This window comes from Uloborus diversus, chromosome 8, assembly GCF_026930045.1.
Source record: "Uloborus diversus isolate 005 chromosome 8, Udiv.v.3.1, whole genome shotgun sequence".
NCBI lineage: Eukaryota > Metazoa > Arthropoda > Arachnida > Araneae > Uloboridae > Uloborus > Uloborus diversus.
The window spans coordinates 158,531,365-158,603,453 of record NC_072738.1 but is presented as its reverse complement, the minus strand read 5'-3'; the positions used below and the strand labels follow the sequence as shown (position 1 = coordinate 158,603,453).

General features: G+C 34.4%; 2 protein-coding genes across 2 annotated transcripts in view; both read right to left on the bottom strand.

Annotated features, from left to right (window-relative positions):
• The window catches only part of LOC129228707 (neurogenic locus notch homolog protein 1-like), a 206,080-nt gene extending 191,816 nt beyond the window's left edge, over nt 1–14,264 (bottom strand). Inside the window, exons 1-3 of the mRNA XM_054863390.1 lie at nt 14,237–14,264; nt 4,809–4,919; nt 2,074–2,184 (exon numbers count right to left, since the gene is read on the bottom strand). Of these exons, the coding sequence (XP_054719365.1) occupies nt 2,074–2,184; nt 4,809–4,919; nt 14,237–14,264 (250 nt within the window). The remainder of the gene's footprint in view (nt 1–2,073; nt 2,185–4,808; nt 4,920–14,236) is intronic.
• Nucleotides 14,265–44,115: 29,851 nt separating this feature from the next.
• Nucleotides 44,116–68,143, bottom strand: LOC129228706 (1,5-anhydro-D-fructose reductase-like). The gene is made up of 10 exons (XM_054863389.1): nt 68,072–68,143; nt 64,120–64,290; nt 61,422–61,532; nt 59,846–59,935; nt 56,572–56,688; nt 53,690–53,817; nt 52,373–52,451; nt 49,108–49,191; nt 47,251–47,342; nt 44,116–44,227 (listed from the first exon to the last, which is right to left on the bottom strand). Exons 1-10 carry the CDS (start codon nt 68,141–68,143, stop codon nt 44,185–44,187), a joined length of 987 nt encoding a protein of 328 aa, XP_054719364.1. The 3' UTR covers nt 44,116–44,184.
• Nucleotides 68,144–72,089: the final 3,946 nt, after the last annotated feature.

Below are 72,089 nucleotides of genomic sequence, written 5' to 3'. Positions count from 1 at the left end.
TTTTTTTTTTTTTTTTGAGCAATCACGATTGCTTATTGCTTTCATTTGACTGTTTTGATGTGCTATCATTTTATTTTCCTGCCAGCACCCTCCGCACCATCACCGTCGACCGGGTCCTCACGATGCTGCTCCTATAGCGAAAACCGTCTCCAGGTTGCATCCATATCCTACACACACGAGCATACATACACGCATGTACACACACACACAAGCACTTATGCCTGTGCACAGACACAAACACACACTTCTACACACACATACACACACTCATGCCTGCACACAGACACAAACACATATGCCTACATACACACATACACGAACGCCTACACACACAGCACTGCATACACAACACGCACGCACACACATGCATACATACTCACATACACACGCACCCTTACACATGTGCCTACACAAACACACGCGCATTTATACACACACGCTCGTGATTGCGAAAAACATATTTTGAATTCAAGATGCCCAAAATTGAAATTAATATATATATTTTTCTTTTAATCTGATTTAGCCTTTCTTAGCTTTCAGTCTAATAATTTTGAGAGGAAGGATACGGGTACATGACTTTCAAATATTTCTCTACTCCACAAAGTAAAAGAAATCCCGTCTTTACTTGATTTCAGGATTTAATACTCATCACTAACTTTCAGTTGACTAGACTAGAAAGATAGAAGTCACTTGAAACTTTATGCATCACAAAAATATTGCTCGCTATATCCAGGTTTTTCTCGTTAAATCCGGTGCCATAGCGTTAAATGCGCTTATGCTCCCATAGACTTATCACTGTAACAACCAAATATTTCTGATTTTCTCGCTAAATCCGAGCTCGTTATAAGCAAGTTCAACTCTATTCACATTTTTCTCAATACATACGTTATACTGTATGTTATATATGACGTTAATGCTGTAGCCAGGCGAAGGATCTATAATCAGCTTTTCAGCCAGGCAACAATCCCTGACCTCCACTGCCCAAGAAACCTCTCTTCTACAATAGCTAGGCTACGTACTGGACATTTCAAGGGCATGAAGATTCTACCAAATAATATTAAATCCTATCCCATCTGCAAGCACTGTCCCTATTCACAACTAACCCCGGACCATGTCTTTAAGGGGGTCCGGGACACAAAAATCGTCAAATTTTGAAATTTTTTTTTTATCATGTAAAAAATTACTCCGTGTTTTTCTGCTTAAGAGGAGGTTTGAATCTTGTTTCTATCTTAAATAGAAAGAAAGATATAATTAATTTTGTTTCATGCACCTTCCTAATGTGTACTTAACTTTAAAACTTTAAACGCGTTTTTCTCCATGATGCAATTTTTTCCGATTTCTTGCATTCAAACTCTTATAAGTCAGGAACCGATAAAGATAAAAGAATGAAACTTGGAGCATATCTTTTTCAAACAGTTTACTTTAAATTTTATTCGTCGAATTTGAAAAAAAAAACGTTTACTGCAAAAATTACGATTTTTTTAAAAAAAAGTATCTTCGAATTTTTCGAAATTTTTCTTCAAATATTTTTTATTTTTTATTGAATCAATATTTTTAAAATCGCCGAATAAAAATTAAAGCTTAGATATTTGTGCGTAATTCATTGAAAAAAAATTGAAAATTGTTTAAAAATATTTTGAGTTATAACAATTTAAAGCAACCCCATTTTTTATAAAAAAAACTAATTAAATTTAAATAAAAAAATTTCTTTTTTTCATATTTATGTTATGATTTTGCTTATTAAATAAATGGTGAATCAGTGCAAAAAATTTCAAAACTCTAAAGTATATAATAAAAAAAATTTCAAAATGTGTCCCGGACCCCCTTAATTGCCAGGCCATTATTCGCTCCCTCCTCCAACTTGGAGCACCACCACATGAAATCCTTTACAGTCATCGGGCTCCAGAATTAGCGGATCTTGTTTTTAAGACTTTTGGAGCCATTTAAACCTTTCGCACTCTGCACTTCTTTGGACACGACAACAACAACAACAACATCAATACATACTTATTAATTAGAAATTCCACACGTTTTCAATGATTGCTGTAACCTATTGTTATACATTAGATTTACCTTTTATTTCACATTTATCTCCAAAGTAACCTTCTGGACAAATGCATTTGTACGTGGTTCCTGGTCCATCTTCGCAAGTTCCTCTTTTACAAGGAGTAAGACGACAGCCACCTGCATAAAAATATAAAATTGTGCTCTAAAATACTAAAGAGGAAAGTGCAGTAGAGTTCAAAGTAAATGTTGAATATTCAACATGTTCATCACCATATGCAGGGAGCTTTTGAACTCTTGGGCAAAACTTTAAATGGCGATAGCACACATCAGGACAAGCAATATAATAGCAAAAAAAAGGGTCTCAAACATCTTCCGAAGGAGATAGGCGCCATTAATCATTGTCCAAAATTTCAAATAATCATAAAAAAAACGGAAAAAATGGTCGAATCGTTTACGGTTTTCATTCGTTTACGGTTTAACAAAGTTATTCTTTTTATGAGTACACTGTAAAAAAATTCCGAAACGTTACTGAATATTTCCGTGTTACTTTACGGGATTTCTATGGTTTTTATCTACTTCCTGGAAAAATCAAGTAAACTTGTCAAAAAGTTTCCTGAATTGCTACAAGTCGCATGAATGCGGATTTCTCACTGTTGTAAATAGTATGTTTAGCTCCCAGTTTAAAGATTAACTGAGCGTATTTATAAAGTGTATCCGCTGCAGTTCGACTGCGGCCCGCCCAGACTGATAAGGCGTCCAAAGGAAGTAAATCAGTCTATGGACTACGCAGCTTTGCAAGAATTTCAGTTCTTTCTTAGAGTAAATCAGTCTATGGACTACGCAGCTTTGCAAGAATTGCAGTTCTTTCTTAGCTGTGGCCATGTTTGCAATACTGCTTTTGGAGCTTTCTTCGAAACGCAGTATGGTGCCAAACTATTATAGTATGCCCACCTAAGTTTACTCTAAGATTCCAAAGACACGACTGAAACTGTAACCGATAAGAGTTCTGAATATTTTAGGAAGCTTCTAGGATAATTTCAGTTAGGTTACTGAATTTTAGGGGAAAACGTTTCTGGTTTTTGTAAGATATGTTACTGGAAGAAGTTGGGCACATCAGCTGCCCATTATTTTCCAGGAACGTTTCTGAATCGTTTTTAGTGTATTTTCTTGAAAATAAATTTGGGAGATGTAATTTAAAAAATGTCGATAGAGGGCGCTTTAGATTTTCGAGGAACGAACAATTTTTCCCCCCGATATTTTTTGATTACTGTAATTAATTACCGTAATTAACTAATCCGGTTGTCGTATATATCTAACGACGTTTCAAAACAGCCTTTAAAAATCGCAAATGCTACGAAAAACCTCAGACGATGTTTATGAGACGGGAAAGGGGTTAACCTCAAAACAGACGTGTTAAGCACAAGAGACGTAGCTGCACTTTTTATCAAAGTTGAATTACGATCACAAGGTGGTTCTTTGTCACATATTTTACCTAATACAACGTTTGATGGTCAGTTGTCAGAGGGAAATATTTCTAAAAACATTCTCAAAAAGTCACATCTTAATCAAGTACATGGAGGAGCGAAACTTTAAAGGGCAATTTCTGATCTTGAACCAAGGACGAATCCAGGAAGTTTACAAGAGAGGGGCGATTGATTTTTATTACTTAATTTTTACTAAGTATACTGATTTAAGAATATTGATCACAAAGGGTTTTGGACTTTAATTCCGAAAAAGCTTCGGTACATGATCCCGAACCCCCCCCCCCCCCCCCCCCCCCCACCCCCTTCTCTCAACATCAATGAAACTCGTCTATATTTGCGTTTTTTGAACTTCATTTTCAAAAAATTACCGGTGGTCCTCCTTCAAGGGAGGGGCAGTCGCCCCCATCGCCCCTCCCTTGTATGTAGCATTGCCCACACACGGTTACCGCCTGATTCGATGCGTGCGCAACTTTATTAATTTGTTCATTCATCTCACCAGTATCGCTCCAGTCCTGTCCGTTCTTTCGCGGTGCTGCAGTTTCATTTTTAAGAAGTACAGGGTGTTTCAAAATGAATAGCGGGGTTTTAACATGTTATAATATTTATTACACCAAAATTACAGCCGCAAGTGATATATCAAATGAAAGAGAAACTCAAACAGTTTTGTTTCTTGGCATCAGTGCGCATGCGCGTGGAATGTTTCTGCTGCATTCCGCCTTCTTACCTGATACTTTACAGCTATGGCTCTTCCCTTAACTGATACAAGATGAACCAGAAAACTTCCTCTTTCAGCAAGATAGTGCGCCGCCTCACTGGCATATGAGGTACGCGATTGGCCTAACCTAACTGTATCCGACCGCTGGATTGGCCGCAAGGGGCCTAATGACAGGGCTTGTTTCCCATGGCCTCCACGGTCACCCGACCTAACACCGTGTGATTTCTATCTTTGGGGTTTAATAAGGACCGTGTGTATGTGCCTCCACTGCCAGCCGACCTTCCCGAATCAAGGAACAGGATTGAAACAGCTGTTGCAGCAATTACTAATGAGACACTCATCAAAGTTTGGGAAGAACTCGCATATCGTCTTGACGTGTGCCGAGTGACGAATGGTGCTCACATTGAACACTTGTAGGCTATTATGTAAAACTGTTTGAGTTTCTCTTTCATTTGATATATCACTTGTGGCTGTAAGTTTGGTGTAATAAATATTATAACAAGTTAAAACCCCGCTGTATTACAAATAAGTTTAAGAAGTATGAAAGTCATAAAGCAAGTTCTACATTTTAAAAAATAAAGCGTTAAGAATACTATTAATACCTTTGCACTTTCCAGCAACATCTATGTAACCAGTAGGACAAACGCACTTCTTTCCATCTGACAGAATTCTTGGTTTGAACGTGCAGTTCATGTTTTTCCCACAGTCACAAGCTGAAAAAGATTTTTTGAAATGTCACAATGTTTGCTTTTTGTGCTAGCATTGAGCTAAGTGGAGGTTCGAAAAATATAGTATTGAAAACTCTGTTAATGAAATTAGTTGGTTGTAAAGTAATAATTTAGAAAAATTGGTAAACTCTCCACTTCGAAAATAACTATATTGAAAGTTGTATTTTGAATATGATAGCGGGGGCATTTTTCATCACTTCGGTAATTTTGCTTTATTCCAACAAGAGTGTTTGTATGAAAAAATAAATAAAGTAAAAATATATGCGATAAAATAATTAAGTTAAATATTAATGAAAAAATAATTATTAAATTTAATTAAATTAAATGTGGTAAATTAAATGAAACTCTTGAAAAGCATATGTAGTGATGAAATGTAACTTGAGTGCGAAATTTGCTTACTGGGAAAAATTATTTAACCCGGGAGAACTCGCATCGGGCCTCTCAGGCCCGGTCATTACAAAACTGCGCTGCCAAAAATCACCCCTTCAACGGAAATGAATGAGGTCCACAGTAGCTGCGTTCGAGGTGACCTACATACTGACCACATGCTTTTCAGAAATTTACATTCCCCCTCTTCCCCAGAAAATTCCAGTTCGGGCCTCAGAGGCCCGGAGCGAGCGCTCACGCTTTTCATTTCAGATTGTGAATGTAAAGGAAGAGGTTGTGAAATGCATCGCTATTTAAGCTACAAAGATGAAAGGAAGAGGTTGCAGACCTTGTTGGTTGTGGTTTCAACTGATGAGAACTCCCTTAATGAAGATGATGAAGAAGAAGTTGACACAGAGCAGTAAAGCGATCATCAGTAATGCTCAGAAGAAGATTTAGATTCACGTATCATAAAACTTTCTTAAACCTTACTTTTTAAAACATATTTTAGAAGCTGTTTATCTATTTATAATTCAGTGTTGAAAACACATATTTTTTTTCTATTTTGCAAACTTAATTTACTGAAATAACCACTCCGGGCCTAGGGAGCCCCCCCCCCCCCCCCCCCCCCCCCGCGAGCGTTCGTGTGACGAAAAGTACCGCGAGTTCTCCCGGGTTTTTGAAATTAATTTCAGTAGAAGAAGTAATTTTTCGGTGAGTCTATTTTCAAAATTTATATGACTGTAGAAGTGAAGTCTTGATACTCGACTTATAATTTTAACACTTCTAGTGTCCTTCTTTGATGTTTAACTATTTTATGTGATGTGTTTTATTTCTGCATAGGAAAAAATAATTAAATTCACTTGGTTTGGAAAATTAAATGCATAAATGTACGAAAATAACAAAGCCCGTGATTAAATGAACAAGCAAAATGTTTATGAAAAATAGTAATCAGAATTAATTACTTTAAATTAATAAATCGATGAATTAAATCTAAATCGTAAATGGGTTGCATTAAAATAAATCTTAACTTGAGTGAAAAAAAAAAAAAAAACTTTGCATGTGCAGAAAATAATTATGGTGGTAGTTTTAAATATATGTTAAAATTCAGTTAATGATGCTTGTTAATAAGTACTATGAGTAAATGGATTAGTGATATGTAATAAGTAATACTAAGAGTAAATTGATTGCAAGTTTTTTAATTGGTTGGCTGTAAATTGAAGACACGGAATGTAGGATAATGTTTGCAATAAAAAAATTGTCCGATTCCTATCACTGATTGTGGAAAAATTGCTAAGTTAAAAAATGTGCGAAAAAACGATAAAGACAAAACAAGCGAGAAAATAATCAAACTCATGAATAGAATCTAAGAAGAAAATAGTTAAAAATAATCAAAGTGCTAAATGATAGGAAAAAACCTTAAAAATCAAAAATGTATGACAGAATGATAAAGTTCGAAATAAGTGAAAATAAACTAAGTAAGAAAAACCATGAAGTTCGAAAGGTACGCAAATAATCTAAGTTGTGAAAAATGATAAAGTTCGAAATGCATGAAAAAAAATCAAAGTTTAAATTATATTTCAAGTGTAAATATGCATAAAAACAGTTGAACTCCTAAATGTATGAAAAATGAAGTTAAAGTCGGAAAAATGATAAAGTCAAATACACTTGTACATAAATAAAAGACGTGAAAATAGTTAAAGATTCAAATGCATGGTAATTAATAATAGTAAATTGATTGTAAGTTTCAAAATTAATTTGGTTGTATGAAAATTGAAGACATGGCATGTTTGGTAATGTTTTGAAAAAATTATGGGTTAGATTGCAAAAATGTATGAAAGAATGATAAAGTTCGAAATAATTGAAGATAAATTAAGTCAGAAGTATATGAAGTTCGAAAAGTACGCAAATAATCTATGCTTTAAAAAAATGATAAATTTCGAAATGCATGAAAAAAATCAAAGTTCGAAATATATTTCAAGTGTAGATATGTATAATAATACAGTTAAACTCCTAAATGCATGATAAAAGTTAAAGTCTGAAAAATGATAAAGTCGAGTACACTTATAAATAAATAAAAGATGTGAAAATAGTTAGAAATACAAAGGTATAAAAAAAATCGCGAAAAATAATCAAAAGATGTTAAAATAGTCTAAAACCATAATGCGAAAAGCTATTTGAACTCTAAAATGCATGAAAATGATGAATCGCGAAAAATTTTCCAAGTACACAAGGCGGGAAAATAATCTAAATTGCGAAAAATATTTCTAGTTCAAAAATGTGTTGAAATGATCTAAGACCCAAATGAAAAAAAAAAAAAAAGTTGATGGGGTGTATTGTTTTAATACACCGGCCTGGATGGTGGGACCATCAACTTAAAACAAAAATTTATTTTTGAAAAACGGCTAAGTCCGAAAACGCGGGCGCGCGAAAAAACCCGCGTAACTTTCACAGTAAAATGACAAAGTCCAGTATGTTTGCATATAAAAAAATTCGCGCCAAAATATCTAAAACGCGCGAAAATACCATCGTAACCTTTCACGGTAAAACGGCAAAATCCTAAAACGCGGGAAAAAACGCGCAGAAATGTTCCGAAACCGAAACTAAACCTTCGTAACCTTCTACGAGTCCGGAAGGAGGAACGTTCCTGGTTTTTGTAAGGTATCTTACTGGCAGAAATTGGGCACATCAGCTGCCCATTATTTTCCAGGAACATTTCTGAATCGTTTTTACAGTGCATTACTCATACAGTTCTTTCTGTACAGCACAAAAATTATCGGTATAGTTTCCGTCTGTTGCGAAACTTTCTCAGACTATTACTGAGCCGCCTCCAAATGCACGCTTTGAGATTTTTATTTTCTTCAGAGAGATCGTACCAGAAGTAGCAAAAACCGTCTAGTCCATCTCAATTAAACTTTTTCTCATTGGAAAAGATTACACTATCCCACTTTTTACCCATAATAACGCATTTTTTGCACGCTCCAGCCTTGGTCTGTTATGGACTTTTTAAAGAGTCTGTCATGACATTAGTTTTACATAATGAAACTTTTTCTCTTTCTGTAAAACATGCTGAATAGTTCGAGAACTGCATCGTAGTTTGAAAAACTATCATCCAATATATTTCTTGATGTTTGTTTTTTTGGGCAAGCTCGTCTTATTATCATGTGTTCCACACGTACAGAAACATAGGATTTTCTACCTGTTCATCTTTGTGGTCCTTTTTTGCCTTGATTTTGGAGAAGCTCTAAATGACCATTCTCTATCTGGTCAGATTTGTTGCAATTTGACGTATAGTATGTCGTGAAGATTTTGAAGAAACTACTTTTCTTTACTGAAATTCTTTAAGCTTAGTATCTAACGGCATGACTGTAAAAATAGAATGTGACATCCCCAATCGCTTACTAAGCATTTACAGGGTGTCCAGCAGTGGACTCCCTGGTTTGAAAATTAAATATCTCGAAAACAAAGGACGATATTGGAATAAAATAAACGGTATTTTTATTGTGAAACCCATAAAATCATATACTGGAACTTTTAAATTAGTTTTAAAAATTGCCAGCAGGTGGCTCTTCTCATTGTAATTGCAATAGAAGTCTCCATAAATAGTGCAGCGAAAAGATTAGTTGTTTCAGCAGCAGTTACGCATCTCAGATATGCTTACACATACACTACAAAATATCGTCCAGCCGCTTCGCTGGCACTATTTATGGAGACTTATATTGCAATAACAGCGTGCAGCGCTACCTGTTGGCATTTTTTAAACTAGTTTCCAATTTTCTGTATATGATTTTTATGGGTTTCTTAATAAATATACCGTTTATTTTATTCCAATATCGTCCTTTGTTTTCGAGATATTTAATTTTGAAACCAGGGAGTCCTTTGCTGGACACCCTGTATGTCCTTATGTAGTGCAGTGTGCAGAACAAAAAACAAGCTAATTTTGTTTTTTAGAACACACAAATATAATTTTCCTTATAATTTTGTCCGTATAACAGCGATGTCTAAATTCAAACTTCTTTCTATAAATACGAAATTCCTTTATATTTCCAATTAAAGCAATATAAAAAGTTTTTTTTACCGTTAGTTTCCAGTCATAAAATTGCTTCCGACCAAATGCAGCCAAGATTTAGGTATTTTTGTTTTGTCCTAATAATTTTGGTCACCACTGTATCAGGCGTAAGAGAATCGAGAGATCTGGGTGAAAAATAGCTTGGAACAAAAGTGTGGATAGTCTCACGAAAAGTGCATGAGATTTATAAATCTTAGTCTAGTCGCAGAAAGTAGTTCCAAACTAAAATTCTGAAACTTGACATAAAGTTAGTTAAACTCATCAAAGATGCACTAGAAGGTCAAAAAATGAACAAAAATATCAATAAATGAAAACAGCTGACCAATGATGTATTTTTGGGTTCACCAATTTGTCTCTACCATGAGAAATTTTCTAATCGTTCACATTCGCCTTATGTTTATGTCTACTATATATTTTAAGCCATCAAGTTCTGAATTAAGATCCTTACCTTTGCATACCCCAGGTTTGAGTAAACCATATTCAGGATTGCATTTGCAAACGAGATTTCCATTTTCTAAAACACAGTTTCCATTTTCACAAGGGCACTCGTCTGTAAAGATAAAAAATCCAATCAACATTTGACAGTCAACAGCAGTTTTTTAATTATTTTTTTTAAATGATTTTCTTGGCAGCGGGAATGAATAAACTATTTTGTGAATATTTTCGTATGGTTTCATGCTTCAATATTTGTCCAAAGTTAATCAAATATTTGGAGAAGTTTTTTATGAATAAGTTTAGTAAAGAGTTTATGCATTGAAAGTATTAAACTTTTGTTTCCTTTTCATGGTTAAAGTGTAAAATAGTCATAGGTTTTCTCTAATTCGTCACGACCACGTTACCGAAACTCTGCTAAAAAGAACTTTTTTAAAAAGTTACTCGTGTATTTGGTGCAGCTGGAATCAGTTTCCTTTTACATTATTTCTTTGGCGCCTTCTAGAATCGAACTGCTTATCCTACCTTCTCTGGAGACTCATCATTTGATGGTCTCAGTGGCCAGAGCGATTGCTTGGCACACTTGAGGATTTATTTTCGGCTCCTACACTGTAAAAAAATTGTGAAACGTTACTAGTTATTTCAGAGGTTTTCACCTATTCCCCCAAAAAATCAAGTATCTTCGCAAAAAAGTTTCCTGAATTCCTAAAGGATGCACTAATGCAGACCTTGCACTGGTGTGAAAAATATTTTTTGCTACCAGTTTAAATATTGACGGAGCGTGTTTATTAAGTGTATCCGCTTTTGATTGTTTATGGCCCGTCCGGACTGACTAAGCTTCCAATGGGAGCAAATAAGGCACTGGATAGCTACAGCTTTGCGAGGCAGGAATTGCAGGCGAGGAATATGCTTGGTTCTTGCTTGCAATTTTCGCGTAGATTGGCCGTGGTTGCTCTAATGTTTCTGGAGCTTTCTTGCTAAATCAGGAAGGTTCTAATCAAATAATTAAACTTATTAAGTTTTTCTAGACGGTTCACGACTGGCTTTAATAAGGGAGATTTCTTAATATTTCAGAAAAGTTACTGACTTTTATCGGAAAACGTTCCTGGTTTTTGTAAGATATGTTACTGAAGAAATTGGGCACATATGCTGCCTATTATTTTCCAGGAACGTTTCTGAATCGTTTTTACACTGTACCTAAGCTCCAGATGAGGCTTATGGATTAGAACATTTTGAACCATTTAGCCTTTTAATTTTAAGACTACGTTTCAAAGCGCGGAAATACCTTTCCTTCGTTTTCAGCTGTGAATAAGGAGAACAAAATGTGCAACAAACTTTTCTAAGATATAAACAAAAGAATTGTCTAATGTTTAGTGATAAGTACAAACAAGACTTTTTTTATTTTAAATAAGCTTTCCTGCAAGTAATTTAAAAAATAAAATAAATCGCATAATAGTGACCAAAATGTACACGCCTACATCTTTTTGCACAACTCAATTCAATTGACGGTCTTTAAATAGTTCGTTCCATAAATGCGTCCACCTACTTCCATTCTTAATTCTGTACTTAAATTAAAATAATTACTGTAACTATCTATGGCAGCTAATATTCAGTAGATCCAACCCCACTCCCCTCATGTCTAGTCTACTCTATCTCTAGAAATAAAAAAAAATCGATATTCTCAAAGGAATACTCTATAGTAACAAACTCAAATAAGTGCTTCCGATACCTATATCAGTGTGAGCTATCATGTACAACATTTACGGCATGTATCAGGTTTTAAAAATCTGAAATCGAGTTAGAAACTAGACAAATTCCAAATCGTTGCAAACATGGCTGTAATTTACAAATTTGTGCTTCTACTTACGTTGTTTGTTCTGACTTTACTATTCAGCACAAAGGTATTTATTTATCTTATGGATATTAGTATCCAAGTTTTGAGAAACGCAGATAAATATTATATTTAAATTTTAATTTTAATCTACATTAGGACAATTTAAATTCCAAAAATAGCTAAAAGCTAAGTTTTGAAATCTAATCTAAACATATTTATCTACCTATATTTTGAATCTTAAAGCAAATACAGTCGATTCCAGTTAATAGGACCACATTGGAACGGAATCATTTTGGTCCTAATATTCGGTTGGTCTGATTAAGCGAACAAGACCTGTGTAACTTGGTCGAACATGCTATACACAAAACTTTTAATTCCCTTATTATTATTGTGAACTCCATATGTATGGTGAACATACAAAGAAAAAAATTGCTATTTACGAAATTTTTCCATTAAAAATGAATTAAAATAAAGTTAATAATCCGTTTAAACTCGTTCAGCAACGTGTTCAGAACGATATGGTTTTAGTTATTCTTTCAAGTCAGTAGCGATTCAATTTAATAAACAGAAGTTTGTGAGAGTGAAAAAATAAGTGCAAAAAAGAACCAATGAGTCATTAAAAATTCCAATGAAATGTAAATTTTGTACTTCGAAACTTTTTTTTTACATATTATTGAACGTGCTTACTGTACTGAAGAAATCTGAAATTTCACTGAAATTTGATTTTTGCTGGAACAGTGCCGTCACGTAATAGGAGCTTCCTTAACCATTTTTTCTTGTAAATATTTCTGGGTTTTTAATTGAAATTTACAAGGAACCATTACTATTTTTAATTGCACTAGCAATTAAGTTCGTTGACCCACTTGAAACTCACTTCAAGCGGGCGATTTTTGCTTTCTTTCCAATTTGTTCTCATGTTCTTTGGTCCGATTAAACGAATTTTTGGTCCCAATAAGCGAATAATATTTGGCTTGTCTAATGGGATTTGTTTTGGTTCTTTAAGAGATTTGGTCCGAATAAGCAGCTGGTCCCATTAATCGGTAGTCCGATTAAACGGAGTTTTAGTCCCAATAAGTGAATAATATTTGGCTTGTGTAATGGGATTTGTTTTGGTTCTTTAAGATATGGTTCGAATAAGCGGCTGGTCCGATTTACCGGTGGTCCGATTAAACGGATTTTGGGTCCCAATAAGCGAATAATATTTGGCTTGTGTAATGGGATTTGTTTCGGTTCTTTAAGATTTGGTGCGAATAAGCGGCTGGTCCGATTAACCGGTAGTCCAATTGAGCGGATTCCACTGTATAGTGATAATATACCTTATACATACACTGTGAAGAGAAATGTCACAGGTTTTATCATTGAGTAGATATACAAAATAAGCCACATGTTTTAAAAGAAAATGATGAAAATTAAACTTTTCCTCCAGTGAATAACAAAACTCTCTTGAATTAGGAACCAAAAGTAATCTCCCAACATTTTTGTATTCCATTTTCCTTGGTAATATTCTTCTATACATTTAATATATTGATGAAAGCGTTCACTTTGCTCAACACTCACCATTGCAAGTTTAGGAGGGTAAGAATCGAAGTCAGGATGCAAGAAATGTGTCTTCAGTAACATTTCTCAACCCATCCTTACAAACTTTTGCAACAAGTTTTTCAGTACGAATTGGGCATTTTAAGTTTTATAACCGACTAAAAATCCTCGAGCTACCCACTTTAGAGATAACCAAGCCCCCAATTCGTTTAGGGAATTTGTTTCGTTTAGAATTTCATCAAGGTCATTGTTCTTATTTGTGGGCCGACAAAAATGTCTTCTTTTAATTTAGCATTAGTCAATTTGGGACAAATACTTTTCAAATACAAAATTTCTTTGCCATTTCTATACATAGGTATGACAAAATTTTTCGTTAAGCCGAAATGTACTTGTAATATTGAAGAATTTTTCTTGCGGTAAATTGAAAAATTAAGCGTTGCTACTTCAAAAACTTACAGCAATTCTAATTGGAATAAAATATCCTATTTAACAATAACTGTTGCAGATGATATTTTTCACAGTATGTAGTACTAGTAGACTGGTTTATAGTTCTTATTGTTGAAATATACGGGGAGTTAAATTCTTTATATCACATTATATGCGAGGTAATGTTATAGAGGCTATAACTAAGGAACGTGACGTGTTAAACACAGACATCATTTGGCCATTTTAGATACAATTAAATAAGTAACTCAACATACGTGACAGTATTTATGTTAGAAAAATCGTGTCACACAGTGTTATCATCAACAAACTTGACTAATACCTCAAATTTTACCTTTGAAACTTGAAATTTCTTTTTTAATACTACTTAAAAAGCTACTTGTAACTTAGTTTTAAAATTTCAAACTACATGATTTCATTACTAATATGCATTTTGTGTCCATTTTTTGCCGTCGAAAAAAGCTAAGTTGTAGGATTAAAACTGCATAACTTACTTATACGATTATACTCTTATTTACGATTGCTAGTGTAACATAGAACACTAATAATCTTAATAATTATTAGTGTATTTATCGTTATTTATAGTTTAATATAACACAGCAATAAAACAAATATACTTACCTTTTCGTAAAGTAAATCTACTCTCCATCTTCGATTCATTTGGCAGATCATCACTTTTAACTTTAGTAATTTCCTCAGTTTTACTAAAATGTCCAGATGCTCGTGTGATTGATATAACTAGGATAACCAGCAAAAAAGAAATTATAGTTTCCGATCTATTTAACACCATTTTAACTATTAAGAATAACTTTTAAAATTTCAGATCTGGTTAAAATATAATGTACAAGGCTCAAATAAAACAAACATCCTTTTTTACAAAGACGCAACAAAAAATGAATTAAATCATTATCTTCAGAAATCAAACTTTCTTCAAAGAACAATGCATATAAAAAATAAGTATTGCTGCATAGATAGGATTGTAGCTGCCTATTGTCTAACTTTTATCACATTCTGGAAATTATCAAAATATTAACTATCTGGTATTGAATGTTTATCGCAACAAAGCCGCTCCTGTGCATAATGAAATTTGATTGGCATCCAAATAAGGTTTATGACTTTAAAGATAATATGAATGTTTTTTACTTTTAAAATATTCTCTCTCTTGTATAAATGTTTAAATTTTCGTGCATTGAGGATCAAACTAGGATCCAGAGGTTGAATCATTAGGTTCATGACACTGCCCCCCTCCCATCCTATGCTTCCGAAGTTACATTTTGGAAGCCAATGGAAGTTACCGGAGGAGAGTTGGCAGAACCCAATTTATGCTCACATTCTACTCTTCTTACCCTCTTTATTCCATTCGTGCTCTTATATTTAAATATTGCCATAAATTCTAAAACGAGAAGCTGGATCTCTCCTGTAACCTATTACAGTAAAACCTGCACTGTTAAAAAATTTCCGGAAAATTTACGGTAATTGTTACTGGCATCCATGTTGCCAGTAACTATTACCGTAAAAATCAAATGTTACTGTAAAATTTTATGGTTTCCTCGGTAGGCCACAGCAACCAGTTGGCGCTGGGATCGCTTATTTCTCCGGTATAAATTACCGTAAAAATCAGCGATGCGTCGGCGATGCAATTTTACTGTAACAATTACCAGAAAATCTTCCTGAATTTTTAACAGTGTGTAAAGTTGACCACCCTTGTATGTTGATCACCTCTCTAAGTTGACCGCTATTTTCAGACACAGAACTAGATCTATACCATGTAAATCAACCTCTATAAGTTGATCACCTGCTTAAGTTGACCACCAAAATAGTGCACCGCAAGTGGTCAACTTACACAGGTTTTACTGTAACTTCTTGAACTATTCGTTAGCGAATGAATTCCTATTCCCGTTTATCATAGCCCCTTTCCTTTCATCTCTGAGCCTTGGGTAGGGATGTGCTGAGTTTACCAGGATAAGGGATACTTCCAGTTTTTATCGTTTTGCGGTCCAGTAATCATTTTTTACACACGACTTTTAAATCAGTAATAACAATAATATATATATATTTACTTAAATGACTAGAACGTAAAGAAAGCAGTACTTTTAAAAGCTTCGGTAAATACCTATGTGAAAAACTCGAAACAAAAAATTTAAACACAATAAATAATGTCAATAAATGAAATACATAACTAGATTATGATTCGAAATGAAATTAACAATATTATACTTTTTTTAATTAGTTCTCATTAGATAATTTAAACTGCATTTTATCTGCTAGTTTTGTGTATACCTTGACGTTAGGGTTTCCAATCCTGAAATCCCGATCCCGAATCCCGTGGGATCCCGCTTGGTGTTTAGCGGGATTAATCCCGCGGGATCGAGAGCAAAATCCCGCGGAATTTCTGATCCCGCAAAGATTTTCTATGACAGCAATTTCAAACTTTTGCCTTTGTGTCGTATGTGGATTTACCATTTAAGAACACGATAAAAGTAAGAGTTCATTTTTCTGAGAATGCATTGGTTTTCTCCCGTTCAAGGTTTTGGTTTTCATTCGATTAAATATTGGGAATATGCGTAAAAATTACACTGTAAAAACGATTCAGAAATGCTCCTGGAAAATAATGGGCAGCTGATGTGCCCAACTTTTTCCAGTAACATTTCTCACAAAAACCAGGAACGTTTTCCGCTAAATTTCAGTAACCGTACTGAAATTATAGTGGAAGCTTCATAAAATATTCAGAAATTCTTACCGTTTAAATCCAGTCGTGTCTCTGGAATCTTAGAGTAAAATTAAGTGGGCATACTATAATAGATTAGCACCGTACTGCGTATCGAAAAAAGGTCCAAAAAGCAGTATTGCAAACATGGCCACAGCTAAGAAAGAATTGCAAGTAAGTATCAAGAATTTTACTCGCCCGCAATTCTTGCAAAGCTACGTTGTCTATAAATTTATTTGCGCCCTTTGGCCGCCTTATCAGTCTGGACGGGTAGCAATCGAACGGTAGAGGATACACTTTATAAATACACTCAGTTAATCTTTGAACTGGGAGTTAAACATATTTTTTGCAACAGTGAGAAGTCAGCATTCGTGCGAATTGTAGCAATTCAGGAAACTTTTTGACAAGGATACTTGATTTTTCCAGGAAGTGGATAAAAACCATAGAAATTCCGTAACGTTACACGGAAATATTCAGTAACGTTTCGGATTTTTTTTACAGTGTACAAACGTTTTCGAAAACCATCGCTAAAATCAGAAAATTTGCTCTTTGTAAGAAAATTAAGAAAGTGTATTACAGATTGCAAAATCCACTGGAGTAGCCTAAATGCAATTTTGGAAAACTTATGTAAACTTAAGAAATGCACTCAAAAATTATAGCTCACTAAAAAAGCACAATATTTTTCTCCGAAGAAAAAAGCCTGATTATCATCGTTAAGCTAATATTATAAATGTGAGTGGTACCATGAAAATTATGTTGGATAAATTATCTAACCAATCTGCAATATTCGGCAACGGCACGATTCTAAAAGAAATGACTGAAACTGGGATGAAATACAGGGTGACTCGCATGACAGTACTTACGTTAAACCGTTCATGTTTTAGAATGTCATTTTAAAATGACAAATAAAATTAGCGAATTTATCCAAAAACTTTTACTGAGGCTACTGCTTGATGAAACTAATTAGCATTAAATGCACGGATACAATGATCAACGTTAATTTAGTAGCAAGTGTAAGTTGAATCGATTATTTCAGAAAAGGCGTAAGTCAAATGGATTTCCGTAGGATTTACGCCCTGTCTGAAATAATTGATTCAGTTATATTGACATAGCAAAAAATGCAAATCGAATAGACATGGCTTTTGTCCGAAATTTTCAGTTTTTGTACGAAAACCAAACATGAGAAAAGAAAAATCTATTTTAAAAGGTGAGGAAGTTTATTGGGGATATTTTGCTGAAACTCTGAAAACCCAAATGCAGTGGAACTACCTCGCGCGTTTCATCAAGCGCATTATAAACACGGAGTCTGTCTCCCTGTTTATAAACTAAAATCTAACTTTTTGAAGAATAAAATCCATCCCGCGGGATCCCGGAATCCCGCGGGATTGGCTTCTTACAGTTCCAAAATCCCGCGGGACTGAAATCGGCGCGGGATTGGAAACCCTACTTGACGTCCATAATTATTTGTTAGTCTAGCGCTGCTTTCGAAGTGACTGTCTGCAAAGCCCTGGTTTCCTAGGAGCGAATCGCCGATCTTTGACGTCGCTCCTCGCAGTGACGCTGAAATCAAAGTCAAGTGGATTCCGGCGTAGCCATTCACGACGTCGATTTAGCTCGGTAACGCATGCGCAGAAGAATCAAGTTTTCTCCTCGGCGAGGAGCGACGCCGATGATCGGCGAGTTGGCTCCTAGGAAACCAAGGCTTAAAACGGGAAATATATTTAGTCTTAATTGTGCTCATTTTTTGAAAAGGCTGGTTCTCAATGGTATTACATGGCTTTTGCCCGAAATTTTCAGTTTTTGAACGAAAACCAAACATGAGAAAAGAAAAATCTATTTTAAAAGGTGAGGAAGTTTATTGGGGATATTTTGCTGAAACTCTGAAAACCCAAATGCAGTGGAACTACCTCGCGCGTTTTCGTCAAACGCGTTATACACTGTAAAAACGATTCAGAAACGTTCCTGGAAAATAATGGGCAGCTGATGTGCCCAATTTCTTCCAGTAACATATCTTGGAAAAACAAGAAACGTTTTCCGCTAAAAGTCAGTAACCTCTCTGATGTTAACCTTGAAACTTTTAAGAAATGCGAAATCTCCTCTTTTAAAGCCAGTCATGTCTCTAGAACCTTCAAGAAAAATTATGTAGATACAGTGTAATTCATTAGAAACTTCCTAATTTACCAAGAAGGCTCCATAAAAATCAGAGCGATCACGGCCAAAACTACGCAAGAAGGAACCAAGCATACTTCTTGCCAGCAATTCCTACCTTGCATAGCTATAGTTATCCATTGACATTTTCGTTCTCACTGGGAGCTTAGTCAATTTGGACAGACCGTAAGCAACCTTAGGTCAATACACTTAATAAACACGCTCATTCAATCTTTAAACTGGTTGCTAAAAATCTTTTCCACAACAGTGAAAAGTCTGCACGCGCGCAACTTGTAGCGATTCAGGAAACGTTTTTGTGAAGATACTTGTTTTTACGGGGAAATAGGTGAAAACGTGTGAAATCCCGATACGCTCCACGGAAATAACCAGTAACGTTTCGGAATTTTTTTACAGCGTAAACACGGAGTCTGCCTTCCTGTTTATAAATTAAAATCTAACTTTTTGAAGACTAAAATCAATCCCGCGAGATCCCGGAATCCCGCGGGATTGGCTTCTTACAGTTCCAAAATCCCGCGGGACTGAAATCGGCGCGGGATTGGAAACCCTACTTGACGTCCATAATTATTTGTTAGTCTAGCGCTGCTTTCGAAGTGACTGTCTGTAAAGCGCTGGTTTCCTAGGAGCGAATCGCCGATCTTTGACGTCACTCCTCGCAGTGACGTTGAAATCAAAGTCAAGCGGATTCCGGCGTGGCCATTCACGACGTCGATTTAGCTCGTTCGCGCATGCGCAGAAGAATCCAGTTTTCTCCTCGGCGAGGAGCGATGCCGATGATCGGCGAGTTGGCTCCTAGGAAACCAAGGCTTAAGATGGGAAATATATTTAGTCTTAATTGTGCTCATTTTTTGAAAAGGCTGGTTCTCACTGGTAGGTGCAACCACAGAGCAATGTCAAATGAAATTCAACATTTTTTAAAGTTAAGGTACTTAACTTCGTCCATTACAGTCCAAACGATATTCGTGAATTCTTAACTACGTGCTTTTTAAACTATGTCATTTGAAGAAGCGGAATTTCATTTTGTCTCAAGCGATCAAAAGAGTGTTTCATTTATAATTTTAAGATACTTCTTCCACATCAACATTGCCAAATGGATAGGGAGGTTAAAATGACGAATTAGGTAAGCTGAGGAATTTAGCATCTCACTAATTAATTCATTGATATCAACATCCGTCCTTAGCACGGGCACACCTACACTGTAAAAAAAATCCGAAACGTAACTGAATATTTCCGTGTAACGTTACGGAATTTCTATGGTTTTTATCCACTTCCTGGAAAAATCAAGTTTCTCTGTCAAAAAGTTTCCTGAATGGCTACAAGTCGCACTAAGGCTCCTATATAAGGGGAGCTGACTTATCCGACATTTTGGTTCCAAAATTATCGGGCGAAAAAAATAAATATTTGTACAAAAGCCTCATTGCAGAAAACTGGTGTCCAAACTTTAGGTGTGTTGCCCGATTGATGTTTGATTATTTTATTCTGTGGATGAATACAATTTAATTAATACAAATTAAAAACAAATAAGGTATGAAAATGAGGTTTATTACCGTAAACATTTCCCGATACATTTTAGCTGAATTTGTAAACGAAGTTATCTTTCAAAATTTACCTAAAGTGACATTTTACTCAACTTATCATCAATTATTTTACGACTTAGCAACCAGCGAATATTATGACGTATTTATAAATACTAGAAACGAGGTTGGATCCAATTCTGTCTTGGAACCAAAATGTCGGATAAGTCAGCCTGTCTTTTTCAAGGGGCTCTAAGTCGCACGAATGCAGACTTCTTACTGTTGTCAAAAATATGTTTAGCTCCCAGTTCAAAGATTAACTAAGTGTATTTATAAAGTGTATCCACTACAGTTCGATTGCTGCCCGTCCAGACTGATAAGGCGGCCAAAGGGCGTAAATCAGTCTATGGACAACGTAGCTTTGCAAGAATTGCAGGCGAGTAAAATTCTTGACACTTACTTGCTATTCTTTCTAAGCTGTGTCCATGTTTGTAATACTGCTTTTGGAGCTTTTTTCGAAACGCAGTACGGTGCCAATCTATTATAGTATGCCCACCTAAGTTTACTTTAAGATTCCAGAGACACGACTGGCTTTAAACGGTAAGAGTTCTGAATATTTTAGGAAGCTTCCAGGATAATTTCAGTACACTTACTGAATTTTAGCGGAAAACGTTTCTGGTTTTTGTAAGAAATGTTACTGGAAAACGTTGGGCACATCAGCTGCCCATTATTTTCCAGGAACGTTTCTGAATCGTTTTTACAGTGTAGCCTGGCAGCATTGCAAAAGCGATGCAGATTCTAACCCCCATATCACGTAGTTGCCAGATTAGGTTTACCCCCAACAGTAAGTACTTAATGAGACTTAGGTAGGCTTGCCGAATTTCTTAAATGTTCAATAGGGATACCATAATCCCCCCCCCCCTTCTCCCCAGCGTCGTGAGCATTCAAAAGAGTACATACCCCTAGCCGGTTTTTAGAGTGCTTTATGGGGCAGTTCGTTCTGAATGATATGAATAAATGCTTACAAGTTCTGAACTTAAAACAGGGTTAATAAGAAATTACATAGGGGCAATTCCACGGTGTCGGACGCAGAATTTGCACGAAATTTACCAATAATGGTTCATATTTTTCAGAGTTAAAATGGATGAACTGAGCCAATTTTTTTTCTCAATACTTATGTATGTAGGAACAATATAAAAACTTATAGAATTTCTGAAAAAAAAATCAAACTATAAATATTAAAAATAAAAAACCTCATGGTGTCGGACGTAGATGAAAGGGGAACTGAAAATTGACGTACGTTGAAAAAACCCCAAGTTTCAGCTCAATGAACTGTTTTCAGATTTTTTGACTACTTGAATGTTGGAAAGTAAATCTGAAATATGAATAATTTTTCCTTTTTCACCAAATTAATTCACGGTTAAATAGCACAAATTTTTTTTCCCTTGGTGTCGGACGTAGAATGTGCAAAGCAGACAACATCCGACATGAAATAAACATCTTAAAAAGCTGTTTAACTCTTAATTTGTTTTTGGAATTATATATTATGGTATTTTAAAGCATAAAAAAGGGGAAAATATGCATAACAGAAGTCTGTGCAGAATTTTTCCCAGGGCTCCATTTTTTGTGAAAAATCAAATAATTTTGTGAAAATTGAAATAATTTGAAACTAAAAAGAATGCTAAAAGAATGTAGGGAGGAGGGAGGGGTCATGGCCCAAGTTATGTCATAGAACTTGTTTACAAGGAATGTTTTTCAAGACATTTCTTTGTTTTTCTGACAAAATATAATTTTTCTGGGTGTTCTTGAGGGATTTGGGGGGGGGGGGGCAGGAGGGATCTCATTGCTTTTGTGGAGATGGACACTCCTAATGTATCAATATCTGTATACCATTCCAGGAAATTTGTATTTTAAGTCTTCACTCATAAAATAAGAAAAATACTATAACGAGAACAAGAGAGATTAGACGCATTTTGTCAAGTTTTTTTTTTTTCGTTTTACAATCTCTACGTGAACAACAAAAAACTCAATCTCTAGGGTGAAAAGAAATGAAGATTGATTTGTAGAATTTTAATGAAAAAAAATCTAACTTATTAACAAATAATAAGAAATTTGGATGTTGGTTACAAATTGTTGAAAACGAAACTGAGCATTTCTAGGCATAAACAGGGGTTGTTGTGAGTTCACCAAAAATACCTGAGAGTTTTTAAGTGAAAACTGGGGAAGGGAGGAGTGTTATTTTTGAACTGAGAATCCTAATGCTTCTTAAATATTCATAATTTTATACATAACTACTTTAATCGCTATTGATAAACATATGAGACTCATTTCTTATCTTCAGATATTTTCCCCAGTCAAAACATTTTGTATATGTTCTTTAAATTTATGTTATGTAAAATATTAATATAAATACATAATTAGGCATGAATAGCATGTGTGAATTATTTAATTTAACCAGGAATTTTCGTATACTTATAAACCTAGTTTCAGTTAGGAAAATATTGGTGTCGGACGTAGAAATTTTTCTGACCATTTATTTAAGCATAACTAGTTTTTTGAAATTTAATTTAAATGATTATTTTTAATTGCATACAAAATCTTTATTTTCAGTCAAAATATTTTGTAAAAATCTCCACTCAGTTTTACATAATATAAACTTTCAGCCAATTTGGTGTCGGACGTAGAATTACAAAAATGCCTTATATGAAAAAATCCCTAAAAACAAAGTTTTGCAGTTAAAGTGCAATTTTTTTGTATATAACTCTTCTAGAGAGTTCTGAGAAGCATATTTTAGAGAGAATATTTGAAAAATGCAACAATGCAAGTATCAAACAAACATTCTTAAGCCGTATAAAAAAGTTACTCGTAAGAACATGATCATAACAACCTGATTTGAAGCCTCAGAACTCTAATTAATTTTGCTTTTGTTGCATATTTTTGCTATTTCCATACTCTTCAGATAATTACCTTTCCATTGATACCAAAGTTGTGAGAAAAAGATTATTTTAAAATTCTGAGACCTTTTCCCCTTTTCTGTGGAATTGCCCATAGGCAGATAAATTAATTTATTTTATAATTCTTTATATGTTTTTATTTCATCATGATAAGTGGTTCAACAGCTCGTTCTCGGCCTTGGCTTTCTTTAAGAGATCCCGTCCTCCTCTTTGCCGTTGAAACTCCAGTTTTTGATTTTGATGAAGTCAAAATCAGTATCCACACAGTCGACCCATCTCTTTTTTGGTCTACCCCTTGGTCGCTGTCCTAAAGGGACTACATTGAAGACCTTCAACGCAGGTCTATCATTTTCCATTCTCAAATGATGACCAGCCCATCTCATTCTGTTTAGTTGGGTAAATTTCAAAATATCAATATCTCTAAAAAGTTTATAAAGTCATGTTTTTATTTACAAGTTATTTTAGTAAGAAGAAACGCTCTTAATGAGGATTATCTCTAAGTTAATCCGATATTAATTTTACAAGTTAAAGTTACAAATGCCAAAGTAATTATTCTAAAAAAATCCTTCACAGTAAATTGTTTTTTGACTTTTTTGATCATCTGTAATGAAATGTGTCTTTTATCTGGACTTTACCGGAACAGTTTTTCGAAAACTGTTGCAATGTAAGTAATCTGTTTATATTTCGTTGACGTTCGTAAAAACATCTTTAAAATATCTTACACTGTAAAAACGATTCAGGAACGTTCCTGGGAAATAATGGGCAGCTGATGTGCCCAATTTCTGCCAGTAACATATCTTACAAAATCCAGGAACGTTTTCCGCTGAAATTCAGTAACCTTCCTGCAGTTATTCTGGAAGCCTCCTGAGAAATTCAGAAATCTTCCCTTTAAAAGCCAGTCGTTTCTTTGGAAAATTAGAGTTAACTTAGGAAAGTATATTATGATAGCTCGGCATCTTCCTGATTTTTCAAGGAAGTTCCAAGAGCATTACTGCAAACATGGCCGAAGCTAAGTCAGAATTGCTGGTAAGTTAAAGAGAATTTTACTCACCTGCAATTCTTACAAAGTAACGTAGTCCATACTTATTAGCTCCCTTTGGGAGCTTAATTAGCATGAACGGGCCGTAAATGAACTGATGCCGATACACATTATAAATACGCTCAGTTAATCTTTAAACTGGGAGCAAAAAATATTTTTCACAACAGTGAAAAGTCTGCATTCGTGCGACTTGTAGCAATTCAGGAAACTTTTTGACAATGATACTGGTTTTTTCCAGGAAGTAGATAAAAACCATTAAAATCCCGAAACGTAACACGGAAATACCCAGTAACGTTTCGGAATTTTTTTACAATGTACTTATGTTGCTTGATAAAGTATCATGGAGTTTATGGCGTGCATACAAAAAGCAGTTTTGAGAGTTAATTTATATGACACTGCGATTTATAACATGCTAAAATAAAAGTAATAACACAACACAACTGTGATTAAGACACCTGACCCCAAAAAGTTAAGATTATATATTCATGGGAATTTTGATCAGAATTTAGCTGAGGAAAGTCAGTCATTTAAAAACTACATTTTCAGGATAACAGAAGAATTCATCCCATAATCTTCGCGTCATAACACGATACGACGTTCTTAATGACTGAGTTAATGGGCTTCCATTTTGGGATGCTATGCACTTAAGCATTACTTAATAAATACACAAAATAGATTGAAATCTAAGCCTATATTTTGTTAAAGTACTAGTTTTTAAAAGCTATACAATAATTCCATTAATGTCTTATCTCCTGATTTTAGCAACAACAGAACTGTATTTAAAAATCTTGCAATCAATGTAGATTATAAATGTATGGAAATTTTGATCAGAATTCGGTTGAGGAAAGTGTCACTAAACCAACATTATTTGGTGCATGAGAATTCGAACTCGTGACCTTTGCATTATTAGCACGGCTCTCAAACCAACTCAATCAACGAGCTTCAATTTCAAATTGTTGAAGCAATGCGTTAGAAAAAACCAAATAAGTCGTATTTTTCGGCAAAAGAATCAAAATATTAAATGTCTGTTTATTTTTCGCCGACAGTGATTAAAATGTCATAGTCGGTTATTTTTCTCGTTGAGTATGATTGCAATATTACGAAAAAGTAATCTTCCTTTGTTGCTTAGAAAAAAATTGCACCAAGTGTTACGCTTAAACTATTGTTTAATTTATACAATACAAATACAAATACAAAAGTGACGACCAGCAACAGGTTCTGGGCCCAGCTAGACTGGTCCTAGTCAATTTACAATCCCCAGTGAAGGTCAATGGCCCTCTTAAAACTGTCTACTCCTTTGCTCATTACCACCTCTTCCGGTAAGCTGTTCCACGGTTCCACTACCCTGCTATAATAATAATTTTTCTTAATATCCATGTTAGCCTGATATTTAAATAGTTTAAAACAATGACCCCTTGTCCTGTTTTCAGTGCTAAACTTCAGCCCGTAACATCGTTCATTTTAATAAATTTAAACAACTGAATCATGTCCCCTCGATCTCTTCTTTGCTCAAGACTGTACATTTTTAGCCTTCTAAGCCTGGAATTATAGTCTAAGTGAGAAAGTCCATTTATTAGCCTTTTAGCCCGCCTTTGAACCCTTTCCAATACATTAATATCTTTCTTAAGATAAGGAGACCAAATTTTCATGCTTTTATTAAATTTCTATAACTCGATAAAAATTTCAAAGCTACAGCAAAAAATTGCGGGCAAAAAATTTCACAAAGAACTTCAACTTTTATTCGTTCCTGCAGAAATTTCGCTCTAACGGAATTCAATCAATGTAATAGCAGTTTAAACAGGACTGAACATTTATTTCGTTAATAGGACAACTCGTCGCAATGATATTCGCTGTAATGAGATTTTACTGTAATTGCGTTCGAGATTTTTTCCTACCTCGGAAGATAACAAATTAATTAAAACGAAACCTGATTTATATAGACATTTAAAAATCTATTTTTTGCATTATTGTTTTTACGAAAGATTACTGGATATTTCTTTTTGATATGAAGAAACTCAAGCATTTTATCATTTCACAAACTTTGCAGGGATAACGATAAGATGTAGAAGTGTCCCGTTACCTAGAGGAAATTTCTATTGTGATAGTGATAATGCATTTGAATACTATCAGAACAAGACAACAATACAAGAATCGAAGTGAAAATAAAGGGAGTCAGAGCTATTCTTATTTTTCATTGCTGCAAGAAGTTTAAGAGTTCAGTTGATGTGGAAATGAGAAACCACTAGTTATTTATTATTTTGAAATTCTGAATGGGAGATTATTAATTCGATGACACTAATATCACTCTGAAATATTTTAATACATTTACATCTGATATTTCGTTGAATTCGTCACATAAGTTGTAATAATTATTTCTAAAACTTCAAACATAAACATTTATTTTATTTCTTTTTAACTCGCTTTTATTAGCTTCACCTGTATGTATGTATGTCTGTCTCTTGTAACGAAATTTTGCAACTCAAATTTCGCCCATTTCCTGCTATCGGTCTTTTTTTTTTTTTTTGAAATTTTGCACGCGACCTCAGACCCGATGACAATGCAATATTCTATAATCAAAAATTAATTAATTAACTATTGATTGTTAGTTTATTCCAATTTAAATCATTATTTTGGAATAAATCCAACAATGTGAAGAAGAAATTTTTTTTAAAAAAATTATTAAAAAATGCTTGCAAATATTATTTTAAAATATCTATAAAAACCTTTAATTTTTCTGCATCAGACAAAATTTATTTCAATGTTCCAAGATAATTAAAACATCAGTTATAATTACTTTTAATTAATTTCATGCCAAAATTTAGGTTAGACTTCAATTGTCAATTCATGGTTGATCAGGCCATTGTTGAACAGTGCTTTTATTATAATGTATCTCAAATTTTCAAAGTATTTTAAATATGATTTCCGCACACATACATCGATGACTGAGATGGATTAGCTGGATTTGCAATTTATAGGCACAGTTCAATGTTTTTAGAGCCCGGCTATTACACTTTAAGTATATATTCTTTTTGGAGTTCGAGAGACCGCGTTTCGAATATTGCCTGAGACCTTTAGTCGCTTTTTTAAGGGAAAATTTTATGAATATAAAAGATTTAGAATTATGTTGAAATGAATATATTTTCTTAAAACAAGTTGAAATAAACAGAAGAAAAAATAAGAAAAAATAGATAAATAAAATAATGGTTTGAAAAACTAAAAAAAAAGAAAAAAAAACATGTTTTTGTAGAAAAATGAACTAAAAAGTAAAAAATAATCTTTGGATGATGTACAGTAATTGACCAAACACTTAATTTTAATGTAATACAAGAAGCGTGGGGGCTTCTTATCAATTGTCTTGAATTTGTTGTCCATGCAAAAATGTAAATGGGCGGTTTTTTGTATTACATTAAAATTAAGTGTTTTTTCAATTACTTTATATACTTATCATCCAAAGAATATTTTTTCCTTTTTAATTCATTTTGCTACAAAAGCTTGTTTTTTTAAAAGTTTTTAAAACTATTATTTTATTTACTGTTACTTATTTAAAATCACAAAACTGATGCTGTTTTTCAACTTGTACCGCATTTAAACTTCAATACAGAACCACAAGGTACAACTTAAAAGTGGAATAAATCATAGTAGCTAAACTGCATTGTGTGCATAAATTACGGAATAAACAAGTTTAAGTGACATAATTTGTATTGGGGACAAACATTGTCTGTCCAGGAAAAGATCAAAATGGTAATTCCTTCAACAAGCCAAGCCCTTCCTCTAATTGCAATGATTGTGTGACATTATCTGTTAATAATTAATACTAAGATGTCCAGTTGTTCTTCAAGTAATAATAGATTACAAAAAGATTCTGCTTCTTCTGCCTGGTATTTACCAGAGGATAAAATCTTGCTTTCTAAATTTTCTTCGAAACACACGTTCAATGGAATTAGAATCCGGGAAGCTCGCTGACCAATCCATACCAGATGACTTCTCTTTCTATATATTTATTTACACTGAAGCTAAACAGCTTGGGCCGTGGTAGCCCGATCGGTAGAGTGTCGGATTCGGGGCCGGAGGGTCCTGAGTTCGAACCTCGATGGTCGAAGATCCACCGTCGTCATTAAAGGGGACTGGGCGACGTTAAATATGCTCGTGGTCTCAATGTCCTCCAAGTGAAGCGATACCTCTGGGGGTGCTAGCACCAGGTAGCTATTAGCTCCTGATCTAGTTCTAAATTCTCATAAACTGTTCGATCCGGTGATGGTGCTGCCATCTATCAATATAAAAAATAATGGAGTGCAAGGCACTTAGTATGCAGTCCTCGACATAAATACAGTTGTAGTCAGTTGTGATTCGGAATCGAAATCGAAGCTGAACAGCTTTACAAACATAGATGACTGCGCACAAAGCGCCTTGGCTCCGGACACCACAGGTAACATTTACAACTCAAGAGAAGGAAATAATACTCAGGGCACCGACGGGAATCGAACCCACAACCTACATCTTAGGAGACAAAGCTTCTACCAGAAAGACATTGACTCCTCCCTCTCTTTCCAGAAGCTCTTCAATAGCATTTATTCTGTGCGTAATTGCATTGTCATCACAAATAGTCCTGGCCCCACAATGTAGTCCCGTAAAATTTTTTAGGTCCAGAGAATTTCTCTTTAGAATCTTGATCTATAAGTGTTCTAATGTGAGAATATCTTGGGTAGACATGTTGAATCCTGCGCGAAATAATTTTACAGGCCATCAAAAAAAGCGGCCATTTTGGTTCACTTACTCATTACGTTTTTCTCAACGGGCATGCCTACAAACTTACTTTTAGTTTTGAACTGCAGTTTTTGAACTTTAGAAAGTCAATTAATGTATTAATTGTGTCATAAAAGCCGCTCTGGTTGTTTACACAATTTTACGTGGAGATATCTCTCACATTTGTTGTTGAATATTCTAATTACTAAAAAGTGTACAAAAATTAATAAATAATCCAGAACGCTCATTTTAAACTCGTCTTTATCACATACATGTTTCTTCAACAACATAATAAACGAAAAGTACAAGATTAGTTACTTTTGAAAAAGGTTACGATCTGTTTTTGCATTGCATGTTACTGCACTACGACGTCTGTATCATTTGAGGTCGCAACCACTCTTTTTGAATCATTTTTTTCTGCCCGGTCTATGTGTGGAACAATTCGTAGATCTACTTCTTCTAATGAGTTATTCTAAATAAGTTCTTCAATGATTTGTCTCAAATCTCCAATGAAAAGTATTGCAGATTGCTTCTTCATAAACTGTTAAACCGCTAGCAATCGGTTAAAAATGTAGCATTTTTTAAAATTTCTTCTATTTCCTTGCGTACTAATTACTGTAAATTTTCCTTATTTGATACTGAAGACCAAATTTTACTACCTGCACAGGTATTAGTGTTTTTCCGTCAATTGCAGTAAGGTTTACTGTGCCCTTAGTTGATTCTCTTTTGATCGTTTCAGATTATTTCACAGAATGCTGCAAATAACTATCGAACACAACATGAAGTTCATGAAAAGAGCATACAGAAATGGATCCGTGCAGAACATTGCTGATAACTTATTCAAAAGTTTTCTTTAATTAGCGGACTTGTGACATGAAAAATATAATGAGGGCAGTTTTCATCAGGGATACTTTGCTAAATAGAAAATGTTTTGGCAGCAGATATTTCTGCAATTGTTCAACGATAATATCTAGCTTGGTAGGTGAATCACTTTCACATAATGTGCTCGTTGGAAACAAGTCAGAAACTGAAATATTTTTAACGCATTCTCCCCTTTCTTTCGTATTTTCCATGTCTCTGTACCCTTGTTAAAGTTGATTCGTTCCCATTAGCTTAGATGTGATATTTTGTGAAGGAATGTGTGCACCAAAGCATGGTAGGTTGACTTTCGAAAATAAATCAGACAATTTCTTAGGTTTGTGAAACAAATGTCTCCTGTCTAAACTGGAGATACTGTTCTGATCAGTGATTCATGATACTGAGAAGGCGAATCTTGACACTACCATTCACAAGTTGTTTAGGGGAAAAGCTGTCAAGTTGCACTGTTTCAGAAATCTCATAGGAATTTGTATGTTGATACATAAAATCAACAAGTCTTTGCATCAAAATACTGGTTACGATAGCCTATAGATAATGATGCGAGACACTCTCACAGTGATTCATTTAATGAGAATTGATAAGATCAGGAAACACATTGCATATCATTAAAATTTCATGATACACTAAATGCCACTCAACAAAATACATCTTCCTGTTTGCCCTGCAACTCCTCTGGCACTTTTCTTTGACCATTGAATCCGTTTGTTCCAACTTCATGTTTGGCTCCACAACATTGAATTTATTATTCTTTTTTTTAACAACAAATTTACCTTGAATAAATTTTTCCTATAGGTAGGGACACACATTTTCTAGCACCCTTATCCTTTCTATGTACCATGTTTCATATAGAGATAATTGATGCAGGCAAATTCACGAAAGACAGGAAACAGTAACTCAACAGTTTGAACACATAATTTCCAATTTCCTACGTGATCAGCAATAATCAAGTGTTTTACAAGTGATACCAGTGAACGAAAAACTTCCCAATATTTGCACAGTTCCGATTTCTCACTACATCCCTTAACAAAAAACTTCCAACTCTGTTTTCAAGCTTTCAATATTCGTGCGTAGCAATTGAATCATTATTTCACTATTATTGAGCATCCCGAACCATTTTTATTCGCATCGCAGAACTTACCTTGTAGTCCAAAATCAACATATTATAATGATTTTCTCAAGAAGTATTCTGCAGTCTTCACAGCTTCTTGTGAGTGAATAGCAGCAACAAGTACTTTTGGAGATAAATGACTAGAGAAAACTATCAAATGTTTTTCGGAAGCACAGAAAAAATTCATTTTGTTATACGTTCTTACGAGAAGTAGTTTTATTTCATTAATATAAATCAATGCGTTTTCATATAAATTGAGCAACAATTCTTTTATTTCTGGAAGAATAAATCTATGCCCAGCATTTAAAAGAGGCTTTATTACCTCATTTACTTTTTTAAACATTTAAAATTTTGAGGATGGATGTTGCGCAAATTGTGTATTGGTTTCTCGCTCATACTTTCGAATATAAGAACTAATGCAGCTTGGATGTGCATATAAATTCGCAGCGAGAAACATTCGTATCACTGCTAAGATCTGCTACGCTAAAAAACTTCGTCTTGAAAAAAACTTGTAGCCACTACAAACATTGTTGCTCGATCAGAAGTACACATCCTCTATTACATTTTGTCATTGCTGCAAGGTTAATGAGAGGCAATGCCAACCTAGTCGGAAACTAGGGGCCCAGACCTTTGAGGGCCTGATTAGGAACCGGAGTAGTAACAAATTTATAAGTTTTATAGATGGTGGGGGGGGGGGGCGGGCGCCGACCAAACTGACCAGGGGCCCGCCTTGGCACTCAGCGGTCTTGCATTGCCACAATCTCGATCTAATGCAGATTACACAGTTGGTATTTTCTGCAGTATCGTGGCTTTTTACGAAGGACGAGGTGTTGATCTTGATCTGCGATTTGGACCTCCTTCAGTACTTTTTGATCTTTCTTAAACTTTGTTTTCATTTTCAAAATAACTTGTCTGTGCATTTTCTTCCACTATGTTTGTGTTTCTCCTAGCGTATATTTCTTGTAGTACTGATTGCTGCAATGACACACTATATTTTCTTACAGCGTTTATCAATACTGCGTCTTTGCGTATTTCAGCAGCTCCACGAACTCGTTTTTGTCCAGTTACTGTCTGTTAAACATAATTTTTCTCTTGATTTTTTTTTGACATATAATACATTTTCGTTAGTAAAAACTGTCTTTAGCTGTCTTTGTTGCACACCAAAACTTTCTGAACTCAATTTAGAAATATCAGCCATTGCTTGAATAGTTATTGTCACAGAAAAACATGAAACAAAAAGTTTTTTAGCGAAGGGAGGGGGGGAGGGGGGGAGAGCACCACTCAGAGCCATTGGTTTCAACATGAATACAAATTCTAATGTAGTAGCTTATGCATATGAAACGGTTGTTTTGATTTAAAAAAAAAACCCTTCATAAGATTTTTTAATTTAAAAAAAAAAAAACCTTCAGAAGGTATTTCTGATCAAAAAACTCATTTAGAAGGTATTTGCTGGCTGCGCTAGTGACCTTGAAATATATTGATTTACACAAAAGATTTTACACTTTAAAATCGTTTGGTTTCATTAAGAGTTATTAGTTTTTGTACACTTTTTAGTAACTTGAATGTTAAACAAAAAACGTCAGAGATATGTCACGTAAAAATTGTGGAAATAGCCAGAGAGGCTTTTATGACGTAACTATTACATTAATTGACTTTCTAGGCCCCAAAAATCTCAATTCGAAACTAAAATTAAATTTATAGGTATGCATTTTGCAAAAAAACGTAATGAGCAAGTGAACCAAAATGGCCGCTATCTTTGATGGCCTGTAAAAATATTTTGCGCAGGATTCAACATGTCTACCCAAGATATTCTCACATTAGAACACCTACAGATTACGATTCTAAAGAGAAAATCTCTGGACCTAAAAATTTTTACGGGCATACATTGTGGGGCCTGGAATAAAAGGCATCTCAGAAAAGACTCACGCGAGGAGGCTACTTTCATCAAAATAACCTATCTAAAAACATATGAGGCAGTAAGAAGCAAAGGGATGTAAATAGCAAAATTAAAAATTTGGAGATAACCAGTACACATGGTAGGTGAACCTCACTTCTGTCTTGGGGCAAGAGATGGTACTAGTAGCCCTGGTAGTCGCTACTATACAGCATGATTTAGAAAATAATTTCAATGAAAGCCTGCCTAGGATGGTATCTTTAAACGCGTTTTACTCAAAGCTTGAAGATGTCCACTTACATTCTTTTGCTTCTCCACTACCTCATATAGAGTTCTGTTCTTTCGGGATCAAGATAATGCCTCTAAACCCAAAACACTCCAACGGTATGCAAGTAGCCATTTTCCGCCATTCTCTTTGGCCAACTACAAACAGCAATTCTTCTTAAAATTTAACCAGTCATTTGGAAACCATCACAAGCTTTTAAAACTACAATTTTATGTAGTCCAAGCAGTAGTCTAGTACAACACTCCTCAAATTTTTATGCATGTACTAGGTCATGTTCATTCGCAAGAAATGTCTCAGACATACCAGCCATCGACTTTTCCGTCTAGTATCTCCGTTTACTCCTTAAAACTACGGTCGCTCTTTCTACGTATTGGTCTTCCGTATCGTCTCTTCTGATGTTCCAGCACAAATTTTCGCACAAGCACCAACATATCTTTTTTTTCTTTTTCATCATTATTTTAGACATTTTATTGTGCTCTACAGTGCATCACAAAGAGAAGGAAGTATTTTCCAGGGTACCGGTGGGAATGAAATCTGCGACCTGTTTTACAGCGCGCGTGTAGCTGTCAGATCTAACGCTTTCCACCGCTCTGTAGCAGAAAAACCTTTCTAATAAAATGCTTTTCTGGGCCGTGGTAGCCCGATCGGTAGAGTGTCGGATTCGGGGCTGGAGGGTCCTGGGTTCGAACCTCGTTGGTCGAAGACCCACCGTCGTCATTAAAGGGGACTGGGCGACGCTAAATATGCTCGTGGTCTCAATGTCCTCCACAAACAGCTCTTTTCAACAGCTTCATGTTCGATAAATCCATCTGTTGCTTTTTTTTTTTTTTGCGATTTTATTACTATATCTTTTGTATGTCATTGCATACAGAACACATTGATAAATTCAAAAAAAAAAAAAAAAAATATATGGATTTACACGATTTTAGGTTCACTTAAATCGTTTTATCCATTTCTATGAAGTGCATGTCTGAGTGAAGTTTGTATGTTTGTAAGCGATGTTTTGTATCTGCATGAATTTAACGAAATTTCGTGCACATATCAAACGCCACATGAATTGGTGCTGAATATATTTTAGACGTTAATTTCTTTAAGAAGGATGGAGCAGTCTAACATTTTCATTGCTAATTAAAAACGTTGCATCTCAAAAATTAATGTAATGATTCAGTTAAACTTTGTTCTGTAGGTTGACCTAAAACGGTATAACTACTCATTCATGGACCAAACGTGTTTGCTCTTAAATTCTGATTGATCTATCTCAAAAAGTACTGCCCGAATCCAGACAAAATAGAACCACAAGTGGAACTAAAATAAAGTATGCCGTTATTCATTTTTTTAATTTTTATTTTAAGCGCCTGGGATTGATTTTTGTCATTGTCTGTACAAACAAAACGAAAAAAAATCAGTTATGACTTTACTGATTTTAATTTAAAAAGTAACAATGTCAAAAACTAATTAATAAAGCCACAGACAGACACATATAGTACATAAATAGAAATGAACACGTTTATCTTATAAGCCCTCTTTTTGCGCCGGGGATTAGAAATTCAGTTTTGTTAGGCATTAAAAGGGCTCAGAACTTGAAACATTATCATGTTTTTACTACTATTTTTTACATAGCATGTGGTTTTAAAATTGTATAAGGAATAAAAGACCAAACAAACATAGTTATTATAATCATTACTTTCAAAATACATCCACTTCAAAGTTTTTCGTAATGACGAACGATGTTTTGATTACGAGAGGAAAAAACAAAACAAAGCAGAAGGGGGGAAAAAATATGTGTTTTGGTTGCCAAGCAACACTAATTAAAAAGTGGATATTATTCCGTCCTTGAAAAGAGATAAGATATCAAACTCGTATTGTGATTGTTGTTCTATTTTTAAAAGGTTGGTACCTGTTAAAACGAGAGGGTATTTTATTTTTCTGAAATATGAAGAACATGAACAAATATAAGTCAATTTATTTCGATACAATCTACACATGTATAAAAAGAATACAACCTTTAAAAACAATAAATTAGTTAAGAGAAAAATTCCAAAATGTGTATACGTGTACAATACGTAACGTAAGGTTATGACTTAAAACAATCTGAAGCTTGTTGTAGAAAAACATGATGTTTTGATACATAATCAGAAAACTTGAACTAATTAGCTCAATATCAAAAAAAAAAAAAAAAAAGGTTAGGTACAAATGTTTGCTTCAACTTTAGTATTGTCCGTTTTTCACGAGAAGGCATTTCGCCACGCCCCCTTGAACCATTCCCCATTGCCCCTCCCCCCCCCCCCTCCTTGAACTCAACCCCTCCATTTTACGCGTGATTGAGCGGTATACAATCCACGCGCTTCTAAAGGAGGCAACCAGACAGCCTTAACTTGGGCGTGCATTCGATTGCGTCAAAAAGTCTCAGTGTCCTTTACACCATGACGAATGCAGTTGACTCTTTGTTCAACGACTTTCAAAAAGCCACAAAAAAATCGCCCTTAAGTAGAATGCACCCTTAAATAGAATGATTTTAAAACTACAGTGAGCATCCGGGATAGTGAAAAGCCGTCTTTAAAGAGAGAAAATCGTTAAATAGAGTGTCGTTAAACAGAGCCAACTGTATATTCTTCCACAACTAGCGACTTTGCCCACCGTGCTATATCATTGCTACTACTGCAAATAGAAATTATTGTCCGTTTTTCAGGAGAAGGCACTTCGCCACGCCCCCTCGTACGCAGAGTTCCATTTTGCGCGGGGGTGATCGGTTCGCAATCACGCGCTTCTAAAGGAGGCAATCATACAGCCTTATCTTGGGCGTGCATTTTAATGTGCAAAAGTCTTAGTGTCCTTTGCATCACTTGTCTATTGTCATTTTAGTTATTCTTACATTTTAAAAACCGCTGCTTTTACAACAAAATGCTATGATCCGAATATACCTTCTGCCGAAAACAGCGAAATAGAATCATCGGATACCACGTGACATGGGAGGAGTCAAATGCCTTCTCGTGAAAAACGGAATTTACTTCCACTTTAGTACGCTTACATACTCGTATTTTGTATTTCTGATTCAGTTCTGCCGTTAACAGCCTTGCATACGTCAAAGTTTATTCGTCTTTAGTATATATCGAGAACGGATTTGCCTGTACAAGTTAAAGGTATTAGTTCGTGGTTAGAGAGCAATTGGATTTTACTATTTCATGCATAATTTTCTTGCGACAGAAGAATGACATTTTCCTTACAACGTGCCTGTTACGTAGACCCAGAGTTATAATTGAGGTAAATAATGCTATTTTTCTATTCTAACCTCTTTGTTATAAATTTTAAACTAAGAGTAAAATTAAAACTTTTCTTTTATTTTAAGCAAAAATGTTGTCGAGGAGAACGGCAGCAAAAATGTTACAAACCTCATTTTTGGACTTCAAAATTTTACTAATAACAGCAGACAAATCATAGTAACGAAATACTCAAAGATTCCAGCAAAATGGTGGTAATTAATAGTGTTGTAGTATAGCAGGTTCAAAGTTCCTTTTTATTCTACAGTGTGTCCTGAAAAAGACTGACTGTTTTGAAAACTGTATAACAGGAGAACAGTTAATGATAAAAAGCAAATTCTTGCAGAAAATTCATGTGGTGGCGCTATTTTTTTCCTCTCAGAGTTCCAAATTTTAGTTCAAAAATATTTTAACAGATGGCGCTGCACATAGTAAGCCGGAAAGTCAAAAAAGAATTGAAATTCATCGATTTTTCCTCCGATTGCTACATGGGATTACAGCCGACGATTGTTTGAAAATATTATTTTGTTCTTTTGTTCATTATTTTCAAAATATTATGATGTAATTTTTTATCTTTTTAAAATTATTTACGGGCTTACTATCTGCAGCGCCATCTATTGGAAAAGTTTTCAACTAAAATTTAGAACTGAGGGGGGGGGGATTTACGGCCCTCCACATGAATTTTCAGCAAGAATTGTTTTTTTTTTATCATTTACCGTTTTCCTGTTATAAATTTTTGAAAACAGTCAGTCTTTTTCAGGACACCCTGTATAATAATTGAACTCATCCCTAAGCCAGGAGTGTAACATGAAAACCTGGAGACAAACTTTAAAATGATGAACCATGATTATTTAAATAATTAAATTTCTTTAAAGAATGCTATTTTACACCTTTAAGTAGGCATAATTTAGCACTATAAATTATGTTTGTGGAATGTTGATATAAAATTTTTGAATAATTTCAGTACTTTTGAGAAACAGATTTGGACACGGTAGGAGAGTGACTTTCTGGGTACCCAAAACTTTTATAGGAAGAAATCAATGAGATATTGTTTTAAAATAAGAATGGAATAACATAAGAAATGTTATTTCTAAGTATTAAAAAACTTTCTAAGTCGAACAGTTCTTGTGTTTGACTTTCGGGACATAATAGTGTTAGGATTTTAGAGAATCACCCAGTTTCTTTAAACAAACTACATCTTTGCCCAGTCGCTAAGAAATTTTGCTTCTGTCAAACCCAAGAATAAATCTGCGCGTCAAAGATCAAACACATTTTTACCAGAGCCGTACTATAAACTCGTTTTCACTGGAAGGAGAGGGATAGTTAGAATTTATCTTTAACGTTGTGCAACCGAGATAATACGGACTGATATCATTTTTAAGTTACGTTTTAAAATTTAAAAAAATGATAAACGGCGTCGCATTTTTAAAATCTTTTTTGACTTTCTGTGAATTCTTATTTTCATGCCATTGAGGCGAAGTTCTTATCTTTGACTGCACGTGTGACTCTTATCAAACTTGATAAAACCGTAGGAAATTTTTCTCGCTCTCAATGCACGTTTTAATTCACAATAAAGCAATTATGAAAGGAAACTATTCGACCTGTGCGGAACTCCGCACTCGGCTTCGAATCGTTTCGTGTGGCATTTCTCTCTTTAAAAATTTCGAAGAAGAACATTATGAAGAAGAGTCGAAAAAAGTAAACGGATTTAAGTAAACGAAAAAAATTAAAGGCACAAAAGAAGGCATGTAATTTAAAAACATCAACGACAAAACCTCATTTAATACAACGTTGTGATGATGTAATCATCGCTCACTTTTTGGTTGTACGTATTTTCAATGTAAACATAAATATCATTAAAAGTGTGACTGAGTGACTCGTGAAAAAGCAGTAGTTGTGCATGTGAAAAAACGGGTTGTGGCAAATACAATCCTGCCTATGTGAGCATGTGACGGAAAAAAAAAGAGGCATGAAAGGGATATGTATGGGCATGGATTCGAACTGGTGAAGTTCTGATTGTCAGCATGACACTCCAACCAACCGAGCAACTTCGCCTTCGTTTTCGAGTGCTATTCATTGAAGCAATGTGTAATAAAACGCAGCCAAAAAGCTTTTTGCCAAAAAAAAACATGCGTCTATGTTTTGTCTTTACCCAGCTGATACGCTTTAAAATTATTTGTAAAACATGGAATTTCATTAAGGAATGAGGAAGATCTCGCGTAGCAATTGAAACAAACATTCTAGAGAAATAATATATTAGATTGAAAATAAATGTTTTTATTTTTGAAAATTGATACAATTTCCCATAGCAGGTTGCTTTAACCGTTACGGCTTGATTGCCAGCACATGTTTTTCTTTTAATCGAACACTTATAATTCAAAACCAGTTGAACTGAATCGGTTTTTTAAGTGTAATTTTTCGAACGTAGAAAAATTGCATTTTTTTCCCGCCGAAAGCATAGAATAAGAATTCTTATTTTTGAAGTTGATAATAAATTTCATGTTTTAAATCGTATTCGAATAAATAGTTAAAGGTTTACTTGGTGAGATTCATAATTTCAGTTTGGCATAGTATTTTTTTTAATACAAAATGTCTAACACAGCTAACAGCAAAATCTACATTTCAGCATGAGTTTTTCTGCGCAAAAAGGATTTCCTTGAAGCCTGAATTTTTTAATCTAATATTTTTTATGCTTACATTATGCTTACTAATCTGAACAGAGTTAAAGCTTTCAAAAAAAAGAAAGATTTGCTTGATAATCAATCCCTTTGATTAATAATCAATTTATCTGAATAATAACTGTAGCTTGCATAAAAGAATTAAAATGCCAAGGAGCATTCCCGTCGCGTTTATGTTATTGCCTTATGTGTGTTATCTGCTGTAATGAGTATTGAGAGGCTCTGAAAAGTTGAACTCCGACTCTGACAATGTTTACCACTGTTTCGGTAAATAGGGAGCAGTAATTGGTGCTGAATTGAGTTGAGAAACTTTCTTAGCAGTTTTTCAAAAATATTCCAACTAAAAACCGAGTTAATAACACGTCTATTTTTCACTAAACTACCCTAAAACAGGTAAACATAGTCAAGGTCACAGCTCAACTAACAAGAGCTGCACTATACATGTAATGCATAATAATTATCTGTAATGCGTAATATTAATCTAAATTAGCTATAACGGTGGACCCGAAGTTCAGCTAATTTATAGCCGAAAGTTCTACCAAAAAAAAAAAAAAAAAACTTATTATTGAAACCGAAGAACTAAGCCCAGTGCTTTTGAGCTTTATTTAAAAAAACAGGTTTAATTGTGAATTTTTTTTCGCCGAAAGCGGTGCAAAAAAAATGGAAATTGTATTAGAATTTTGAATAAAAGAAAATCTGCATAAGAACTACAGGCTGCATCAAGGTTATGCAACAGCAAGGGCAGTGTCCGAAAAATTGATTTTTCGATTGTAGGTCTTATTTTCGTTATTAGCCGGCTCGATAAGCTTTAAAATGAGGGGTAAATCAAAGAAATCGATCAAGAATTGAGAAGATCTCGCGTAGGAACAAAAAACAGGCTACAGAAATAAAAGATATAAGGATCTCGCATACCGGCAGAAAAATAATCCACACAAATAGAATATAAAATAAGATATTCAAGAAAAGCGTTTTTGTTTTTGAAAAAATATATACAATTTCTTATCGCAGGCTGCTTTAACCGTTATGGCTTAGATGGCAGCACGTGTTTATCATTTAAACGATCGGTTAAAATACAAAATCAAATGTGACTGGCTATTTTTTTTTTTTTTGCCGAAAGAAGAAACAAATGATATTTTACCCATTAAGTTTTTAGTAATTTTAATGTTTTACATCGTATTCTAATAAATATTCATAGGTTAACTAAATGAAAAGCGTTATTTCAATTTGGGGTAGTAATTTTTTTGTCCAAAGAGCCAAAAACTGTCATTAGAAGATCTACATTTCAGAATACGATTTTTCATCTGAACAAAAATTATTCAATTGTAGTCTGAAATCTTAAACCTGATGTGTATATTTTCGCTTACATTATGCTTTAATTTCCTTACCGGAGTCAAAGCTTTAAAAAAAAAAAAAAATCCTTACGATTAAGAATCAATTTAGCTATATGTTGCATCACGTTTTAAAAACAGCAATGAGCGTTTCCATCTCATCTACTCCCTCATATTGGTTATTCATTGTTCATATAATGCGCGATAATTCTCTATTTTTTTATGCAGATTGTCCGGACATGGGCCCGAACACTCACTCTCCTGGTTACCAGTCGAATGCTCTGCCGATCAAGCAATTCAACTCTGTCGGTTACAGAGCAAAAAGTTATAAATTTAACCGAAAACCTCATTCTGGTTCTTTAAAACAGGTTTTTTCACAGAAAAAAAAACAATTTTTAGACCGTGGGTCTTATTTTTCGTCAGTAGCCTGCAGGATAAGCTTTGACATAAGATTTAAATCAAAGAAATCGATCAAGAATTGAGGAAGATCTCGCGTAGAAACAAAAAACGGACTACAGAAATATATAAGGATGATACTACAGGCAATTTTCAAAGATTGCTACTCATCTTGTTATATTTAGTTCTAAGTAAAAAATAAAGGGTACGACTGGGAAACTTGCTGATTTGAAAAGTCGATAAAAGAAAAAGTACTTCACACATCAATATATTTCCTCCTTTTGTAAGATATTTTAAACATTCTGAATTTTTATTTTAACTAGATTTAAAAATTACATCGGGCAAATGGCGGCCCAAATTAATGATGCACTGATTTCTTCTAGATTTGAAGCTTCGTTCCACTCTTTCGAGCATATTGACAGGAATGTTCGCGATGGCTAGTCGGATGCTGTCTTTCAGGTGTTGCAGGATCCGAAGCTTGTTGTAATCTATCGATTTGAGATACCCACCATAAAAAATTGTCCCGCCCTCATATATATATATATATATATATATATATATATTAATTTGAGCTTTTGGCGTCTCGAATTCAAATTATGTTTTTCGCAATCACGAGCGCGTGTGTGTATAAATGCGCGTGTGTGTTTGTGTAGGCGCATATGTGTGGGTGCCTGTGTGTATGTATGTATGTATGTGTGTGGGTGGGTGTGTATGTATGTATGCATGCGTGTGGTGTATGCAGTGCTGTGTGTACGCGCGTGTGTGTAGGCGTTCGTGTGTGTGTAGGCATATGTGTGTCTGTGTGCAGGCATGAGTGTGTGTATGTGTGTGTAGGCGTGTGTGTTTGTGTCCAGGCATGTGTGTGTGTTGTGTATGTATGCGAATGTGTGTAGGATATGGACGCAACCTGGAGACTTGTCGCAAGAGGAACAGCATCGTGAGGCCGGTCGATGCGACGGTGGTGCTGGCAGAGGGTACTGGCGGGAAAATAAAATGATAGGAATTCAAAACAGTCATATAAGAACAATAAGCAATCGTGATTGCTCAAAAAAAAAATGTCAGTTTGGGTGGCAGCCACCGAATGATTATTAGAAAAGTAAGCCTCGAGGGCCAACGCACGTTGTTCCTTTGTCCAGTGCGTAACAACAACCGACTTATGAGGAAACAAAACTTCATCACCCCCTCTTTAAAATGAGACTCTCCCCACTCCTTTCTGACCACGCCTCATTAATAAGCATCGAATTCAAATCAGCAAGTTTCCCTGCTGCACCCTGTAAAATTTTTTTTTCTTTTCGATTTTATCATTTCTAATATCGATTGAAAGAAAATCGCCCGTTAAAGTATAACGGGTGAAAATTGCTTTGACATTCGAACGAAGCCATAGCCTGCTTACTGATAGTTTAATAGTTGAAATTGTAACCTTAACTTCAGTAAATTAACCCAAAACTCCAGTAGGTAACGTTCATTGTTTACCATTTTTCCGTTTCTCTGTTCTCCTGAAGCGACACAGTCTCACCAGTAAAACTGTTAAGCTACCGGATCGAGTTCGGCCTTGTCAAAAAAAAGTCTTTCCCTGCATGTTAAACATTACTAAAACATCAAATTGTTATGCCGTCTAGATTCTAGCAAGAGCAGAAGATATGAAACTCAGAGTCGCGACATTATGCACAGTAATTAGTGTTTACCTTTGCGGAAAATTTGCTACTCTAAGCAGGATTGGAAAAAACCGAGTTTTTTAAAGAAAGCCCATGGACCCAGGGTTTTTTTTAAAATAAAATCCAAAAAAACAACTAAAGTTGGGATTTTAAAAAGAAATGCGTGTTTTTCCGTCTTATTTTTTTTTTTTGGGGGGGGGGGGGAATGCGAGGTACTTGTAGCATATTGTAGCGTAAGTATATGGTCAAAGCGCAAAAATTGTTTTGGGTTAAAAAAGCTAGAAAACTAGTTAAAATTCACCGTTTTCTGAAGAAAAGTATAGAAGAAAAAACCCAAAAATGGTGTAGTTTCGGATTTTAGTCTTCATTGTTACCAACAGTTAGGGCAAAGTTACTTCTCGAGTGAAAAATCTATTGTTCGTTTTCAATTATTACCACTTTTGCATTTTACTTTATTGTATTTCATTTTGTTATGCATAACTACTGTAGAAACTCAAGTAGTTTAAATTCCTTTTTACTGAATCCAAGCTTAATCAAGACATTTCTTTGAATTTTAAGTTGCCCGTCTTTCTATTTCTGTGTACAGAGTAAGAATTATTAAACTTTATCGTAAGATAAAATACTATATATCCTACTCTTTTCTCTCGACCGTATGAAAAACCTCTTAATTTCTAAATATATCTTGTTATTCGAGATTTGTGGGTTTGCAAAAAATAATTCACATGAAAGCCTTTTAGCTAGAGTCGTTTCTTTTGTACAATCTACAAATATTGAGAAAATCAGAGGCGACAGGACTTAAGAGAATGAGTTTTTCTTTAACTGGTTAATAAATAAGTTAATTTATTAATACATTTATTTAAAATCTTTAAAGTATTTTCAATGCCGTTAAGATATACTATTAAACTTCAAAATTCATTTTTATGTCCATTGTCTGTGGTAAAAATTTAAATACTTTCACAATTTAAACTTTTTATTTATTCTTCAAAACTTCTCGGCAAATTTAAAAATACCCAAGTGTGCTTAATAATGGGTTTTTGAAAAACCCATTGGGTTCAACCCAATTGGGTCAAATTCGGCCAACTCTGACTGCTCAGAAAAGTATTTTTTCGTTCGACTCTGTTGTACAAACTTGCTTATTTGGTTTCCGCTTAAATAAAAATGCGCGAAAAAAAGACCATTGTATTTTTCGATATTGTTAGTCTTGAACTCACCCATTTCTTCAAATATGTCGAAAACTCATTTCTGAAGAAACTGCTGTTTACTTGCACCCGGAAGTATACTAAGTATTCGCATACAGCAAAATATTACGCGAATTCTGATGGGTGGGTAAACCCTCTCCCTGCACCCCTAAGAATCGAAGGTTTTGTAAGGAGAGTTAATTCTGCCTCCCTTGTCAAATTTTTACAAACATTTTTTACCCCCTGTTTAGAACTTATAGCTATGTGTTTACAACCTTTAGAATAAATTTATATTCTCAAACAGCAATTTACTTTGCCTTTCGGTATGTTTTCCTCAAATGTAGAAGATTGGCGATTTGGCCGCCCAACTACAAATTTGAACTAAAATTTAGATTTTACATTATGTCTAAATGCAAATTTCTGACCAATATCAATTGTTTACAACACTGCTATAAAAATAGGAAAATCTACTTTTCAGTAAAAACCGACAGCTTCCGTAATCCTACCAACATTAATATGCACTTCTTTGAGAAGTGCAAAGTTTGAACACCGAACTGTTCTTTTGAACTTTCTCTTAAAATTATTTACAATAAACTTATGTACAAAGACATTCTTTAAGTAGCCAAATCAGATAATTAGAACAAACACCTGCGGAAAAAGACTATTCTGAGGGGATTCCAAACAAATGTAGACACTGAAAAGCTCTTGCTTAGTTTGAAAATATTTTATTAAAGTAAAAATATATGAACAATAGATACAAAAAATACACAGCAGCCCCACGTTCAGTTTAGAAAGGTATATTAAAAGGATATTCCGGATGATCCTTCATTCTGAAAAAAGAAAAAGTTGTTACTGGAAAAATAACTTTTATACAATTTTCATTCCTTTAATAACAGATTTTTTTTAAATATACCTGATGGAATAAAGTGCATTTTACAGCATTGAAACATTCTTCGGTAACCTTTGTAAAAGGGAATATTTTCGTTACAGTATAATGTTAGTACTCAATGGTTTAAATGCTAAAACTGGAAAATATTTTGATTTGGAATATTATCCAATTTTATTAAAGTTAATAAAATTGGTTTCCTTTGCTTTCACGGAAATAGGAAACAGAACTGCACTAATCTTCAAGAATTAGAGTCACGCTTAGAACGAAAAAGTACTTTACTTTCGATTTCAAAACTGTTACAATATGCGTAAGAAAAGATTGGAATGACCAAAATATTTTCTCCATAAAAGTATTAAATAGCGTGGAAATAAAAATAAAACTTGTTGAGTTATTTAAATGTACCAAACAGTTTCAAGCTTTAGTTTGCATACCAAATAGAACGCACTTGACATGCAGTATATTCCTGAAAAATTTATAGAAATAAAATGGAATTCTAAATGAGAATTATACAAAGATATTTTTTTAACGATAAAGGAGAAATTAGTAATTTGAACTTTTGGCATCTTTAATTCAAATTATGTTTTTCGCAATAACGAGCGTGTATGTTTGTGTAGGCGCATGTGCGTGTTTATGCATGTGTGTGAGAGTTGTGTATGCAGTGCGTGTTTGTGTCTAGGCATGAGTGTGTATGCGTAGGATATGGACGCAACCTGGAGACTATTCGCAAGAGGAGCCGCATCGTGAGGCAGGTCGACGCGACGGTGGTGCTGGCAGAGGGAGATGGTGGGAAAATAAAATCGTAGGAATTCAAAACAGTCAAATGAGAACAATACACAATAGGGATTGTTCAAAAATTATGAAAACTTGGTTTTTTACTCGATTTTCGGGGTGCATAAAATTTTCTATCAAATTTATTTTTCAGCCTCAGTGACCGATAGGTCTATGAGTTGACTTTACTCTCTTCAAGCAGTGGGTTCGACTCCCCCCCCCCCCTCGTGCCAGAAGTGCCTCAGTTCTTTCTGCAGCAAGTTGCGGCATATACTTTCTGCATGTGTGCTGTTCTATATGGGAGGCCTTTGTGACCTGATCGGTAAGGCGTCGGACTTAACCGAGTGTCACGGGTACCATGCCAGTATATCAATCATCCTGAGAGTTAGTTAATGGTTACTGGGGCACGCTGAAGATGTTCATGAACAAACTTTCGAGTGTCCATTCCGAATAGATACCCCCTTGTCCCAACCCAGCCGTAGGTGGGGTCTGGTCTTTAGGGGCCAGGCCCGTCCCTATGCCGGTCCCAAGCCCGGGTAAATGGGGAGGGTTTTACGATGGTGTAGCATCCACGTATGTAAAACGACCACTCTTTACTTGCGTGTGAGCAGATTTGTATCTGCCCAACGGCTATCGAGTGGGACAGTGAGTAGGCAATGGGCACCACCGGAGTCAGGTCCGTACCTGGGTCCACGGTGTCTAGAGTCGTAAGTGGTTTAGTTCTCGTTCCCTTACGGGTAGGGGGGCCCCGGCCGAAAGGTCCGTTCTCTGGAAGCCCTAGATGGCATAGCAGAGCGGGGTTCCCCGTTTCGTACCGTACCCCCTTGTCCCAGCACTCCTAGCGGTAACCATTTCTTACCTGGATCAAAGTCCTTAGGGTCATGTAACCGATTAAACCACGTGTAGTGGTAGGTACGGGTGACCCTGGAGTGAACTAAATGGAATAAACTTTTCGTATAAAAGCAAGACTAAACACTGAAATTTATGTCATCAAATCAACCCGAACAAAGTACTAGAAAAACTAAATTTCTCTAACTGCTGTTAAATCCGGAAGTATTGTTTTTAATTCTAATACTATACTGGAGTGCAAGCTTACTTTGCAATGGAGAAATAAGCCGAGGCCAAACGAAGGAAATAGTTTCTAGTACCTTCCTTGCCCGACATTCAGGTGAAATTACGCTCTTTAGTTGAGAAATCCGATTAGTTAAACCCACGCATACGTAACCTTATGTCAATTTCTGTTCAAATATTTTCAACGTTACCAGGTAAGCAGCGCTGATAATTTTATCCATTTGAATCAAAGTGACAGCCAATAGCAGCTCCGTAGACAGGTGGTGATCTTATTCGCGAAGTAGGTAGGGTAGGTAGCTAATAAGTGACGTTTTATCTGTAAACATGTTTTCCACCCCGCGTCGTGACGTCACTGCTAAAGCATTGGTTCCCTAGGAGCGAATCGCCGACCTTCGGCGTCGCTTATCGCCGAGAGGAAAAGTCGATTATTCTGCGCGTGCGCGCCGGAGCTAAATCGACGTCGTGGGTGGCCAAGCCGGAATCACTTGACTGATTTCAGCGTCACGCCGAGTAGCGACGCCAAAGCTGTGATTTAGCTTCCAGGAAACTAGGGCTTAAGTTTGCAAGTGTAGGAAGTTTTAGGAACAGAGAAACCTAAAAGCAAACAAGATGCCAAACAAGTGCATATTTGCAATGTTTCTAATAAGGAGCATCTAAAGGTAGACTACTCCTCCAAAAAAACTACTTTCTTTTCGTATCACCGAAGTTCGATAAACTAAGAAAGTCGACCGTGTTGACATTGTAACGGCATTTAACCAAGGGCCATGATTATTAACCATAATATTATAAATATTAACCATAAATTTGTACAGCTTAATTTTTCAATTCATTTTAGTTAAAATGTTTCCAAGAAGTCGAGCAGCAGGAAAGGTTAATTTTAATTCGTTTAATACACTATCTTAATAATAAACCGATTTTTATAACATCTTCAATGACATTAAGGAATTAACTGAAAATAGAATAAGCATGTTAAGTTCAAACTGCAAGTTATCTTCCTATTGACTAAGTTTATGCAACAAAATCAAAAATTGTCGAAATAAATCAAGAAACCGCATTAAAATTAAAGAAATTCAAAATTTTTTTATTTTTGTAAATAAAAGAGAAGTTTATTCTAATTAGACTTACCCTTTCAAAAAGTCAAAATCAAAAATACGAAGATTCTTCTGCATTGCTCTTAAAGCAGCGTTATCCTCTTCATCCAGTTGAAAGTCGAAAATCTGCAAAGATATGTTAAGTAAATTTGAAACTAATATTCGTAGATCTTAACCCAATAGATAATCCGAGTTAGAAACTATTTTTACAGCGCTGCACGCTAAAAACTTCAGCACCTTTTTTCGGTCCCAGCATTAAACTTTAAAAAATTTAATTCAATTGTTAATTTGTTTCAAATTTAAAACGCCCATTAGATTAAAAAGAGCGATAGAACACATGAAGTTTCGTAAACGCAAAATATTTGATGAGCAAACAATGCAATTTCTTCAGCTACTAAACTAATCACGCGGAAACTGGTGCCTCCAATTTGCCGACCAATAACAAAAAGACCCAAGAGTAAACTATACCAAACACTATTAAATTGCGAGATGAACTAACCACACTAGTCAACCCCAAAAATGCATCCGGCTCAAGATATTTTTGAAGTATTTTGCCTTCCCCAACGCAAAAATCGCCATAAAAAAATAGAGATTTGGTCTAGTTTAAGATACAGGGCCAACTAGGGGTGAATTCTCACAAATTCTTTTTGCCTGGCAGAAAGCCCCCCCCCCCCATGGGACGGACTATTTTCTTAACTTGCACCCTCGGTTGGGATAAAAATCTCAATACATGACAACCGTAATGGACAAGAAATTTAAGTTCTGGAAAGATAAATTCTCAAAATCAGCAAGAATTCCGAGTTCTAGGTAGATCCACCCATGCTGATTCTGCTGGGTGGAATGAAGAACTTCGTGGAAGCTGTGAACAAAGAAAATTTTCCAATACCTCAGCTTCAGGTTATTTTTCAAATTTCCCTTTAAGTTTTAGGAGAGCATTTTTGACGGCCCTCCAAATACAGTAGTTATGTAAATAACGTTTTTGAAAAAAGTGGCGAACTAGTGAAAAACACACAAGAAGCCTTAAGGGTGTATTAGAAGCATTTCAAAGCAGCCGAGAAGACGAGAACTAAAGACAGTTGATCAAACAATCCCTGTAGAAGTTCTGTGACCATTGAATAACTTCTCTGAAATCATTTTGTTCACTTCTAGGATATTTTGTTTAAAAACTAATGCTATGAGCATGAGTAGAGGTTTCACCAAGATATCTTTACAATGCAACGCAGATATCAAGGCAAGGTCATTGGACCGAGTTAATTCTCACCAAATGCTGCTGAACTATTACAAGATATGGTCCTTTAACGTACACATCGCAATCCAAAATTAAGATTTTACAGCAATAAGCCAAAAGCAACCACTGCTTTCCCAAAAACAAGCTTTAATAAAAAAGGCATCTATTCAATAGAATTTATTGCGCGGGATTTTCTTTTAAAAATTACCTTAAAATCAATTAGTTGCTGTGAATCTTCTGCGAAATTTTGTGTACCTTGAAAAAAAGAGATGGTAAAAAATCCACTGCCAAATTAGTTTTTTTCGACCCAAAATTAGAAGTGACTATTTAAAACAAGGATGCAGACAAAAAGTTGTTTTTGTTAAGTAGTGTCATTAGTTCTATGTGAAGCTATTTTCGATATTAAAATTATGAAGGATTAACTTTGTTTCTTGAAGGGAAAAAAACTTTATTCATTGTCCGATAAACATCAGAAAATGCGAATATACGTCTTGCCCGAAAAGATGTAGATTGTCTATCAAATAACTAGAAACTGATTTTTAGATCCATTGATTACTTACAAATCAAAACTTAGTCTAACTCTGCAGACTAAATTTTTTCAACGGCCTTAGCCACACATAACTTGAAAATTCCACTTTTAATCTCTAAGATTAAGGAGTTTACCTGAATATTTTCTTTTATCCTTTCAGATTTTACGCTCTTTGGAATCACTGCAATGTCACGTTGCACCAGATACCTTAAAAGAACCTGAAAATTCAAATAGACAATTTAGGTAACTAAGCTTTAGAATAACTCTCATTTAATATACATTGCAGTTCGTTTGGAGTTTTATAAATTAAAGGCTTAAGATTCCAACCGGTTTGGTAATCCAAAATTAGTTACCAAAAGTAAGACTATTGGGCTAGGGCTTCTTGTGGTCGTCCTTCCATCTGTCAAATAAGGTTCATAATCTGACATGATTAGGAGTGGTGCATGTCATTTTAGCTTCAAAAATCGAAAGGCTTGGTGAAATCAGCAAAAGACTAAAAGAACGATTTATATTTAAACCAGGGCTAAAGAGTCTGAATCGGGAGTAGGGCTTAAAGAGCAAATTTCATTTTCCCAGTATGTCCGCCACTCTGCCAATGCTTGCGAGTTCGGCTCTAAAATTCCCAGAGAGTCATTTTTGCTCCGAAGCACTGATTTAAGCAGGAATTTTACATTCATTGTCAAAACTTAACTTGTTTAAAGTAACTTTGAACAATTTTCATAAAAATAACGACATTACCCACGTGCGTGCTAAAAATATAGAAATTGAAATGCATGCGAACAGCATATTTTAGTAAGATATTGCTCAAGTAGTACACTTAAAAGATTAACTATACAGGAACTCGAATCCATGTTTACCACGAATTAAAAGAAAAAATTTTATCGCGATCTTTCATTTCAGCTTGTCGGATTTAAGCTACTTGTGAGGTTTGTGACGCTTGTAGCACTGTCACTGCAAGGTTTTACATTCGAATCAATGAAAGTTGTCAGTCTTGAGTGGTTTGGAGAAAAAAGATTTAATCCTGACCCAATTATACTTACTGTTTTACCACGGATTTTATGTAATTTGGTAATCTGCCAAGTAAAGACGATTCCATTTGAATGAATCTAGCAGGGAAGGGAAATTGATGATGGGATTTTGATGCACGCGTTTTATGATGTCACTAGTGCTTTATTCATTTATTGCATTCTCAAAAATAAAGAGGAAACAAAATTGTTACCATGGAAACAAAAAGAAAATATCTTCATTTCGTTCAGGAACGTAAGAGCAAAATGGTAAACTCAAAACTTTGCTGTTAATAAACAGATCAATTTTTGCCGTGAGAATCTAGATCGAATATACTTTAGATTTTAAAAAATCTTGCTCTGAGCAAATTTAATTTTACAAAATAAGACTACACTGTTAAAAATTCAGGAAGATTCTGGTAATTGTCACTGCAAAATGGCGGACTAACGCATCGCTGTTTTTTACGGTAATTTATACCGGAGAAATAAGCGATCCCAGCGCCAATTGGTTGCTGTGGCCTACCGAAGAAACCGTAAAATTTTACAGTAACATTTGATTTTTACGGTAATAGTTACTGGCAACATGGATGCCAGTAACAATTACCGTAAATTTTCCGGAAAATTTTTAACAGTTTAAACATTAGAGTAAAAGGGCACACCTGACACAAACCAACTAATATCCCTACAAACTAATAGATACGTCCATTTCCGTCTATAAACCGGATATTAGCTTTTCCATATAATCGATTGTTAGACAGTAGGTCTGACTGTGCTGCCACATTTCAAGAGGCTTCCTCGGTAGACTCACAATTCGAGATTAAAAGAAAATTTCAACTGAAAAGGATTAAGTATCGTGGCGCACTCGAATGTTGCCTCTGTCTGGGTGAGATACCATAACTAAAATTTCGCTTGAAATATTAGCATTTCATTTGTGGGAAAATTAAATAAACTTACACGAGATCAAACCAATTTTTTAGAGCCAGTTTTTAAATAAATATTAGCTGCCTTATTGTAGGGTAAATATAGACAATAGTTTCAAAAACAAAGCTTAAATGCAAGTTCTGTAAATAGTGTCTTGGTAGCTTATCTCACTTCACCAAGACGATCTAAACTTTCAACAATTAACTTTTTCGTACTTTACTGATAATGTGTAAAATAGAGCAACCTATACATTGTGTAACGTGAAACAAGTCCAACATTAGAAGTAAAATGAGAAATTAAAAGTAGAAATGAAAAAGCAAATTCCCCAACAGGCGTTTAGAAGTTAACGAAGCCAGATTCTTGCAATTCAAAGGAAGCCCAGCACATCCTTGAAAACTGGTAAATAGAAAACAGAACAGTTATTTTGAGTTTTACAATCAGGTTACGATCCCATGGAGCCAAATCGATTTGTTTAGTTGAGTATCAGCAATTCGTACCGCATTGTGTTCTACATTTTAGAGCATGGATGGTTTGGGCGTAGTAAGTTCTCTATTTACTTAAGGTGTATCGACTTCCTCCAAAGTTTACATCCTATATGGATAGGAAAATATTTTAAGCCAAAATGTACCAGGGTCTAAAGCTAGAACATATCGTCGCCTCAAAGCAACAGTATTATATCTAACTATTATTCCTGGGATTAGATGTCTTACTGTTGCTCTGAAGCGACGATAGATACGAAATTGAGAGGCAAAGTAGATGAAATTTGATCCTTTGGCTTTGTTAACTTTGATCAGAAACTGAATTATATATGTATTTATAGCTGCGCTTCAAAGTTCAGTTTTGGTTTGGAGTAATTTAGGTTGAAACTTTCAAGTTTCAATTGAGAAACACATGGGCTCTGATTTGTTTTTTGCCGAAATTTCCTCAAAGTTTATATTTCTTTTAACTGAATCTAAACTTACACGTAATGGACTGCTGCCAACTGTTGCTCAGAGTTACTTGGAGTAATTGACCTTAAATTTTGAAAACTGACCCTAAATGATTCCTCCATTTTTTGCTATCATCCTTTGAAGACACTAAGTTACATAATTGCTACTACTTTCAAGCTGAAATTTCAAGAAATAGATACTTGAAGTCTGTATTCAACTTATTGTGTCAGAAATCTGAAAGAACTTTTTTATCCAAATTGAGATTTAAAGGTGAAAGATTCCTTTGAAAGCAACAGCTTTCGAGTGAGATTTTTGAACATTAGCCGAATATATTATACTATTTGGAAAAGATAAACCGAAACTAAATAAGGAGTTGTTACCAAAAGGTTTGACACTATGTATGGAAAAAGTAAACCCATACTATTTGCATTGGCAACAATCTGTTTGCGCCAAACGCCTCATTGACGTCACCAAATGGAGATTTTTTGTTATTATCTAGTCTGTGGTTCTTATGAACGCAGTAAACAAAACTAATTATATCATACCTGAGCTGGAGTCTTCCCATGCTTTGCACAAATTGGCTTCAATTTCTCATCATCTAAAAGGCGTTCCTTTTGAGAGCCCCTAACGAAAAAACGAAACATTAAACAATAGTTTATTTCTTGGCAATTAGACAAGAGAAAAATTCAAGGTTTAATGTTGCTTATTTGAGCAACAGTCATTGTATCATGGTAACGGAATGTAGACTACGATGATGACTTTGTAGAAAGAAACCCATGATAAATCAGACTGCATAAATGGTTCTCTTAAGTTATGTTTTTGACAAAAGTGATTAAAATTTCTATTCTGGTGAATGCCATTACACGGGAATGTTTATGGAAATCAAATTACAGATGGGCTAGCACGGGGGGGGGGGAGTTTGACCGCGAAGAGTTGACCCTTCGCTCCTCGTTTCAGAAGTGTCCATATCCGTGATGGGCAATACGGAAAAGTTGAACGGAATGGGCCTTTGCGTTGATGGCTTAAGACTGAATACGTCAATTTAATTTTAAGAAATTACAAAATGAAACATTTGGGGGATATTTCGATAATTGGGAATCTGGCGATCTTTCTTCATTGGCGTCAATTTTTGGCTCCAGCGCCTGCGCTAGAGATATTTTTCTTTGCAAATCTAAACAAAGAGATCGTAAACATCTATTCACATAGGGTTACTATAAATCAGCAGGGTTACCAAAATAAAATTTATGCCAAAAATGAGACCACCGCGACAGATTCACAATTATCAAAATATCCCCAACATTTGAATTTTGTGCGGTCAAGGCAGATGACTCGTGGGACAGGTAACATCCTAAATAAGCGAGTCTTTAATTTCTTTCAGCAGATATCGATTACAGAAAACACCTTCTATAATTGATTTGAATTGGAAACTGGCCAGAGTAGAGTTGCAGTAAAATATGCAAAGCTTGTCATTTTTACTTTGTCGCCAACTAACTGCAGTTATTGCTAAAATTGCAAAACGATTCAGGTCTAATCAGTCACATAACGAAAATACTTCATTTTTTTTCATATCGCCAAAATGTTGCTATATATATATTCAAAAATATGGCACATTTCCTTTCTTCCTTTTCCTATTTTAAGGAATGGACTTTTTCTCAAATGATTGACAAGTCAGCGGTCGGACTATAGCCGCCAGACTACCTCATCTCGAGGTAGATGCCTTACTCATATCGCCTCTCGGGTGGAACAAGATTAGAAATCTTTGGTTACAGTTCGAGTTAGTTACCATAGCTTTCAGTAACATCGTAATTACTTAGTCCTTTAATCAGTAGAACAAAAGATTTTTTTCACAATAAGATACTTACATTCCTGCGTTAACCATATATTCAACAAATCCAGGAGATGCAAGAGAACCATACGATGTGAAAGAAATATTCAGCTTCTTACAAAAATCGTGCAACTCATATTGAGGAAGGTAAGCATGACACTCAACCTGCAACAGGAAGTTAAGTATAAATTTTCATGAAGCGTTAAGAACTAGTACAATTGTTAAGATTTTCAAGTTCTAAGTTATGGAGTTGGTATTTGTTCTGATTTTTTAGATACATAACCGTTTGCATTGGATTTTACTTTAAGTTTTATGCAAGAGTTCACATTTTTATTTATTAAAATCTTTTCCAGTCTCTTACAACACCTTTTAATTTTTTAGAGTAACGGGGAACTAAATTCTACAGATAGTTTTAATAATCTTCTAGAACCAAGCTATGTACGCTAAATTTTAATTTGAACTAGAGTATTAAAACATCTAAAAGAATTTAATACGCGAAACTTTGAATATTCAGTAGCTCTTAGAAATCGCTTGCAGAAGTCAAAGTATTTTGTGCGGAGATAAATTTTGTTCACTATAAAATCTGCTAAATTTGAGTTGGAGCTACTGATAAATTATAAAAATAAGCTATTAATTTAATTAAACATTACGAAAGTTACGAGTTCCCGAGATTTGATTACTTAATTCATGCGATGACGACAGAATTTAAGTTAATACTTCACAAGTTTAAACTAACCTATCTTTTCTATCCAAAATTAAAAATCTTAAGCCGGAACAATTCCTTGACACAATACTGTCTAAAGTAAATTTGTTATTTCTAGTCTGTCATTTGGAGATTGACACAAAAATGCATACCAGTGACGTAGAATTGACGTGTGACAAACTAAACAATGCTACCCTTAGTCTGTCAATAAAATAGTAATTACGGCTTAAATTTTGTAGATTACTAGGATGCAACATAGCACTGTAGTGTAGTAAAGACAAAAAGGGGCCATGTTTATGTTCATACGTTTTCTGCACGAGAATAGCAATGTACTGAAATTTATTTTGAACTCTAAAGATTAAACAGAAATCGGTTCTATCTGGTATGAAGCATTTGTAAAAAATCAGATTTACATCTTTGCAGAAACTAAATGTTAATTTAACAAAAAATTTGCTTCCATATAGATGTTTTGAAACAGCAAAGATTATCCAGCGAGAAAGGTTGAAAGCTTTAAATCCTTAATTTTTAAATAATTTTCATAAGTTTTCCTACACTTCATACTCGACTAAAAGGAGAAATACGCAACATTAAATGAATAAAACTACCCATTTTGCTTAGTATCAGGAACTGACCACTTAGTGAAAGATTATTTGCGATTGCTAGTATTTATTGGAAATCGAGAAATGTGTTTTCTCAACGTGAGCCGGATTGTGTTGATCTTGTGGCGTACGCCGAGAGACCTTATAACCAAACTTTGTCCTCTTGCCTTTAGGTCCTTTTTTCTCTGCAATTAAATCATAAAAGCTCACTGCTTTAACAGCTTTAATGTACCAGATAAGCAAGGGTGCATGAAAATGACAAACTATCTTATATAACTAAAAACTGAGCGTATGTATCTATGCTCAAGTTACTTCACCGGAACGCCAATGAACTGATCATAGAACCAGGTATGAATAGATTCCCCGTCTTTATGTTTGGCTATTTAACATGAACCTTCGATAATAATTATCAGATACATCAATTAAAAACCATTCACAATTCCAATAAACTATAGGGGCGCAGCAGCCACTGTCTAATGGCGGATGAAAAAAGGTAAAAGACAAATGCTTAACTTATAACTTGCATTAAAGCTTAATGAATGACTAATTTTTCAACTTGTTCGTGGGAAACTTTTTTCTATTCGTCTAAAATTACACTACACTATTAACTGTCTGAAGCCTGTAATTTACTCTAAAGAAAACTAGTGGAACGGAATGTTTTACCTTTTTCAGTAGTATTATTAGTCACTCCTAGGTAGTGTATTTGAGTTCTGGAGTTGCGAATTAACATGCCGACACTTTGATTTAGACAAAAATCCCTAATTTTTGATGGCCTTTCTCCATTTAATTCATTTAGTGCTTCATCTCTACTTTCAATTGCAATGCTTTCATGAAAATTTTTAGTGTAAAGAAATGAAGAAAGATAAATGAACAAATGAAATTCTGGCTGTTTTGAGGTTGTTCTTGTAATCTGGGAATTTAAAATGCATTCTGCAGCAAAATTTCAGTTTTTTTATTCAAGCTTTACTGGCGTGACAACTTTTAATTTCGAGGTAGACCGTGCAAAGTCGAGCGAGTAGCTAATAAACTTAAGAGGTTAGACACCCATCAGGCAATTTTGTTTGCAGTTGAATGCATAATAGATTTCTTTCAGTCGAAAGTTCTATTTTTACACACTGAAACTTGTAGAATAAGCAGAAAAATAGATTCAGAAAATATTTCTTTGCAACGTTTAATTTTAAATGTCTGATTTTGAACCAAAATGTTTCATTGTGAGACGTCACAAGTGATGGAAGACATTTTGAAACGGAGCGCGTGGTTCTCTTTTCTGGCCAGATATCGCCTTTATGATTTTTCCCACAGTGAGCAATTTATCAGCGGAACGCGAGTATTGTTCCCAAAATAAAATATTCATTCAGCGAAGTCTGGCAGTGTCCTGAAACTTTATTCTGTTAACCCTAGCAATTTGCTCACTGTGACCTCAGCAGCAAAATTGAAAACGGTAAATGTCGTTTGAGATTTTTCTTTGAAAAGAGAAGACAGTCAAAATTAAGAAAAAGTAACTTGCAACGATTTTGACCACGCTCGTTCAGAAAAAACTTTTGAAAAATGAGAAACAACCGAATTCAATGAACATAATATTACTAATTTTAGAGAAATTGTGTCCCATATTGTTACCTGTAAATTGGCAGGTTTGATTCTTGCATTATCATATATTCTCTGAATTTGTAGACTATTGAAGTTTGAGAGTCCAATGGATTTTACTAACCCTTCGTCAACAAGTTCTTCCATTGCCTAAGTAAAAAGATGAATTGCATGTCATAGCAGAGAAAGAAATCTAAAAATCTGTGCAATTATAGATAGAACGGTTCATTAACAATAAAACCTTCAAAAATTCTAGTCTCTGGACTTAAAGTCGATTCAGAAACAAAATGTCATTTACAGAAGGGGGTGAGGGTGTGGGGCATACTGAAACTACGAACTGAGAAACGCAACTCAAAATTCGAGCTTTTACAGATCAACTTTATTTTACAGTTTTTAAAATTATTGCAGAAAAGTGATGTATGCTGTAGAGGCGATTTGTAGAGCATCCTCTTTCTGTTTCAAGAAAACTAATGAATAAGCAGCAAAAAAAGAACTTTGAATAATTTGTTCCAAACTTTTAATTCAAGAATGCATGCATTCCAGAAAGGTTAGACATTTTCAACAAACATTAGTAATACTTGGCAACTGGTGTTTGGGAAAGACTTTTCTAGATATCCTGTCACCGATTTGTATAGCAAACTAATTTTGTCTTCAGTCAGTTGGAATAGTCATTCCGTGTTAAAAGACTACAGGTGTCCACCGTATCATCTCCGATTTGTATAAACATTAATGGAAGTGCAAATTTTCAGCTTCCTAAATCTAAATTCCGGGGGCCTAGGATCTAAAAAAGGCTCAAAAATGGCAAATCAGCTTTGTGAAACGAACTACCATGCTTAGACCAGTGGCTAGGATGGTGCGGAGGGGCGGTCCGTCCCGGGAGGCACTAGCTTGGGAGCGGCAAATTGATCCTTTTAAAATCAACCAAAACACATTTTGCTTATAAGGAATTTTTTTAATTTTACTGCAGGCAGAAATAAAATTGCTTCGAAATCTACCAGACTAAATAGAATTTCTTATCACTACCAGAATAAAACTACTTTGACACAAAACAATAGTTTTTCTTGGTAGTATATCGGTACTATCCCTTGGTTTTTCTTTTAAGGGTTGTCAATGGAAAGTCATCGGACTAATTTTTCTTTTATACTGTTGCGATTAACTCCAACAGTGAAGAATTTTTAATTTCTATTAAGAAAATTTTAATACTTTATTTTAATGGAGCTTCTTGAAAATCCCTTTATAAAGCAAAACCTTTCTTCCATGAGGAAAATGGCGATAAGAATACGAAAGGGAGAGGGAGGTGTAAACTGGTGCACGAAACAATTCAGTGCCCTCGGAGGCGCCTGATAGTTTGGCAGTTTAAGTAATTTTCTGCAGTGGGAAGTAAAGAATGTAATATCTATATTTTTTCATCTATTGTGCTTTAGTTTTACCGTACATGCTTGCTTGTGTTTCGCTGAAAATAAAGCAAGAAAAGCGTAAAATTCCAACATATCCCTATTGTTAGTATGAAATCCGAAACTCTTTTCCTCAAATATTAAAATATCATTTCTACAGATGCTGCTCTTCACTGTTCCATTATACGTTCTGGTATTTGAGAGTTGGAGCTCATTAACTTTCTTGTACTACTAATGTTAAATATTACCAAAATGCGTTGGGAAAAATTCTCCTTGATCTGAAGTCTTCATAAATTCTGAGCAAAAATAACTTTAGAATATCTTACATCGCTATCCTCTTGTCAAAACAAGTTTTTCCCTGGGTTACATTTACAGAGATTAAAATATCTGTAAGAAATATATTCGTTTAAATTAACTCAAAATCCTTCACATAAAAGTAGCACAATTTAAATGCTCTTGGGCTCGGCATTTCACCTTGCATTTTCTTTTACTTAATACCGTTAGAACAGATTGTTCATCTAAAATAGCTCTTTCGGATAAAGATTTAAAAAACGAACTTTGAGTAATGTTTGTGAATATCATGAGGTCCAATTATACCAAAAGTCTTAATTTCTGACAGTTATGTAGCCTATTTTCGACACCAGTTTTACAACTAGCAACACCAATGCAAAGGTGTCATGCCAGATATTGGAGAATCTTAGGCTTTGTTCTTCCACAAAAAGATTTGTTTTTTATCTTATTTCCATTGCAAACTAACATTTTTCAAAAATAAGATAATCTGACAAATGTAAACCATTCAAAATGTACTCTTTTCCATTGCAATCAACACCCGATACGCTTCATAGAATGAGATTTTCTCGTCAACGATAGGACAGTATTTGAAGCCAACTTTGTTTTTCTGAAATAACATAGTTGGAAAATCCCATTTTAAAGAGGTAAAATGTTAGTTTTCTAATGGTACTAGCGAAACTAAGATTGAAAGTAACAAATTTGAGCTAAAGCGCGTTGAAAAACATCTAAATTTTCTTTACGATGGGATTTAACAGCTAATTTGGATAACAATTTACAAAATCAATATTGAAGCCCTAAAAATCAAAAAATTAAAAGTATTGACAAAAAATTACGAAGTACGATAGTTTTCCAGAATTTATGACTTTGAAAAATATTCGACAAAATTTTCCCACTCAGCTATGTCTAGTGTTTACATGCCGGCTACTCAAAAGCTAATGAGCTTGATCGAAAAGATCAAAACTTATCAAAAATTAAAATTTAAGCCATCAAAATTTCATTTTTCCAGTGCAATACAATTTTCTGCAGCCATAGCCTTAATACGGCAATTAGTTTCACTTCACAATTCCGCCACTTTGGAGCCTCCAATTTTAGGGATCCAGGATCCTCAAAATTTGAAACTTGGAAGATTAAAAATTGCACAGATCAATTTCAAAGGAATCTCTGCAGCTATATAGAATTTCAACTAAGTTTGTGGGATCCTGTTCGGGTGGGGATGATTTGAAAAATCAGGTCAGTTGACTCAATATTTTCGTCCATGCTTAGTTTACTAAACTCTGAAAGTTGGAATTTCAGTTTTAATTCTTCGAGACGAAAATACAATACGGAAAATAAAATTTCCCATTTCCAATTGTTGGAGCGAATTTACCTTTCGTTCTGTTACGCGTTGATCTTTATCAGCGAGTTTGAAAAATTTACTACCGTTCCAAATTTACGACTTTTACAATTTCATAGATTAAAAGGATTATTGTTAAAAGTAAACCTAAGCCTGTTATAACTAAAAGAAGGCTTACAGTGGAAGCTAATACAAGAGCCGATGTTAAGACCAATCTTAATTTTATGCATTAAAAGTCTTAATTATGTCATGTAATCTATCTTTAAGGCAAAGGATAAAAGCTTCTTACTTTCCAAGTTGTCACTAAGTCAATTGTGTAATCTCCTTGATAAGTTCCAGTTTCATCTACGGTGTACACCTCTTCATCCAATTCAGTTCTCTGAAAGCATAACACTCCGTAAAAATCCAATTACAACCAAAATAAAGGAAATAAGTCGAAAAACTAAATTACTTACATTTAGATCCGTGGAATTTAAGTTTGTGACTACGTTTTTTTATACGATTCAATATAAATAGTTTGGAAACATTTCCCTTAAAATTATCGACATGAAATGCCGACTTTAGCAGTTTTCGTTTAGCAATTGAAAAAGTCAAAGACAAATTATGCTGTACCAAACATATTATTGGCGGAGAGTATAGGATAGAAAACACGTGATAAAATATTACGCTAAATGCAAAACAATTTAAGACTTCTGTTTATTTGCCGTTTTGTTTCTTTCTGTAGAATTTAGAGAACTGCCTATACAGTTAGAGACAGCTTTTGATAAATTATAAACTCTGTTGATTATAAACTTCAAAATATTCAAAAAGTAAAATATTTTGAAGCATTTATGATTTGAAAAATAGTCGTTCAAACTGAGGGGAAGTTTGAAAACTATTTAACCCAAAACTGAATAGTTTGTACCTGTCACGTTTCAACCCAAAGATGGTTTGATAGTTTAGTACTAAAGAATAAAATTTCGTTAAGAATGTAAATATTCGTAAAATTGAAGAGTTTTTAACCGCTAGGTTAAATTATTGGAATCAAAGACAGTTAGGAAACTTATAACTTTATTAATCATAGTTTCAATCTTATGAAACAGGGTTTTGAACAGTAAATACACCCTTAAATTGGATTTTTTTTTATAAGTTATAACATTTATTGAAAAATACGCAAAATCGACGAAATTCAGTTTAAAACTTCATGAATAAGTGTATTGAGCACTAATAAAAATGCAAGGGCAATAGATTGAGTTATAAAATATCATGCATAAGTGCATATAAAACTGGTGCTTCTGTAATTCATAAAAAAGGGGAAATAAATATGAAAGTTCGATAGCTTCACTTTCAGACGAAATCCATAGAAATCTGCAATTAACATATCTATTAGCTGTCGGGAAATTTCTAAACTTATATTATGATGTTAAAAATAGATGAAAAGGATATCTGAAAAACAATTACATTCAGCAATGCAATTTACCTAGTTAATATTATCGCCGATATAGCTAATCCATTTATTTAATAATTATCTAAAATTTGCACATTAAATAAACCCGTTTTCAGATCCCGATTTACTATCCAGGGTAATTTATTGATCCATAAAATTAACATCTTAAAATTAAGAAACTTAAGTAATAGTGAATGTGTCAAACCAGAGGCTTGTTTGAACACTCAGGTTCCCCCTATAATAATTCTAATTCAAAATCCCCAATACATTGATTTAAGAGCTAGAAATTGCAAAAAACTTTCAAATATCCATTAAAAGCTTACGAAGCATAGAAAAAACTTCATAAAAATGCTGTAATTGAAGTATTATTGTCATGTACTTGTAACTATAAATCTTGCTCTTTTCTGTGGATAAAAGGATTACAGGAAAAACTAGTTACCTTTGAAGCCATTGGACAATGAATCAAGTAGAGGTCAACATACGAGAGCTGCAAGTTGGACAACGATTTCTGGCAGAAGTATTTCACTTCTTTAAAGCCATTCACGGGAAGCTGCAAATATAGCGTGTAGTTTTAATTCTTGCTGCTAGACATTTCACTGAAATCAAAGATCTGCAGGCTTTTAAAACAGTAAGCAGACTCTTTTCTTGTGGATGTCATCCATTAGTCTTAAGTTACTAAGAACTTAAATATACAGATGTATTTCCTTGATTTTGCTTTGAGACTAGCACTTTTTCATTCATGATTTCGTACAGCTCATTTCAAAAGTAGCTCTTTGTAACAAACTTTTATTTTTTAAGTGTTAGTTTTATAATCATAAACTAAAATCGGCTAATCAGTTTTGCCATTAAACCCCTTTCATTTTGCGATTGAAAAGGAAAAACTCAATATTTTGTAAATTGCATTAGTAGTAAGCAACGTCGATAGAGAACAAATTGGACCAATCATGCTTTATCAATGTTGTTTACTGCTGTTACATTTTTGCACAAAAGGCATTTATTAATGTCGTAGGTAGTAAAATGCTTTGAGATTGATATTACGTTTAAGTTTTGGGTTCTTAGTAGTTTGTTTTAAAAATTTGAAATCGAATTAAAAGTTAACACTTCATCGTTTGAAGATTTGAATGTAAAAAAAAAAATCATTTATAACTTATTCCGAGAAATTTTAAAGGTTTACAAAAGCCTTAACTATTAGCCAGACGGCAGCATTGAGTAATATTCTATAGCATTAAATTTAGCAATAGTTATGCAAGATAAAAATTACTAACTTGAAGTATTTTTAACGGTTAGCAATTTTAAATTTGCAACGCAAGATTTAAATATTTTACGAGGACTTTTCTAATTTCATTAACGCTGGAGCATGAGCTATTAACTAGTTTCCCAACGAGATGGCTCACTTTTATTTCCCAGGTACGATAACAATATGTGAACGTTAATAACCGAAGAAAGTCAAGATTTCAATCGGTTGAGAGCATTTTAATCTAAAGATAAAGCTGGATGAAAAGAGTGCTTTTACCTACAGTAGCTCCCAAAAGTGTTCGTACACCTACGACTTTCAATGAAATATTACCCTATCCTGTGGTTGGAATTATTTCGGTATAGGTATTTAATTATAACATCTATGATCAATTTAAAAAAAATACATGATATATTTAAACTTTAATTTTTTAAAATCTAAAACCAAAAAGTGCCGGAAATTTTGTCTCGCAAAAGTCTTCGTACACTTTAAAAAGTGTCTATATTTATTGAATAATCTAACTTTTTATTAAGTAATTATTTACTATAATATCATTCAGTATCAACAAGACTTTTTAAATGACTGGGAATAGATTTCTTTTTTCTTCCTTTTTATGCGTAATTTCCGAGTAAGTGTTAAACCACACTTCGAGTGTTACTGTTTCTAGCTCCATTTTCGTTTCAAAGCTGTATTTTCGTAGTGTCTAGATATCTCTAAATATGTTACATTAAGTTCAAGTCTGGAGATTGAAGGGGTATTTTCTAAAATTTAGGACAATTTGAGGCACTAGACGCAAACGTTGAAAGCTGTGTGCTTCTTATCGATATCTTGATAAAATTGTTTCCGATAACCAAACTTTAGGTTAAGAGTTTAAAATTGGTTTTTAAAATATTTAAATGAACAAACTGATTATTATTTCAAATAATTCCAAACTGCCAAGTCCTGATGCTGATATGCACCCTCACACGAGAACCCCTTCACCGTCCTGATAAACTGATCCAACCAAGTTCTTAGGATCAAGTTGATTTTTTCTTCTGACAATTATACAACAATTTAATCAAAAATTTTAAATTTAATTTCATCTGTAAGTAAGACGTTATTCCAAAACGCTTTGGAGCTTATTTATCTTTTTTTTGTGACAAAAAGAGTAAGATTTCCATTTTTCACACGAAGAAGAAATTTCTACGGAAAGAGTTCCCATTTCATTCCGTTAACCAGAGAGCTTGGCAAACAATTTTAGGTTAAAATTAAATTTAAGTTTTTTTTCATTAAATTCTGCAAAAACTGTTACAGCATTGAAATGTGTATTTTGCATAGTTTTTTAAACTTTAAATCTCCGATCATGCTTTGTCAACTTTGCCGGTTGACCTTTTGTTTTAGAATGGAATAAATTAACTAATTTAGAGACATTTCAAACCAATTTACCTCTACTGCGAAGAAAAAAAAAAAAAAATTCAAATTTCGAATGGTGATTGGTTTTTACGGATACCAGCCATTCTAAAGTATTAAGCACAATATTAAGGAATAAATAAAAATTTAAAGCCAAATGACTCCTAAGGGTCAACAAAATGCAAAAATAAACGACATGATAATTTTAATCTTTAATTTATTCGAAAATATTCGAGTGTACGACGACTTTTGTGGAGTATTATTTCTCTCGTTGTTTTTCGACCCATTTCAAAAAGATCCGTCAATATTTTGAAAATCTACAGGCTTTCATTTAGAATGACATAGGAATGATGCAAAAAAATATTGGACTTCGGATTCAGTTTCGCGTTATTTTGGTTTTACTAAGAAATTTTAAAGTGTACGAACACTCGAGAGCCACTGAACGTTTTCCTGCTGAAAAATTTTAATACGCAAATTCAAATAAAAAGTTTAAAACTATCACAATTCCTTTTACCTTTGTGGTAATGAACAAGTCCTTTCTTTCCACAACACCTTTGCTGAAAATCTTCTGAAGAGCTTTCCCGATGATAGGTTCATTTTTATAAAGGAAAGCTGTATCGATATGACGATATCCTGCATCAACTGCAGCTTCCACAGCTGGTATAAGGGAATCTTCCTTATCAGCCTTAAAAAGAAAGTTCCGTTAAAGAGAAACTTAAAAATAAACAGGGTGTTCCGTATAGACACCGATAGAAGTAAAACTTTTGTATTGCAGGGAAACTGTTTCATTGTTCCTTAATGACTTGGATAGCAAACTTCGTGTTTGATTTACAAAGTTATCTATGGAACATTCCATTTAGTGGCACGTGAGATTTCAGAGTATTTTGTTTCATAAATATACTGAAAGCTAGAAATTTTATTCTATAGCAACAGTAAGGATTTGTCATAAGAAATTCTTAGAACATTAAACTTAGTTTTTAAATAAAAATTTATGAACAGGCAAAAAATGCCTGTGACCTAACGGGACTCTTATTGTTAGTGTCCCGTCGCTCGCATTTTATTACAAATAGAGTTCTTTACTGTTGCTATTTAATATTTCTAGCCTGTATTTGTGAAACAAAATATTGTGACAAAACTACTCCAAATGTCCCGTTACTCATGATTCACATGAAATGGCCAGCAACTGTTTATTTTCGTTTTCAAGAGAAATCATCTTTTTCTTACACATAAATATTGCATCACAGCGCAATCTGATCGATGCCTACAGTGGCGCATTTTACAAAGCGCCAAGCTTCGAATACATCGGACCCCGGATCGAGTCCCATCCACGAAGTTAAGCATATTCATAAGATGTTTTATTTAAATGAAGAAAATTGTAAACAACGAAAACACTAAATAGTATGAGAAATGCGTTATAAACACAGATTTCAACTGATGCCCCATTGATAACCAGCAGCTACACCAGAGGAGTATCCACAACTTCGGACAGCGAGAAAGTAAATAAAAGGAGCGCATGTGCGAGTTTTTCATCGCAAAAACTTGGTCATCACCCCGTCACACAAAAGTTTGCAGATCACAAATTCAAAGACATAAAAAGTCACTTCAAAACTGAGAACGAAATTCCCTTGAAGAAGCAATGCTTACAGGATTAAAGTTTTGCTAAGGGCTTTTGCCAGCCTCAAACGGAGTGACTGGATCCCATAAAAGTAATCTGAAAAGATGTGACGTAAATTAGGGAGACTTTACTAAGTTAACTGACAGAAGCATGACAATGTTAGTATACTGTAGAACAAGTTTACACTAAGAGCATCCACAACCAAGAATTATGCATACGGTTAATAATTCCTATATTCATGTCATAGAGCAATTTCAGACATAAGGTGCTTTTGCACTGTAAAGCATAGATTTGAGGGAAACAAAAGTTTCAGTAAGAATAGTGGATCGAGGAAATTCATTCTTAAATCTGAAGGGAAGTTCAAAAGGTAACATCACTAGTTCACGAGCTTAGTGTTAAGTACACATCAAATCTTCGAGCATATTTATGCTATTAGAAGCATTAAGACTAAGACTCAAATAAAATTTATAATTAAAACAATTTTAAAGCAATTAATTTGAATTCTGACATTTTGAATTCAAATTATGTATTTCGCAATCACGAGTTGCAACAGGAACCTATTCATTGGAGTTAGTTTCTAGAAACGGCTCTTGTCCCTCCAAGCTTGCCCCTCCTCCTGGGTGGCTACGTGTGTATAGTTGTGTTTGTGCGTAGGAGCGCGTGCACGCATGTGTGTGTAGACCTGTGTGTATGCACATAGGTGTGTGTGTATATATGAGTGAGCACGTGTGTGTGTACAGGACATGGACGCCTCCAATCAGGAAAAGCGGATTCCGACGCGCCAGCAGAGGCAGTTGGTCCAAGCTGAAAAAGGAACCACAACGCCAAAAACGGTCAAGTTAGAACAATGAGCAATCATGATTGCTCAAAACAGCTTTGATAAGATAAATCAAACTAAAAAAATCCACGGAACCTGTGACTTCCAACAATTATCGAAAGAAAAGTTACTTTCTTCGTTAATTTAAGATTAACTAGAAAAACCGTTTAGAACTGATCAGTCACAAAAGCATACGTTTAGCCTCAGTATCAAGAGATTACTTTTAAGGATAAATAACTGGTCTGATATTTTGCATACGTTCAAGCAGGATATTAGTTCTGCATTACCTCTTTTCTGCCGTTTATTGTTCTGTTATTTCCAAGTGTTAACATTAGTTTTATAGCTTCTTTTCAGACCAGTATTGCCATTCAATGATCTATGTAAAGCATCAATGTGTAAAGACTATTTGTTAAAGCATTAAAAACCATGTATTTACAGTCTTTGAAATAATCTTACCAACTAACACAAACGAAATAATTTATAAGAGCTACACAAATTGCTGAAAGAACTACTTCGTATTTCAATGTATGGTTAATTTTTTCAAATATGTTTTAAGAAATATTTTCAGAAGCCCATTTTTTATGAAACTTACTCCATCCAAGGAACTTGACACTTTATGTTTTAACCGTCGTTTCCAAAATACGATTCAATGCTACTATATTCAGTCTATTGTTCGAAGAACTTATAAAACTGCGATTGTGCTTCAAACTACAAATTGTTACAGCACCCATTTTTTTTAATAGTCACGGCAGCATGAATTCCGCAGAATCTTTGTGGGGAACATTCCTGAATACAATTATGTCATTAATTACAAAATATTTTTAACTTTAGAAAGCTTCATTTTTTTAAATTTAAATGAATTTAATATCAAAATCTAAATTTCTTGCTTTACGTAAATTCGTTTCATGCTTTTTTCCTATTACTAAAAGCAATTTCTGCCGAATAAAGTAAGATTTGACTTATTCAATTACCTTAACCTAAATAGTTGGATAACCCAATATTTTGGGAGTTGCTGCCTTCTTAGTTCTATATATATATATTTACTGTTTTAATCTATGTTAGAATACCTAAATTAATACTCTTGACACTCGCTTAGTTAGAATTAAATCTTTGCTAGTATAAAAAAGAAATATTTCTAAGAAATACCGTACTAGTGACGTTTTCACAGTGACTTGTTTTGATGGATCTATAATGAATTTGAGAAAAGTTCAGTCCTACCAGGAGGAGTGAAATTTGAGCTTTTTCATGGGACGAGACTACAATCAGAAGTCTGAAAAGAAACAGTTTTGTTTCAATGATTTTAACACTAGTCGAGCTTTATAATATTTGTCCATACGACAAGAATTTAGATTTACGTAATCGGCAGGAAATGCGTGAAATTTTAACATAATGCCATTTTAAACCTCACATTTTTGTACCTCAAGAATTACGTACACTTCACCAAAATGTTTTCCAGAAAAGGATTGCCGAATTTAAATTTAACTAAGCTTTTAATTTGCTCTTTTAACAGTTAATACTATTGCAATGCAGAAATACCCATATTTATTAAGTTTGTAACATATGCTCAGTTTTATTTCAAGTTAATAAAAATATATATTCCCCTGTTAAAATTATGAAACGCATGGGTTAATGTTTTAGCGCAAAAACAAACTCATTTTGAAGTATTTTAAAAATTAAATAAGTTATAATGCCATAGATGTAACGGAACATTAAATTAACAATCCTATTCTACGGTAAAAAAATGAACTCTTTGTGTCAAATGAATATTGTAGTTTGTTTTTCCTCTAAACTTAGTTTTGATGCAGATGACAAATTTTTGAAGATATCCATTTAAATGGCATGAAATTCATTTCAGTGATATTAGTTTAGACGAACTTAATATTTTACGAAGTGTAAAGTCGAAATGTTCCAGAACCAAAAATAAATTTTAATTATGTTACAATGTTTAAGTTTTAATACATCTAAAAGTTGTAGCGAAACTGCAACGGAAAAACAAAAATGATTTCAAATTAAACAATTTTTGAAAAGACCTACCAGTGAAGTTCCATATCCAATTATTGGCATTTTGTTACCATCTGAAAATTCAATGTACTGGACGGCATCCATGCTGCTGGTTGATCTAAACGAAAAATACAAGCATCGCACAATGAAAACGTATTCATATTTTACCAAGCTACATTCAACGTTCTTTAGTATTCTTGAAACGCTTAAATATTTAACGTTAAGTGAAAGACTGACTGTCTTACAGAGCCAAAAAGGTAGTGGATATTCGAAAAAATTTTTCAAACAGAACCCGAAAGATGTTAGACTTGTTCCTGGGTATTAAAGTTATTGCATTGAATATTATGGTATTTTTTAGGAATAGTTATTGCAGGAAACAGCCAAGATTGTCCTGCTAAATACACCCTTCCTCAAGTTTATGTAGGACAAGGTTGTGTGTTTCAATTTTAATTGCCGTAGACCCTAGTTTTACGCGGGTTTATTTTACGCGGTTTAAGATTTGACACCATCATTTTATTTTAAGCGAATGAGTTTCGATTTTACGCGGATGCGGCAATGCAAACAGATAAAATTTCCCCTTATTTCAAAATCCAAACTCCTAAAGATTGCAGATTACACGTAATAAACTATTGGCGTGCTAATAATCGAGCTTATATCACTGGAGACATTGTATGCGATTGGTTCCAGAAGTAAAGTTATTAAACTCGCAGTTTAAAACACTGGAAGAAGAGCTTTTAAAAGTGACAAAGGATGAAAAAACCAACAAGGATACCGACATCTATGACATACAACCAAAAACGTTCACATTGAAAATTTTGAACCATTTGTAGACAATAGAAGTAATCTTTCTGCTTTGTTAGTGAAGGAAGATTCAATTATGGAAATAACGCAAGTGGTCACGGATGCGTTAATGCTCTGAAAAGAATTGCAAAAATTCTTCATGACTGCCAAAAGACCAGCTTCTTTTTATAAAAAAAAAGACTAAATTAGTTTAAAATTTTTTATGCATAGAAATCGATATAAGGAATTATCAAACCGGTTATACGTACAATCACTAAATGAAGGATTTCTTTATCTACTGAGCCTAACTTCTATTTTAACATTAATATTAGGTCTCCATTAACGCGGCATTTCCGCGGAACGTAAACCCCGCGTAAAACGAGGGTCTACTGTATTCTATGAATGTATGTTGACTAAATATAAATGCAGGAGGTTTCTTTACTGTACACGCATCCAAGATTTTTTTAAAAACATTTTACAACGTAAACACTTTTCGGATGGGTTCGTGGGAGTTAAGCCGATACTCGGGTTTTACACCGAAGAATCTGAAAAAAATTAGTGAAAAGAAACTTGAAAGAACTGCATGAAATAAAAAATAGTTTAAAAATAGCTATTTTAAATCGCCTTTCTAGCTACAAAAGTTTGAATTTCTCAATCTTTCTACCCCATCAGAAAAGCGTTAATGGCATAAAACTCGCTTACTTTGCAAACTAGAATTATGGCTATGGAACTCTTAAACTGAAAGGGGGGGTGCCAGCCTAAACAGGAGCTGAGGAGAAAGTATAGTCATCCTTATCTATATGTAATAGCGAATGATCGAGTAACGCTCTTTACGTCGTCAATAAAACTATCTCCACGGCATGATAATATTTTTTAGTAACGTTTGACATTCTTTATTTTGACATCGCTGAACGGAATCTGGTATCTTAACTACTCTACTAGTGAAACTCATTTAAGGAGAATTAAGAAAGGAAAAGTGATCAGCAATGAACACCATCTTATGAAGTTAAGGTTAAAATATCAACTATATAAATATCAAAACAGCCAATTGCTTCGTTCAAATGTACAAGCAATTTTCACCCGTCATAAATTGACGGGCGATTTTCTAGTTAAGTAACAATCAGCAAGAATAGTGTCAGACACAGTTCATTAGGTTTTTCCCGTTACGTCGCGCAGTGATATTCTATACTTTTAAATTAGGCACGAAGTCTTTATTCGATTTTGTCCCACAGTTTAGTTTGACATTTAAAATTAATGTTGAAATCCTTAAACCCTTCACATTCAGGAGAATCTCAGTACGTTTCCGAGTTGCAATTGTACAACGTAACGAGAAAGCTCAAGAGTTAATGAAAATTGAAGCGGTTACTGAAATATTTGGTTTGCTAAATATCGACAGAGTTTTTTTTTGAGTTCTATCTTTGGCACAAAAACATTTTAACAACAATATTTATATGCATCTAAAATCCAGTAATGTTAAAGCAATTTCGGAAATTTTGAATTATTTCGAAAATTGCTCGTTTAAGTAAAAATATTTGTAAAATTTATATGTTTTGTGCGAATGTAAGCTAGTAGAAGTTTAAGTATTTTGTCCCACAGATTCTAGAGCACTATTTATAGTAACAATTGAAATAAAGCTTTGATTTTTAAAAAACGTGAAAGGCAAGACAATAAAACATTTCTGAACAGGAAAAAGTAAAGTGCTTAAAATTGGACGATTTACTCTTGATGTCAATTAAATTAATACTTGTCATACAGCACTACGGGTTTTTATCTTTTGCATGAATATATCAACTTTTTCCAGAACAGTCTTCAAAAAAGTGTATGTCTTAAACATTCATAGGCAAAATCTGAGAAAAAATACTACTGTCAAAAAAACAAAAAAAGTTACGTTAATAAGTTACACATGACCCGGAACTTTGCTTAATATCCAACTATTTGGTTGGAAAATGTCAAGAAATTTGGTCTAATACATACCTTGAACGGATTGAAATTCGTCCAAACAGCTGCAATGATTTTAAAACAAAATGCGTAGGAAAGGCTACCACTGCAGTACTTTCTCAAAATTTAACCAGCAGGGGAATTACTAAATCCCAAATCTATTAAACCGGGAGCTTGCAAAGAGAAAGAGATCGAATACGCTTCGTAGAAGTGTTATATAGTAGTGTTGCCACGTTTGGAAAAGTATTCAACAAATGTTCATGCGTATTATCCATTGGTATGTAAATTGTAGAGTGTTCCAGAAGTGGAGGTTCCCTACTTTTATTTTCAACATTATGTTAGTTGTGGTTGATTTTTTTTTTCAGTTACCTTGAAGTCTTAAAAGTCATGAACATAGGCAGAAAAACATACATGTCGTATTACTTCTGATTTCCGCCATGTTCTCGCAGATATGGAAAGACATCACTGGATCCTCGGGCCGCGTCCGGAAATAGTCACCGTTTACACCGCGTGGTTAGTCATGTTGTGGTTATGACGTCACTGACTTTTTTCTGGCCAGACTGGTAGAGCAGCTGTGTTTTGGATCACTCATGGTTACAGCGCGATATCTCTAGTTTAGCAGCAGACGACGCTCCAATCAAAGAGAGTGTAAGACGTGAAACACGACTGGGTTGGCAAAAACAATACCATGTGATTTAACTAACCACGTTGAGATGACGTTGCGAGCTATTGCAAAAACCAGTAAACCTCTAGAGAGCGACCGCAGCGTTTCTGAACACTGGGGTGACGTCACCGGTGCCACTGCAAGCATTTCCGAATGCTTGCGTCGGCACCAGTGCTTTTTCCGAACGTACCATAAGGGTTGATTGTTCATTATGTATGATCTTTTCTGCTATCTTTTTATCACAAAGTCCATTTTTGACATGACGCGTTTTGGAAAAAAACTCTTTAAGGCTCTATTCGGAAACACTTCAACGGTCACACCGCGCGTTTGGTGATGGTGCGGGTATGACGTCACTGGAATATTTCAGGTGATCCAGGTAGAATAGCAGTGGTTCCGAACGCTCGTGGTAACAGCCCGTAGTTCCAGATCAGTAGCAAACAACACTCCAATCAAAGAGATTGAAAAACTTGAAGCACAATCGTATTGGCTAAAATATACCATGCAATTTCGCTAACCACGTAGCGACCGCGGTGCGAGCGGTTACAACCGGATCGCCGCCAGAGAGCGACCGCAGCTTTTCCGAACGCTAGTAGGTGACGTCACCGGTGCCACCATTCTGAACGTAGCCGAAATAGTCTCAGCGGGGGCCTTCGGTGGCTAAATGGTCAG

What these genes read in the sequence shown, in the direction of transcription:
- LOC129228706 (XM_054863389.1), bottom strand. Translation starts at nt 68,143, where the DNA reads ATGGATGCCGTCCAGTACATTGAATTTTCAGATGGTAACAAAATGCCA. An exon ending in ATGGGAAGACTCCAGCTCAG is followed by an intron (nt 49,192 to 52,372) that starts GTATGATATAAT and finishes TTGAATTTTCAG; the next exon opens with GTTCTTTTAAGGTATCTGGT. An exon ending in GGATAAAAGAAAATATTCAG is followed by an intron (nt 47,343 to 49,107) that starts GTAAACTCCTTA and finishes ATATCTTTGCAG; the next exon opens with ATTTTCGACTTTCAACTGGA.